Raw genomic sequence first — 72,089 nt, 5'->3', positions numbered from 1 at the left:
TATAAAATGCATGCATTAGAACTACATAAAAGCTGCATAATAAACTATTCAAAAAGATAATCTACTCTATGGTTATATGAAGCCTTCAGTCACTAAACACATTGTCTTGAACATTTATCTTCCCAAAATGTGTGTCAATAAAATCAGGAAATCATGGCACCTTGTTTATTTCTTCATCCATTGATATAAAAAGAAAAACTAGTTGCTACTCATATATGGAAGTAAAACCTCATCTGTGTGTTAATGATTTGACCTTAAAATTTATAATTCCTTCATTGAATTTTTCAAGACAAATACTTTTTTTGTCATTCTCCACAATTTCCTTTTATGTTAGAGGATATAATTTAGATAATTACCTTTGGTTAATTTATATTACTACCATAAAAACCTTCTTTATTTTTTTATCTTTACTTAAGAAATTGATTCATAGGAAGTAGGAATGTTTTGATCAACATAAAGTAGCAAAGATATTCTTAGAAAATGTTGGTTATTTTATGTCATTAAGTATTTAAATTTAGATATTGTACTGAATTTTAAAAGTCACAATTCGTTAAAATTAAGAATCCCAGCAAAATATACATTTTTTCCAAATTTTGTTGTTTAAAATGAACTACTGTAAGAAGCTAGGGAGATGATTATTTCCATTTCCATTACTTAAATGTGGTTAAAATATACTATAATTGCATACTACTTTGGAATGAAAATGCATTTTAAAATATAAAATGTGGTTTGACAGGTGAAGTATAGGCTCTAGAGGCAGAAGGTGTAGATTAGTGATGGGTTGTGAGCCTATTTTGAGAATATTTACCATCCTCCATATGACTTAGGGCATCTGGTCTTAGCATAGTATTATCCTCCATGGAATAACACAGCTGTGGAAAAATAAAATAAAATATAAACAAGGAAAACTGATCAAGTAGCTCTGATTGAGGAAAGAGACTTTAGAATTCAGGCCAGTGAACAAGGCTTAGCAAGAAAATCAATCACCCATGGATTTTCCATCTTGGCCAAGTTTTTGAGCACAGTGAAAAAAGTAAAGAAGGATGTCCTTCAGAAAGACTGGGCAATATCTCAGAAATTCAGGGAAGAAAGAAACTGCACTCTTGGATGTGCAGAAAAGGCTTTAGTTAGGATAATACTCAATTTTTGGCTGTACCCACAGACTACCTATGGATTCTTCAGATTTGGTAGAAAACATAGTCAGTTTGGGAGTTAGGAGCTACAGATCCTATCTTCTGCCCCATTATTTTAGTAACAAAAGCTATACACAATGTTATATAGCAGTGATCACAGGCCATAACTCATTGGATCGATATAAAATAATATGGCTGTAAGGTCCTTTGTTTTTCCTTTGTATGTTTAGTATAACTTTACCAGGAACAGTTAAATACATACATACACACTATCTTACATAATTTCACATTTAAGAGTCAGGGCTTATAATTATAAAGGATGGCCTGGCTAGAGCTATCAAATGTCCTCTTCCCCTTGGAGAAAGGTGAAATGCAACATTATGCAAATTTTTTTCACAGTGGCTTCTTGGTGACATTTTTCTTTTCTTTTCTTTCCTTTTTCTTTTCTTCTTCTTCTTTTTTTTTTTTAATCTTGACCCTTTCTACCACTATCTTCTTTGACATGTGGTTCTTCATGCAGAAATACCCTTCTTTTCTAAATTTTTGGAATATCTTGGACATTGGCATTGTTTTGATTAATGATCTCATTGTTATTCATTCTAGTAAGATCTTGCTGAACAAAAATGTCCTTTACTTAACTTCAGCAATGACTTTTTATTCTTAAGGTTACCACCAAGGCATTCAAACAGTACCCTATGCAAGTTCTCAGACAACTATATAAAGCAGCTTCAGAGCTCTGGTCTTCTAGTCAGCAAATCTTTTTTCTTTTTCTTAAATAAAAACGTTTGCTATTATGTAGCCAACATTTAGAAAGAATTTTACTATTTTTAGTTAATCTACACAAAATTTGGTCTTCTAAATTTAACGTTATGATCATCACACAATGAACACACTATTATTTACAGTATCTCAAATTTATACACAATACATGGGTTTGTTCTGTTCATTGTTTCTCTAATGCCCTTCTATCTTCAATCATTAAACTTAAAAAAAGGAATTTAATTCCATACTGTGTCTCATACTGTTCCGAATGTATTAAGTATTTTATATGAATTACAGTTAGAAATATTTGACATTCTTGTTTGGGTGGAACCAAGGTAAATTGGAAAAAGTTTGTTTAACGTTTCCATTACAAGAATTTACTGAGCTTATTCAGAAAGAAGAGAACTTGAAAATGTGTTTTCATTGAGATGTGCATATATACTTCCCTGTAACCTGATGGGAAACATTCAGAATTGAATTGCATTTTGTATTTGTAGGTCGAACACAAGATGGTTTTTTTATTATTTATTTTCTAGGTCCAGTATGTATTCACATTGTTAATTATTAATTATTCAAAGATGAAATAAAATTTGGTTAGTAATTGTCAGGGCTTTGTTCTGGGGTTGCACTGGACAGGGGCATGTCAATACATTTATTTTGTCTGTCTACATCCTCTGTATATATCGCAGCAGTCAAATTGCTCAAGAAACCGTGGCATCAATTGTTAAGGTGGCCAAATGAACTGCAGTATTTTCTATCCAACGTATTTTTCACAGAACTGTTACAATATAGTGACTCTGATCTAAAGGCAATTTAAATATAAACAAAACTCTTGACATTAATTCAGCCACAATCTGTCAATTAGCTTCAGTTTGCTCATGTGAATATATTTTCTAATATAATACAGCTTCTATGAAACAAACTATGGTATTTATTTTCATACTTAATTTTAAATGTAAAATATTAACTTTCACGTAAGCAATCACTGGTACAGAGAGAACATTGGGAAACATATTGGAAATTAACATAATTATATCAAGAGTTCCCTAGTGGTCAAGAGCATTAGTACTCAAATTACATTATGAATATGCAAATTCAATATTTTTGATGTAGGTCATTTGTCACTGGTATCAGAAATTGCTAGTCACTGCTGGGGCTGTCTAAGCTTTTGAAAGAGCTTCAGATGACTGGTGATTTAATTCAAAAGAACCTTCCGGTTCATCAACAATCTATCTGAACTATGTAAGATCCACTGATAGGCGTATTTCTTCCATGTTCTCATTTTGTTTAGCACTAACACATGTTCCCTTTTTCCATTTGTTTTGTATTTTGGAGTGATGGAAAGGCATTTCTTCTGGAAAAGCAGATGGAAAAGCAGTTCTTCTGAAACTGGTCTGATCGAAAGCAATTATATTTGGGTAAAATATGAATTCAGAATCAAACTTGTTTGCCTACCTAGCTAGTGCTTATTCCTCTATAGTGGAAGGATCATTACTTTTAAACTGTGAGTTCAGATCATTAATTTATTAATTTTTAACTGTGAGTTCGGATATTCCACTTGCAGCTGGATTTATATAGCATGCAAACACTTGTACAGGACATAAAATTTGAACAGGTCATAAGTGCAAAAACGGTGTTGCTAGATACTCATCGCATGCCATGACAAATAGGTGCAGCTCAATGAATCGGTTATTAGAATGTTACTTTGCAGCTTTCTTTAACAGCTTCAGTAGCGACAAGGTCACTGTTACTTGCATACTAAATATTGTTTTTGACTTGGGTCATTCCATCCAAATATAGATAGGTGAGAGGAAGGAATTAAATAAATGATAAATAATTTTCAAAATGAATAAAAAAGAAAAAAAAACCTTGGTGGTAAAAGTAGCCGCAATTCAGAAATTTAACTGTTTCATAACTTTGTCAAATTATATGACTTGTACAAGGCCTATTTACAGAATGATTATGATAACTAAGTGATGTTTATATTAAGCTCTTAGCATCATGCTTGGTAAGTAAAAGATGCCACAAAACACTCAGAAATAAACTTATTATTATAAAGCTGTATATTCTTTGGCATAAGTAGCACCTAGTGTTTTGAAATTATCCCTCCAATCTCATTTTCTCTCAATGTCCAGCTCACTCCCTCCCACTCCAGCCATACTGAATCTCCTTGCTTCTTGGACATTTCAAGCATGTACTTTCCACAGGACATTTCACTTAGTTCTCTATCCCCATGTAGCCTCATAGCTCACTTCCTCTCTTTTCTCAGATTTTTGCTCAAATCACACTAGCAAAAGAGTCTCTTCCTGGCTATCCTTTCTACCCTACTTACAATGTTTATGAACTCTTCATAAAATAGTAGTATGCTCACACCTGGCATTTTACAATCTCCCTTACCTTACTTATTTTTTTCTTTTTAGCAATTTTCACCATTTAGTTTATAATATATTTACTCATTCATTGATTTATTATCCTCTTCTCCCACTCCTCATTCCAAGTAAAATAAAAAGTCCATGAAGCTAGAAAAATTGTCTGTTTCTTTCAGAGCATTTTGTCTGGTATCTCCAACAGTGCTGACCAAAATCTGTATTATTTTTAAGTGAATGAACAAAGAATAAATGCATTTTTAATTTACATGTATTCAACATAGTTTAATACGCTATTTAACATTATCATCTAGTCTATACTCTTAATCCAGAAAATCTCAAATCTAGATTCCTATCTCAAGGGTAGATTTTTTATGTTTCCATCAATTAATTATTTTTGTTAGGGCTTAAATTATAATTTTATTTTTATTTAATGGATACAAAATACGTCTGTGGGCTTTAGCCTGACAATAAACAGCTAATTTTTTGCCCATTTCTAGGTAATAATAGTTATTGATCTATAATCTCCATCTGGAATCAAAAACTAAAGGTAACTTCTCAGGAAAAAAAAAAATAAAGATTGTTAAAGTGTGACGCACTCAATTCACACAGAATTTATCAGGTACCTACTACGTTTGCTATAGTTCTGCTAAGAGCTACAGAGAAAATCAAGATGAAACCAAATACTATTTCCTTGAACATATTTAATATTTTAGGAACTATAAGAGGCACATGATAACCATATAAAAGATCTTATTCACAAGTTAACTATTTGTCCTCTCTTTTCCTGATGTCTTGTTTATTTACTAAATATATTCACAGAGCAAACTCACTGAGGAATCTCAGTAAGTTAAATGTTAACCTCAGCTCCTCAACAGAATCATTTCCCTGGGGTTGTCTGTAGTTTCTTGGGTATAAAAATCAGTACTACATTAAAACTAGATGATCTATGCTGGAACTCTGTAGGAGTGAAAACAAATAGCATTAAAGGAAAATGTTTATCAATCGGGTACTCAATCTTCACATTATGTAAAAGTAAATTTAAGATTGTCAAAAGGTTTTTCAATGATTAAAAAAAATTCAAAATGTTTATTATTTGAATATTTGTAGCCTCAGTATTACTAATATAAGAAAGCCTTTGATTTTTTCAATTAATTAATTCCAATAGGATGTATTCTTTAGCTTGCACAGAAGGCCATTGTGTTAAAAATGTCAGATTATTTCCAAAAATCTTAATGGTCCTAAAAATGATCTCAATTTGTTTATTCTTTTTCATAGAGTGTCATATAAATTAATATTCATAAATCTGTCATAAATGAAAAGACATGGCATAAGTTAAGAAGTTCTGAAAAGGGCATGTGTTAGACCAATCTTAATTATAAAAGACCTTTATAACCACTCTTCAGTTTTTATTCACTTTTTAAATTTTCAACATATAGACTTCTCCTTAAATCTAGTATATCAGCATTAACTAATAATTGCCTTTACTTTATTTTTCTCAATGTAAGGGAAACATACAAGCATACTCAATCTTAATTACCATTAAAAAATGATGCACTTAAAATTTATTAACAAAAGCTCAAACTTGTAGATTCTCATTTAAAATTAAAGATTCAGGGGTGCCTGGATGGCTCAGTGGGTTAAGCCTCTGCCTTCAGCTCAAGTCATGATCTCAGGGTCCTGGGATCGAGCCCCACATTGGGCTTTCTGCTCAGCCGGGAACTTGCTTCCTTCTCTCTTTGCCTGCCTCTCTGCGTAATTATGATCTCTCTCTCTCTGTCAAATAAATAAATAAAATCTTTTAAATGAAAGATTCAGTCATTATGAAAAGCTCAAATCTGTTTCCTTATTGAAAAATGATAAAGTTTCCTTGGACTATTAAAAAATGACATCCATTTCCCTTGTCCATAATTACTTGAATTGCTTCTACCACACACTTTTAGCAAAATTATAATCGTCCTATGTTGTTATTACTTATCATATTATTATGTTAATGTCCTTTCACAAGATGATACTTTTTAAAAAAATTCCTGTTCTTTTTATTTTTTTTAAGATTTTATTTATTTATTTGTTAGAGAGAGAAAGCGAGAGAGTGAGCACAGGCAGACAGAGTCCGCAGGCAGAGGCAGAGGCAGAGGGAGAAGCAGGCTCCCCACAGAGCAAGGAGCCCGTGCGGGACACAATCCCAGGACACCAGGATTATGACCTGAGCGGAAGGCAGCCGCTTATCCAACTGAGCCATCCAGGCGTCCCAAGATAATATTTTTTTAGAAAACCTGTTATAACTTTATAAACTTATGTCTCAATTGCTTATTCTTTACTAACCAAACAATTTTGTAGTATTTCTTTGAAAATGTTTGCTAGAAGTCAGGAATCAGAAGATGTGTAAGATGGACTATCCTCTCTCTCGGAGATGCTCAAGATCATCATACACGTATCTCTGTGTTTCTTGAACCAGTCAAGGTCTTTCCTACCTTAAGATTTTGTACTTGCTGCTCCTATTTCCTGCTCTTTGATTGGATCCCATCAGTTCACTCATATTCCTATCTTTTCATCTTAGAACATATCCTTAGCACGGTCTTTTCTGATCATTTTATGTAAATTAATGCTTTGAATATGTTTCACCCACTTACATATTTCGTCATATACCACCTAGTTTGTTAACTTCATGGCATTTCTCACAATCTGCAACTATCTTGTTAATTCACTTGAAAACTCCTTATCCCGTGCGTGTAAGCCCTATAAAAAAGAGAACATATCTCTTAACTTACTGTATTTTCTCTCTCAAAACCTGTGCTTACATTCAATAAATATATTAAATAAATACATAAATGTTGTTGGATAGCATGAGATATTAAAATAGTTACTCTAAAGGAGAAAACCTGATAAAGCTTTACAGAATTGATGACATTTAAGTTGATTCTTACAGACTATAGGGAACATTTCTGGGTTGAATGAAAATCATTTCTCAGTTCATATAAGTAAAGAAAAACCTATGATTTAGTGGCAGTTTGTTTCTATTATTAATATGTGAGACTTTAAAGGATTTGTGATCTTAAAAAAATACAAATCAGTTGGACTAGAAAGCTTACTTTTTATTACTCTTTAGTGGGGAAAATGTCCACTAATGGCAAGTAAGTTGAAATGTTTGTCATTTGTCACTTAAATTATTCTAAGATTTTTTGGTGTGCTGGACCATTCACTGTCAGTCATGGGATTATTACTATTGTTTGTGTTGTTATTTTTATTTTCAAAGTGACATAGGTCTAGTGTAAACAACTTCCATGCCAGAGATTTCTGCTGTGACATTACTGTACACAGGGAAGGAGAAACTCCTTGCAGAGAAGCATAGTCTTCTACTCTGGGGCTGTCAGATATATTGGGTAGGAAATGTCATTAGGTTTTCTTTCCAAATCTAATTCCCAGCAAGGAGTATATGTCAGGCTGAATAGCAAACATACCAGTGACCCCCACAGGCTGATATCAACCCAAGGTAGAGGCAGGCAGCTTTGGACATCAGTCCTAGGTAACAGATTTTGCCCAGTGAAATCCGATGTCTTATTCTATCCCACTACCATTGATGTTATATATACTGATGGAAACAACAGTAGAATTCTTAACCTGCTGCTTCATTTTGCCAATGATGAAATGGTTATATGACTTTCAGTTTTCTCATTAAGGAAAAGAAAAGCGACGTTATTAAAGAACAAATACTTCCACTTTTAGAGTTCTAACTTAAGAGTGTAATGTATATCTCTATATTAATCTATATTTAGTAAGTCAGGATAACTTAAGAAACAATTTTTATTGCACTTGCAAAAGTAGCATTTATTATAATTAAAATACACTGGTGATAGTGATGCTTTCTGCATCTTACAGAATAATTCCTTTAAAAACATGTTTTCATTCAGAGTTAGTTTAAATTAGAGTAAATTCTAATGTTAGGAAACGTTATTGGAAGTCCAAGTGCCAAAGAGGCACATGAGGTGAAAGCTTTGACGAAAAGAGTGTCATTACTGGAAAGAAAATGATCCCATCTATGTAAAATGCAGGACCAGCCAGTGTTTCTGTGGATAGTGGGATTTCCGTTGAACTGGGGCACTATCTATTGCTGTTGGCTTCTTTCAGAAGCATCTCTCAAGTCAATTCTTTGGTCTACAAATTCATGAGCAACTTCTGACGGTAACAGACTACGTCTGGATACAGTGCTTGCGTTTTGCCTGGCACATATTTCTCTGAGGGCCAGAAGAATCAAAAAACCCATTCAAGCCAACTATATGCTTTAAAGAAAAAGTATTTTGGTAGAGAAGATTTTCACTTGTGTTTGATTATCAGAGATAATCTAATAATACAAATGATTAAAGAGAAATAGATCCAGGTACTTGTTGAAAGCAGTAAAGACAAATTTTATTCAGTACTCTTCCAATAGGGGGAAGAGATTTTAGTGTATAACTGAGCTCAGTTCTAAATTCAGTTAAGAACAACTGGGAATGTATAGCCAAAGATCAGAGTGATGGGGTCAGCAGGTAGAAAATTTCTAAGATGATAGACATCATAAATAAAATTTGATTTAACACGATTCATGCTAAGGAGACTAAGGGAGTCAGATAGCAAGTGTTGGAATGAAGAACTTAACCAGATGTTAGGACATCAGATATCAACAGGGGTTTGGGGGAAATTCTTACTACCTTGCCTTGACAAGATTCTTGCTAAACTGGTTAGGCATACTGAGGACAAAGTCCAAGGATGAACCTCAGTTGAGAAGAGGACTCAGAAAAGCCTGTCTAAAGTTTCGTCAATGAGATAGTCTTTTTCAAAACTCACATCTCCAAGTCAACATATTCAAATCCGAACTCTTTTTTTCCTCTCTCATTCTCTCATCCTACTTAAGGATGCTACCAACCACCTAGCTGCTTGTACAAAAATCTCCAAAGTCTGATCCATCAGGAAACCTGCTAGTTCTACTCAACAAGTGTAGTTCAATGACCTCCAATGACATAACCTTAATTCACACCACTATGACCTCTTACATTGTTTTCTGCAGGTGCCTCCTTCCTGGTCTTTCTTATTCCACTTTTGCCACCCCAACCTCCATGAGGAAGTGTTTTAAGTATAAACCAAACTCTGCTCAAACCCTTTAATGGTGAATGCAAGAATAATATTGAACATATTATTAAGTCTGAAAAGATGCTGCACAATTTGACTCCAACCCACCCTCCAACATCAACTTTTTCTACCAGTCTCTCTCCCACTTTTGATGCTCTGAACATGCAGCCTCCTTAGCATTCTCATTAATATTCAGCAAGCTTTACACTTGTTATTCCTTCCTCTGAAAATCTTACCTTGGCTTTTTGCAAAGCTCTCTGACTTCTTATCATTCATGCCTTAATTTAAGTTAAAATTCCAGGCACACTCTTTGTATCTCCTTTATTCCACAGATTAAGATTTCTAGATTCTTCCTCCTCCTGATACCTATTAGAGTCCCCACAACTGTCTTAGTCAGCTTGGGCTGCAGGGAAAAAAGTACCATAGACTGGTTGGCTTTACAACAGATACATATTATCTCACAGTTTTGAAGGCTAGAAGTCTAAGATCAAGATGCCCATCTTGTTCAGTTCTGATGAGAGCCGTTTTTCCGGCTTGTAGACAGTTGTCTTCTCACTGTATCTTCATATAGGAAAGAGAAAGCAAGCTCTGGTGTCTCTTCCTCTTATGAAGGCATATACCATCAGAGTGTCTCTGCCTTCATGACCTTATGTAAACCTGCTTACATTCCAAAAGCCCCACTTCTAAATACCTTCAAATTGGGTGTTAGAGCTTCAGTGTATGATTTTTGGGGGGACACAAGTATTTGGTCCATAACAGCCACATTAAGATTAAAAGGAGATGAAATCTCATCACATTTAGATCAAACTAAAAATAAATTATTGCATATTGAATGATGATACATACCATCAAATTTTAAAATTACATTCAATCACATCTCAGCAAAAATTCCCTGCTACCCTTAACATCTAGTACACATACACAAACATGTATGGACACCCATCTCCTCTGGTCTTACTCTGTATTTCCTGTAAAATCATTTCAAGTGATTTTCCATATCTTTCCTGCTCCTTCAGGCTTAGTAAATTGTCATTCTATGTGTGTATGTGTGTGAGAGAGAGACAAAGGAAGGGGGAGAGATTTTATCCTCGTTTTCTTCAAGTTTTATTGAGAAATAATTGACATACATTTCTATATAAGTTTATGGCATAAAGCATAATAGCTTAATTTTTATATATTATGAAATGATTACTCCAATAGGTTCAGCTAACATCCATCTTCTCATATAGATACAATAAAAAGAAAAGAAAAAAGAAAGTGGAAAGAGGAAAAATGTTTCTCCTTCTGATAAGGACCCTTAGGATTTACTTTCTTAAGTTGTCTATATATCCTGCAGCAGTGTTAGCCGCAGTCATGATGTACATTACATCCCCAGTATTTATTTATCTTATATTTGAAAGTGTGTGCCTTTGGACCACCAATTCCCCCAATTGGTTGCTTTACTATAACTAATTTAATATAAATTTAACTTAGAATATTTAGGTATTTTTTTAATCAGATACACATGTGAATAATCACCTGACCTAGACAAGAACTATTAGATATATTGATAGAGAGAAGATAAACAATGACTTAGTAATTTTGACCATCATTATAACAATGCCTAACTCTGTTTCCTGTTCTGTAAGCATCATCTTAAACACCTTTACATTGCATTTTTTGTTTCTTTTAAATTGTCCAAAACACAGAGACACACAGGAACGCACAATGAAGCAGGGACTACTAGGAAATACTGCTTTTAATCAATGAATAATTTAGAAGATACAATAGTGTTCGTTGCCTTTCTGTCATTGATTTCTAGTTTTATTCCATTATCATCAAGGAATACACTCTGTGGGATGCCAATTCTTTTAAGTTTATTGAGGTTGGTTTTATGATACAAAATATGACCTACCTTGGTAAATAACCTATCAGTGCTTAAAATAAAATTGTGTATTCTCCTGTTGTTAAGTGGATTGTTATATATATATATATATATATATTAGATACTGTTTATTGATTGTGTTGTTCAGATCCTCTGTGTCCTTTTTAATTTTCTTTCTAGTAGTTTTATCAGTTTCCAAGGGAGGGTTATTGAAGACTAATTGTGGATTTGTTTATTTCTCTTTTCAATTCAGTTGGCTTTCATGTATTTTGAAACTTTATTTTTTAGTGTGTATACTTTTATGTTTCCTGCTGGATTGAACTTTTATCATTATGTAATGTCCTTCTTTGTCTCTAGTAATTTTATTTATTTTAAAGTCCAATTTATCTGATAGTGATATAGTCACTTATGTTTGTTTTAAATTAATGTTACCTAGTATATTTTTTGACCTACTTTGATTTTTCAATCTATCAATATCATTGAATTTGAAGTGAGCTTCTTGTAATTTTAATATACATGGACAATTTTTTAAATCTAGTATCTGTTTTTTGATTTGTGTATTTATACACTATACCTCTAAAGTAATTACTGATATGTTAATGCTTTACTTTGCCATTTTTATTATTGTCTTTATGTTTCCTCTGTTTCTCTATTCCAGCCTTCCCGTAAGTTACTTGAATACTTTCTAAGATTTTATCTTGTTTTACCTGCAGAACTTCCTCAACTTACAATGGGGTTACATACTGATAAACCTACAGTAACTTGAAAATATCATAAATTGAGGGATACCTGGCTGGCTCAGTCAAAAGAGAGAGCAACTCTTGATCTTAGGGTCATGGGATTGAAGCCCACATGTAGTATAAAGATTACTTAAATAAATAAAACTCTAAAAAAAAAGAAAATATCATAAGCTGAAACATCAGACCTACTGAACATAATAGCTTAGCTTAGTCGGTCTTAAATGTACACAGAACACTTGCTTTATTTAGCCTAGAGTTGAACAAAATTAATCCAGCAGAATGCCTGTTATATGAAGTGTGGACTAGCTCATGTAATTTACTAATTATTGTACTGAAAGTGAAACACAGAGTGGTTGCACAGGTACAGAATGTTACCCTCGTGATCGTGTAGCTGATTGGGAGCTATGGCTTGCTGCCACTGCCCAGAATCACAAGAGAGTATCTACCAAATATTTCTAGCCCAGGAAAATATCCACATGCAAAATTCATTGCAGTTTTTACTGAATGCCTACCCATTTTTGTACCATCATAAAGTTGAAATATAGTAAGTCAAATCGTCATAAGTTAAGGACCATCTTTATAATGTGTTTGAGTGTTGTGTTTGCATTGGTTTTGTTGTGCTTGCTGTAGGTATTAAAATATACATACGTGACATTACATTCTACGAGTTCTGTATTTTACTATTTCAGGTGAAGTGTAAAAATCTCATTTCCATGTATATTCATTTACATTCTCCAGTAAAATATTATCTTGATTATCAAATAAATGCTGTAAATTTAGTTTCAACCATCCAAAAAGACACAAAAAATGGTATATACCTATATGGGTGCGCTTGGCACCTTCCTTCCTGAGCCTCCAGGACGCTATTTGGTCATGTCTTTTCTGTTCAAGGAACTGCCTCTAACGAGTCTTTTTTTTTTTTAAAGATTTTATATGTTTAACAGAGAGAGACATGGCAAGAGAGGGAACACAAGCAGGGGGAGTGGGAGAGGGAGATGCAGACTCCCTGCTGAGCAGGGGCCCAATGTGGGGCTCAATCCCAGGAACCTGAGCCAATGTAGGTGCTTAACATCTGAGCCACCCAGGCACCCCCCCCGCTTTAACCAGTCTTAAACATGGGTCTTCTAGCTAACAATTCTTTTGTTTTCTTATATCTGAAAATGTCCTTATGGCCCCATGACTACTGAGGGCATAATTTTCACCAGGTAAAGAATTCCTAATTCCTGGTTGTTTTCTTTCAGCATATGGAAGACTGTGCCACTCTTTTCTGGCCTCTATGGTTTCAAAAGCACGCTCCAGTATTCAGTGCTCGGGCATTCTTTACTTACAGGTAATATATCTGTGGGAGGCCACAATAAGGCTTGAGATGAGGATGAAACCAGGCGCTGACTTGTGCCTCCTTTAAAGTCCAAATAACCTAACAAAAGGTTTAGGACGGGAAAAGCTGAGTAGCACTGAGAAAAGGTCTGTGCTATGTGTTGTGCGCTTGCCTATGTGACTTCCCACACGCTTGCTAAACAAATGAGAACAATTCGGTTGGGGTCATAAGTTCATGGCTGGTCCTTGCTGCCTTAGTACAGTCCATAAATTACTTTCAGGTTTGCTGTATCAATACAGAACAATTGTACTGGCATCAGCCATTTGGCATCACGAGGTCTGCTTATAGTTAAACGTGAAACTTATTATGGGAACTTGTGGTTGTTTAACTAGACACAGATGTATTGCTTCTCCTGTTACCACTATATATATGGCCTTAAGGCTTTGAATAAACTTAGCACTGTTGGACATCCTCCTCAGTGCTCCTCCTGCCCCCATCTCTCTGCTTCTCGAGTTCTTTTCTTCATCCTCTTTCCCTCACGTTCCTGGTCGATTTGTCGCGCCGACCGCGACATACATCATTTCTCTCTGGTTGCTTTCAGGGTTTGTTTTGTTTTGTTTTGTTTTATCCTCTCTTTAGTTTTCAGAGTTATGAGGTGGCTTTGGTATGGATTTCTTTGGGATTATCCTGCTGGAGACTTATGCAACTTCCAGTCTATAAATTTGTGTCTTTTGCCAATATTATTATTTCTTTAAATAGTATTTTAATCTCATGCTTTCTTCTTCTTTTTTTCTTTTCCCTCTGGGATGGTGATGATAGGAATATCAGATATTTTGTTGCTGTCCCACAGATCCTTGACACTCCATTTCCTGTCTATGTATCTTCACTGTTCAGTTTGGATAAATTCTAGGGATCTGTCTTCAAGTTAACTGATTCAGTCAATTCTCATCTCTATCAGTGAGCCCTTACATTTTTTTATTTCTGGTTTTGGATATTTTTTTTTTCATTTCCATAGTCCATTGATTTTTTTTTTATTAATAAACTTTTGTTTGAAGTTTTCAGAAAATTTGAGCAGAAAGCATAGAGTTCCAACATACCACTTCATCTGTCCCCCCAAACATTACAGTTTCCCTCATTATTAACATGATGCATCAGTATGGTACACATAGGTTACAATCAATGAGTCAATATTGACATATTATTATCAACTGAAGTCCATATTTACATTAGGTTTCATTCTTTTTGTTGTATATTCTATGGGTTTTAACAAATGTATAGTGAGACGTATCCACCATAACAATAGCACATGCAAAGTTTTTACTAGTCTAAAAGTTCCCTGTGCTTCATCTGTTCATCCCTCCCTCCCTTCCCTAGAACCCTTGGCAACTGTTGATCTTTTTACTGTATCTTTAATTTTCTAAAGATATGTCATTATATGTCATATAATTGGTATCATACAGTGTATTGTCTTTATAGACAGATTTATTTTCCTAAACTAAAATCCCCACTCTTTTCATGGCTTGTTAGCTCTTTCTTGGGGAGGCACTGAATAATATTTCTTGTATTACTGTGTTACAGTTTGTTCACCTGTTGAAGGGCATCTTTGTGTCTCCTAAGTTTGGGCAATTATGGATTAAACTGCTATAAACATTTATGTGCAGGTTTTATGTAGACATAGTTTTCAACATATTTGAGTAAATACTAAGGATCATATGATAATTATGTTTAATTTTGCAGAAGTCTGCCAAATGTTTTCAATAGCAGCTGTATTGTTTTATATTTCCATCAGCAATGAATAAGAGTTGTTCTCACACATATCCTCTCCAGCATTCGGTGTTAGGAATGTCCTGGATATTGTCCCTTCTAATAAGTGTGTAGCAATACATCATTGCTTTAATTTTCAATTCCCAAATAACAGCTGATGTTGAGTATTTCCCCATATGCTTATTTGCCATTTGTGTATCTTCTTTGATGAAGTGTCTCTTAGATCTTTTGTTCATTTTAAAATTAGATTGCTTGTTTGTTTATTGTTGAGTTTTAAGAGTTCTTTGTGAATTTTAGATAACAATCCTTTACCAGATGTGAGCTTTGCAAAGATTTCTCCAGTGTGTGGTTTCTCTTTTCATTCTCTTAGGGCTCTCAAAACAATAACAATAAATAGCTGTACTGTGATATAATTCACATACCATGCAACTTATACAATTAAAGCACATAGCTCTCTCCATATTTTGGTCATGTTAATATAACATATATCCACACAATTCGAAGTGCATGAAATTTCTCTTGTATTATTTTTATTTTGCTTTAGGATTTATACTCATTTAAAAAATTAAACTGGGAAAAATAATAAATATATTTATATATATAAATTAATAATTTGAAATGTCCTGATACATCTGTGTGTATTTGTGTCAGAGAGAGGGGGATAGAAAAGCTTGTCTATTGCAATATACTTGGACTTATTTTCATATTTTGAAAGCAACATCTATTATAAAACCTCCCGGATGTTTATATGCTAAAGTAGCCAGCTTAATTTCAGCAGGATTACACTGCCAGATTCTGACACTCGAACAAAATGAAACTCTGAGACTGCAGCATAAAAAGTACACAAACTCAACTTTTATTTTGATAGGGAGTTGAGAAGCAAGCACTTCTACCACTAATTCTGTTCCTTTTGTTGCTTTTTGAATGCATGGAATTCTGCTTGGTGGTTTCCATGGAAGTTCCTCAGCACAAGGATTATTATTCTAGAAATATAGGAGGGAACTCATCTTGGTTTGGTCTAAAACTTTAAACTCTAACTCATCCAGAGTCCAGGTAAAACAAGCACATAGGTACCACGTCCCTATTAGCTAATCTGTCTTAAGTATCTGAATTATCCTCAGATACTGAACATGGATTTTAGCTCAGCTCTCTAACTGGGTCCCTGCCTCTGAGAACACAGATATTGATATGTTACTTTTTTCTTTTTAAATAATATTAAAATATCTTTTTATATAACATGGCACTTTATTTAAACAAGTTAGTTAAACAAGTTATGACCACTTTAAAGTGCTTAACCTTTTTCTTTTTTTTTAAATGAAGATACCACTCTAAGTGAAATAATGGGAGTGGGTGTAAGACCTCTTCTTGGATAAGTGCTAAGGTACAAGCATTGACTGAAAGACCATCTTGTCCTTGGAGAGCTCCACATCTCAGCTTTTAGTCCAATGAGGAAAGTCAATGAGGAAACTGATAATTACAGCACAATGTTATAAATATCAGGGTGGAAAAGAAAGAACAGGCACAGTGAAAAGGCATGAAAAAATAAAACACACATATTTACGGGGGCCTCACTGGCTCAGTTGTTTAATCATCTAACTTCAGCTCAGGTCCTGCTGTCAGGGTCCTGAGATCAACCCCCATGTTGGGCTCCTTGCTCAGCAGGGAGTCTGTCTCTCTGCCCCTCCCCTATCCCCCTCACCACCACAACCTCCTTGCTGTCTTGCTTTCTGTCTCTCTCTAAAATCATAAATAAAATATTTTTTTAAAAGCATATTTATTTTTATCCACTACCACTGATAAATATACCTCAGATAACAGTGAGATAAACACAATGAGATAAACTTTTTTTTTTTTAATTCTTTTAAGAGAGATACAGAGACAGAGAAAGAGAGAACGCAGGCAGAGGGAGAGGCAGAAGGAAAAGCAGACTCCTTGTGAGCTGGGAGCTTGTTATGGGGCTCAGTCCCAGGACCTGTAGATCATGACCTGAGCCGAAGGCAGACACTCAACCATTTGAGCCACCCAGGTGCTCCAAGAGATAAACTTCTTAATATTAAATTTAGAAAGATGTCTCTGTACAGAAATTCTTTATTTTATTTTTAAGATTTATTTATTTATTTGAGAGAGAGAGAGCATGTGCACACACTTCTCCTTACCTTACACACACACACACACACACACACACACACACACAGGAACACATGAGTGGGGGAAGGGACAGAGGGAGAGAATCTTCAAGCAGACTCCCCACTGAGCAGGGAGCCACACATACCAGGCTCCAGCTCATAATCCATGAGATCATGACTTGATCCATAACCAAAATTCGGGCACTTAACTGACTGAGCAACCCAGATGCCCCTGTCCAGAAATTTTTCATTGTGAACTTCTATGATGTGTGTTTGTGATTAAAGAAATCTTGAACTATAGGTTTTAAGTTTGGAAACTTTTGAGAAAGAGCAGTTTGTGTTGGGTGAGAGTATTTCTCCTTGAATATGAAATATTTAATTTTTTTTAAACATTTTATTTATTTATTTGACAGAGAGAGATCACAAGTAGGCAGAGAGGCAGGCAGAGAGAGAGAGAGAGAGAGGAGGAAGCAGGCTCCCTGCTGAGCAGAGAGCCCAATGTGGGACTCAATCCCAGGACCCTGAAATCATGAACTGAGCCCAAGGCAGAGGCTTAACCCACTGAGCCACACAGGTGCCCATTGATTATCAAATTTTAGTCCTGGAAAGCTAGAGTTGAACATGGTTTAGACTTGAAGAGGGTAGAGAATATATTTCTTGATGGGCTTATTCTTAGATAAGAACCCTTAGGGTTCTACAAAATGTTAAAAGGAGTTCTTTGACGAGACATGTAGGATATCCTATCTAGTACACCAATGCAGAAAAAGATGTAGAAACTGAAACAGAGTCTCTGCAAAACTATGTTTATTTACTAGGAATGTTGGGCAGAATTCTACTGTCGACCCCATGTTCTCCAGTTGCTGGTGTTACCCCGTATAAATACTCTCCCCTTGAGTGGATGTAAGATGAGACTCACCTCTAATCAGTAGAATATGGCAAAGTTGGTGGGGATGGGATGTCATCCCCATGATTTTGTTATATATGATTGTCTGTCTATATATGCATTAGATAGACTTACTTGTTGGCTTTGAATAACAAGCTGCTATGACTGAACTGCTCAGGAAGAGAGCAACATGGCAAGAAACTGTGCCTAGAATTCTGAGCCTTGTTATTTTCCTCAGTCCTACAAGGGCTGTGAACTGAAATGTGCCAATAACCATGTGAGCTTGAAAGAGGAGTGTTCGTTGAGCTGTGCTGAGACTCCTGACCCACAGAAATTGTGAGAGTTGATAGAGATAATGAGTTAATAGAGTTAGAGAGAGAATAAATGGTGTAGTTTTAAGCCTTTAATTTTGTGATAATTTGTTATATATCATAGAAAACCAACATCCTTGCTAAGATGGTTTCTGAGTACCTCAGTCTCTCACCAAACTAAACTTAGTTAAAGGTGGTATAGAATTCCTTTATATAAGGAATTGATTATAGTAGCATGTTGAAGGAAGCAAAATAAAAACATTCTAAGTGTTATATTTATTTTACTTTCATATAATGGAAAAGTCTCCAGGAAAATGCTGAAAGCTGCTTTTTGATAGCTAGACCGAGTCATCAGGGACCCAGATTTCTTCCAGCTCTTTTTGGCCCTTATCCTATGTTTACAGGATGACTACTGAAGCCTCAGATCTATTCATGGTCCAGGAAGCAAAAAAAGCAATGAAACAAATACAAAAGGATGCATAAGGGGACAGTCCCCTTTTTAAGAAACGTATCTGGAAGCACCACCCATCAACTTCTGCTTATATGTCTTTGACTACAATTTAACCAACTAGCCACCCCTACTTGGAATAAACACTAGAAAAGATAGCTTTTATTCAAGCAAGTTGTCTTCCAACAAAACTGGATTTCCGTGAATAAGAGATGGGAAACACAAGATTCTGGCACATTAGATACATTTTCCTATCAATATGTACTTATTACTGTCTGAAAAACTTTTGAGTAATGAGTATTATTTTATGTAATAGAAATATGAGGACAGTTTTAAATATTTTTCTTGTGTGAAAAATTTAGGTTCTGATTATATGAACAAGTAATTTACTAAATAATCATTTCTGCAAATTAATTGATTTCAATTATGAATAATGACAATAATAATCATTCCTTTTTTGCAAATAGACATGCATTTTTCTTCATTTTTCTTCATACCTATTGAACTCATTTATTTTGACTTATTGGTAAATGTATTTTGGGATAATTACAAATCACTTGTGATGATTCAGTGGGTATCACATTGGTTCTGATAATTTTCTCATTTATCCTTGGTATCTTCTGTTTCATTTTCAATAAGTAGGAATGCTGGAGACTAGAATATATTTTGTACAATGCTCTTCAATAGTAACTATTTCTTAGCATCAGTAAAAATTAAAACATGTATTTTTTAAAATGATAGATTGACTAACATAAAACATTGTCTACCAGACAAAAAAATCTACTTGATATTCATTTTATTTCTACTGTATCCAATGTCACTGTTAAGGTTATTCAAAATTTAAAATTGTGTAGAAATTCTACATTTTTTCAATAGTAATTTGGTGAAAGTAGTGAAAAGTATTTCTTGGAGGATGATATGCTCTATGGTTATAGAAATAGAGAACACAGAGAGTTGAGGGTATGTGTTTCTCCCTAGGGATTTTCTGATATTAACAGTGCTGCTTTTATTTAATTTTAGATTTTATTTATTTATATAAGAGACAACAAGTGGAGGGGAGAGGCCAAGAGAGAGGGAGAAGAAGCAGACTGTCCACTAAGCAGGGAGCCTGACATGGGGCTGTATCCCAGGACTCTGGGATCATGACCTTAGTAGAAGGCAGACACTTAACTGACTGAGCACCTAGGCACCCCATCAGTGCCACTAATAGTAAGTTCTTTAAGTGTTTGAGCACAAAATTCTTTTAATAATGTACTTATTGAACCTTAGTAATAGTAACTTCCTCTGAGCAAAGCTCATTTAATTACACATCTTGTTAAATATTGTACATTTATTAGATCACTCCCTCTCGTCTTCCTATCATCCTAGGACATATCATCATCACTATTTTTTTTCAGTTGATGAAACTGAGGCTCATTCAGATCTGACAAGAAAATTATTCAAGATTTCCTATAACTAAATTGTTAATCCAGACTCCTGTTGTCTAATTCCAAATTCTACTTCCTTAAACACTATAGCATCTACTTAACCCCATAGAGGACTAATGTCACCAATAACATTTTGAAATGCCATAGAAACTGTTTCAAATAAAGAAAGGAACAAAAAGATACATTTGTTAATATTATTCAGTTTTTGATAATTTCAATTTTTTTTTTTAGATTTCATGTTAGCAACTTATTCTTAGAGTGTGATATGGTTAGGCAAAATTTTAAATGGTCTTTAAAGTCCTCTGAATTTATTTTAAAAAGTAACATTAAAAATATAACTGATGGACAAAAAATAAACATATTTATTATATATCTATATCCTTTTCATTTTTCAGATAACTGTAAAATGAATGTAGAGCTTGTATGTTACAGTATAAATTTTACTTAATATAAATTTACTTTACTTAACATCTGACTCTTGGTTTCAGCTGAGGTCATAATCTCAGAGTCCTGGGATTGATGGAGCCCTGCACAGGGCTCCACACTCAGTATGAAGTCTGCTTGAAATTCCCTCTCTCTGCCTCCCCTTGGCTGCTTCCTTGCTTGCACTCACTCTCACTCTCTCTCTCTCTCTCTGAGCTAAATAAATAAATAAAATGTTTTTAAATAAAAGAATGACATTTCATCCTGAGGAGATCATTAAAGTGCCAGGATCATAGCAGGAAAAAGTATAGAGAGGGGAAACTCTGCTAATTAAAATGCAGAGAAGATGTCTAAGTCTTCCTTTCTAACATGATCACTATAATTTTGTTAACAATACAGAGACTACAAAAAAAGTACATTGTATTTCTATTGCCCAAGAAATATATCAGTATCTTGTGGCATGAGCCCTGGAGAGTGGTGCGAGACCCCTTTTACCCTTCCTCATCCCCCTCATTCTCCTCTGTTTAGGGGTTTATCCTTAACTGACATATCTTCTGAATTTAGAAAACACCGCAACCTGTGAGATTAAACGACCAAATAGTTTTCCTAACTGAACCATATACATGCATGGCTGGAGCTCTCCTTAACCCCCGTAACATGTAAATTTAGGTCCCAGGCACAAAAACCATATTCTATCCCTCAGATATGTTACACAATACAGAAGTATCATGGATGCTTAGTTGTAACAGCAAGACAGTATTGCATTAGACAAAATCAGAGTTGAAGTTCATGTTCTTTACTTACTTGTGATCATGCTACTGGTGAAATTTGCAAATGAGATGAGTAAAACTTCGGTAATTCAAAGCACTTGGGTGAAATTTAAAATGTATGATTCAGAAGTGGATGTTTAAACATTACACCTAATTTTCAGGGGAAAAAAATATGAGACTATATAAATATTATTTGGATCAATCTAGAACCACTAGATTCATATATTCTGCACTTACCAATTTTGTTTCTAGTGCCAATAATAAAAACATGATATTTAGAAGACTACAGATTAGGATGCATTTTTAATTATCTAACAGGCCTACTAAAATGTGAACAGATGGTAAACTCAAATCCTATTTAATTGGAAAACTGGCATCACGAGAAATAAATAAGTAGGAAAATATTTGTGTTAAATATACTTAGAAATTGAATCATATCACATTTGTAAATACCAGTTTACAAAGGCATCTTTGACATCTTTAATATTAAACATGCTCTGATTTTACATGAACCTGTTTTAAAGAGTTAATATTTGGGGCGCCTGGGTGGCTCAGTGGGTTAAGCCGCTGCCTTCGTCTCAGGTCATGATCTCAGGGTCCTGGGATCGAGTCCCTCATCGGGCTATCTGCTCAGCAGGGAGCCTGCTTCCCTCTCTCTCTCTCTCTGCCTGCCTCTCTATCTACTTGTGATTTCTCTCTGTCAAATAAATAAATAAAATCTTTAAAAAAAAAAAGAGTTAATATTTATTTACAGAGAGAGTTTGTAACTAACAAATGTAATGGAGACAATGATATTTAAGATGATCATTTAATAACGCCCCACAGACTGGAGCTACTACTCCAATTCTTTTATTTCCTGTTGCCTAAAGGTACTAAACTAGCAAAGCATTTCTTCTCAGTATCATTTGTGGGCCAGAAGATGATCAAGTTTTATGGATACACATTCTATAGTCTCATTTCCATTAGCTCTGGTATTGTTTTACTGATAAGAACTAACAGAAGGGAGATAGAAGTGAAATTTATAACCGTCTCCTAAATCTTCATGATTCCTGTGAGCGGCAGCAGATCACTCTTGCCTTGGTTGACACGTACTACCACCATGATAAAAAGGCTATAATAATGCTGTTTTAATAAGAAATATAGGAGTCAAACAGGTGAGATTCCTAGAGGCAAAGAAATAAATAAAAATAAGGGTAATAGAATGAAAGAAGATCGGATAGAGTATCATTTAGGGCATTAACAGAGAAGGATGATAGATCATACACAAAACTTGTGCTGGGAATCTGAATTGGATTTTTATAAACATCACTTTCTGCTTATAATATCCCAGTGACTAGTAAATGGCAACCTTGGTATTACCTAACTGAGTATTTAGGGAACAAAAGGCTTCCATCACAACTCCACCTTCACAAAGTCATGTCAGATAGGGTAGGGATGTTTTAAGAGTGGTTACATAGAATACTGAGTGACATTGAATATGCCTTCACTGTTGGTGTCCTGAGTGGGTTCAGCTATCATGTGTTAATACTATATTAGTTTCAAACAAAGTATAGATTGTCAAAAGTCTATTGGGAGAGTAACAGTCTGCAGATGCATTTTTGGAGGGGGCACTGAGTAATAGCATCACTAATCATATGGAACAGCCATTAGTTCATTGATCAAAATATGTAATCATGTCAAATCTTAGGTCTCCCAAATTCAACTTAGTTTTTTGAGCTAAAAATGTACAGTATAATGATGTTTCTTTAAAAGGTCATCACTATTATAAGGCAAAAATTAAAACAACCGCATTTGATTGTGATGGGTACTCCTATCATAACTTTATTCACCTATATTACATTCTGAGGTATTTAGCACGAGTAAAAACCATCAGTAAGTACTGTACCCCTCAACTTCAGGCAGAACCCATTTTCATTTCACATTGACTTAGATATTCTCATGAATCTTAGGATCTTTGGAGATTACAGCAGATTTACTTTATAGATAGGAAACTTGGGACCATATAATTTGAATAATTGTTCAGCATCATGTTAGTTGATTATAGGATAAGAACTAGAAAACAGATCACCTTGAAAGCCCACTCATATGTTAATTTTTTATATGATTTAGCATCAAGTCTTGTTAAAATGTAAACTCTATAAGGCAGGGAGAATTATGTGTTTTTGTGCTGAAATATGGATGCTTAATAAATATTGGTTCAAAGATTGCAAGGAGATTGATATTCAAGAGAAGAATTTTTTGTCAAAATTGAGATTTGTTTACTTAAAAAAACCAGTGAGATTAATTGTACTTGTTTTTTATTTTTTTATGTGTGTGTATTTTCATGGTTGGTTGGTTGGTTGGTTTGTTTTTGGTGGCAATTCCTATATACCTGTATTGAAAGAGCTTCAGAGACATAAGTATTACTGAATTAAGTTGTGGTCTTGCAGATATTCTTAAAATTAAATCAGTTGATATGCTTGCTTGTTAAGACATTACTCACTGCTGAAAAGTGAAGATTCTTGTGGAGCAGATGTGAGCAAGCACTAGAAAAGTTCTCAACATGAGCAGGGACATAACTATCTAAGAGAAGCTGAATGTTGCAATTACAGACTTCCACCATGCATTTACCCCCGCTAGAAGAACATTTATCATCAATACATCCTCTGTGTATCTTAAAAAAAAAAAAAAAAAAACAATTTAATTGCTAATACTGTGAGCAAATTCAGTTGTTTTACTTCACAGAATGTGTCAATGAGCAATTATAAGGCAATCTTAGGAATGAAACATTATGTTCCATGAAACCAATTACTTAAGTTCAATCTTGTGCCTTTTTTCCCCATTTACTTAACTGCCTTGCTGTTTATTCTTTCCCTTAAACATAACACCCGATCATTTGTCCCTGTTACATTAAAAAAAAATGAATTACGTGGAAAAAAAAATCAACTAGATGTTTGGCAAGACAGAGACAAAATAAAATCATCAACTAAATAACAAATATGTAACTTTTCTGAACTTGGTAGTGGGATAGATAGGTTATTTTGAGCTAAAGTTTAACATAATTTATTTTATTCTCTAAACAATTAAATGGGTCTTTTTTGTTTTTGCATATGTATTTTTTTCAAGATTTATTTATTTATTTAAGATAGAGTAAGCGGGGAAGCATGAGCAGGGGGCCAGCATGGAGATGCAGAGGGAGAAGCAGACTCCCTGCTGAACAGGGAGCTCCACTAAAGGCTCAGTCCCAGGACCTATGAGATTATGATCTCAACCAAATGTGGTCGCTTAATAAACAAACCACCCAGGCACACCTGCATATGTAATTTTATAACCTCATATAAGAGAAATTTAATGAAATTAAATTTAGAGATTTTCAAATTTCAATTAAGATTTTAACCTCATAGAGGAAATGCAGGTAACATTAAAAATATTCTATTAGATATATAAAAGGAAAATACAATATATGTTATGAAATAAACTCTGATAAATTTAAAATCCTTTGAATTTTTTAAATTGTATAATACATTCCTTATTATTGCAGTGTATATGCAAGTTTTTATATTTTTCTTGGAGGCAAATATTAAGGGATTCAAGTCATCATCCTGTTTTACATGGTTTTCTGTGATGTACCAGGGACGTCAACAACTGCTTCAGTGTTCTTCTGACAAAAAATAAGAAGATGAGTGTCCGGGGAACATAAATCTACTGTGACTTTTCTAAGCAATTTCAGTTGTTCTACTGCTGTTGATTCCAGTGTGTCACACTGTGTAAGAACAATGGAAATTAACAGTGGGTTGGGACTGCCAAATTAATTTCACACAACAGTAATCACTACAATAACCAAAATAATAAATAATACCCATGAGAATAAGCACAATTCCATGAATCAGAGTCCCAAAGAAATCAGTCTCAGTCCAAAGGAAATCAGACAAATGTTTCAAAGATATTAATTATTCCACCACATTCCTCATTTTGCTTGTTTTCATGAGCATCTGTTATGTGGGAATACACTTTGTTTTACTGTTTAATTTTTTTTTAAGCAGGCAGATGTTTGTATTTTTTCCTCCTGGTAATTGGAGGAGCAATTAGAGCCAATGAGAAGGCAACAAAGAGGAATTTTGCCAAAATCTCTCGGTTAAGCTGAATTTCCAACAAACTACCTATGAAATATAATTTACTTTATTAGCTAAGCTGAATATTCAAGAACATGTCATTTTTTACCCTCTGACAGATAACCACTCTGGCTGTGAAATAGGTGAAAGGTATTGTCATTTTTTGAAAAGAAAAAAAAAATTTTAACAGGGGTAAATCCAATTTATGGCGGCATGTGAAATTTATTTTCAGTCTATCCTTCGTTATTTTATTTTCTCTTCCTTCATTTATATCCATCTATAAATCTTTTCTTTTTACTCTGATGCAATGGCTTCATGAGCCTCAGATTCAATGTATATTAAATGCCATGTTGTAGTTCCATACCCAGACCATCTCATGCCCCACAATCTTCTCATTGAGGAGCAATGAGAATGTTCGGCACATGAAAATATACATTCGGAGGACCTTTTCTGAGGATAATGAAACCCTGTGCTAAACCTAAAACAACTCATATTTGTATGTTATATACAAATATGAGGCAAATTTAGAAACAATGTTAAAATAGATTAAATAGATTCTATTATTGACTAGAGGGATCGGTTGAAGAATTTATAAGGCAAGTAAGTATAAAAAGCTTGATATTTGGAAATGTACACATTCAGTCTGAGGAATATTTTCTTGAACAACTAAAAAAACGTTATGCAGAAAATAGATAAATAAGATTAATTATATTAAAATATAACTCTTTTATGATATATAAATTAAGTGGTAGACTGAGAAGAAATTTTCATTATACATGACTTACAATATAGATAACATTTTTATTAATAGACATACAATAAATATATTACTAAGTTAATATCTAGAATATATGTAAGCTCTCAGAAATTTAAAAGTAAAATGTGTATAATCTGGAGAAAAAAAACAGATGAAAAAAGAGGGCATTCACAGAATATGTAAGTGAGTCGTCAATAAATATAAAGAGGTGCTCAATCTCACTATTGATCAGAGGAACTAACAATAAATCACCTGTATTTACGCAAATAAACTCGAAAACAAAAGTTGAATTAGAACCTAGAGACAGTAAGTCTGTGAGGAAAAAACTCAGATACTGCAGGTGTTCATGTAAATAATTCATTCATAATGAAGAGTGATGTGGCAGTTTGAAGGGTAAATGCATCCCCCAACAGTCCACTCATGCTAACTCCAGGATTTTTTAGACTGGTATACAGAAAATATAGAAGAATACACATCATACCACTGGCTATAGACTTAAAATATGGAAATAATGAAAATGTTAGTAGTGGATGGATAAATGTGGTGTAGACCTAAGAATGTGTACCATAAGTGAGTTAAAAAAAAATACTTTTATAACTAACCACATGGATACTATTCAAAATAAAATGTTTTGTAAAAACCAGTTGCATGGTACATTGAAAGGTTGGTAGCTTGCTTAGAATTTTAGAAGAGTACACTTAAAATATCACTGTGTGTGTGTGTGTGTGTGTGTGTAAAGATAAGGAGGAGTATAGCATAAATTTATAATACAGGCCCCCTAGGGGCCAGGGCAATGAGTGAGGTTGAGAATAGGAAGAAAAGATTGGAAAGAACCTAGTTGAAATATGCCACAAAAGGAGGTGTTTCAGTAATCAAATCAGATGGATATTTGTATCCACAGGTTTAATATCAATATTATTTAGGGAAATGCTACTGTTAGATAGAAGGTAGATATGAGCGGTAGAAGGAAGACCCAGAGGCAGAGTCCCAAGCCCTCAAGGGAAGAATGATAAAGACAGGAGCAGGAGGCAAGGGTGGTGATAAATAGGTTATGCATTAGAAGCCCAAGGGCACAACGTCCTGATCTTGTGGCTTCCAAGACATTGGGACTGCCAGATCAAGAGCCACAAGTGCAGAACACACTTTTCTCCTCTTCTACCTCTGCCTCAGGGCAACCCCTAGACTCATTATAATGCTTTTGCATTGTGGTTACCCTTTCCCCCAGCCATAACATTTCCAGTAAAAATCTTGTTAGGGCCAAAGAACTCTCTCTTCCATCCTGCGGAAGGAGTCCCCCAAATGATAGGAAACAGCGTCCATTAGAGACCATCCCAATGTATGTCACAGCTCCTCACAGCCCAGAAGGACTGAACAAATATCCAATCCCCAGACAACCTAGGTGTCAGTTCCATCTTAGGGAACCTGCTGGATCTTCCCCGGAGAGTGTATTGGGGCTTTAATAAACCTGTCTTCTGCTTTCACTTTGGGTGCCAGTCTCCGAATCTTTAATGTGACAGTTCCAAGAGCAGAGACACAATGCCTTCCACACTGGCATTACCTTTATTAAGTGGGCCTTGAGGTTTACACAAATGTACTATGGGGGAAAAAAATAAATCAGAGAAACACTCTTGAATACAAACATGAATTGATAGCTACCCCAAGAAATCTGCTGTCTTTCAGAAGGGTAAGAAAAGTGCATATGGAGAAGTTCATGATACACAGCAAAGGAGAGAAAATGTGCACTTTTGTGGTTCAAATTAGGAAACCATCAGTCACTTGAGAAGGTCTTAGAAGAATTTCATTTATAAATCAGTTACTCATGTGAATATGACAGGCTAGATAAAATTTCAAAAGGAGTTAACATTCTCCATGTTAAGAAAAAATATTTAAAAGGAAGATACAGCATTAAAATACAGGAAGAACATGCTATACATTAAATTAACCAAGTTTTTAGCCAGGCCAGAATAACCTAACAGATTTTTACCATTGTTGCCAGCCTACAGAACACTTCAGTTTTCATCAGCTAATTGATGGTTGCTTTGCTTCAGGCCTGAAAGAGGGGCAGTTTTACAGGGAAGAATTTTATAAAAAATATTTTTCCTTTTTGGAGATTCGCATTTGCTCACTCTAGAAATAAACCGAAAGAGAAGTCCAAATGTAGTCTCTGCTTTAGCTTTTCCAGATCGAAATTTCAATAATGGTTGCAAAAGAACCACATGACAAGTTCAGAGAAGGATGTGAAATGTATCTCTCAAATGCACCCTAAGTTTATGAACCTGTTAAAAAAATCTTAGATTTTTTTTTAAATTTTAGATTTAAAAAAAAATCTTTTTTAGAAGCTTACTAATCCAGTATAATAACTGATTTGCTTACTTTATATAGTAACTGTGAAAATATCATATTCAAGAAACATTAACTGAATAGTTAGGGAATAAAGCCTGGGAATTCTGAGCTCATAAATTTATATCAGGTATGTACACTGGCAGAGAAAATGATACTGAGAAGTGGCAAAAGCATCTTCGATTGCATCAGACACAGTCCTTTCAATCACTGCTCTCTCCCCATGCTTCATTTTCCTTCCCTATTACTCTCTATTCTCCCATCTTGCTTAAATGTTTTTCTGCACTCATCACCATTTGGTTCATGCCTGTCTTTCCAGCTCAACCCCCGGCCCCAACCCTCCCACAGAATATCATCTCCATGAAAGCAGCGACTTCATTTTATTCATTGCCATCTCTCATACCAGAGGCTCAATAAGTAACTGTACTGGACACCTTGAATGTGTTAGGCATTGTCCTCAGCACCACAGATAACGGTGCTGAATAAAAGAGATACGGTCCTTTCACTTATGGAATTTACTCCTATTTTTTAGGGTGGAAGCAAGTTACTAAGCAAAAATGAACATTTCTGAAAGTGATACACACACACACACACACACAGACAATATAAAGCAAGGTGATGTAACAGAGAACAACAATGTATATAAGGAGTGGCATTGTGACATTTGTGAATGATATGTAAAAAAACAACAAATAAATGGAGTCAGAATGGCATTAATAGCTTAGTCGAGGACACATATAGAAATAGTAAAATACTCAGCTTGTTCTGACCCTGAATATTCTTCCCATTGCTTTCTTGTTATGAACACATTAAATAGACTGGTTGGTTGCATCCAGAGGGGAAAAAAATGAGGTAGAACACAGAAAGCCAAGAAGTCTTGAATTTTTTTTTCTAGTGGTATAGTTCTGTAAGTCACTTTTGAGTGACATTTGTTTAATGCTAGAACCATTTTTTTTCCTGGGAGATAATTCTCCCTATGCTCTGTTCCTAAATGGAAAGAGCACCTGATAAAGGGAAGGACATTTTTACTCTATGACTGGGTCATACACATAGGTTGGTTCCCAGTGTCCTAGTGCAGACATTTTGTCATAGTACAAAATAATCCCAAGCTGTCATATCTCTATGCTTTTTTTTTTTTTGAGATTTTATTTATTTATTTGACAGAGAGAGATCACAAGTAGGCAGAGAGGCAGGCAGAGAGAGAGAGAGAGAGAGAGGAGGAAGCAGGCTCCCTGCTGAGCAGAGAGCCCGATGCGGGACTCGATCCCAGGACCCCGAGATCATGACCTGAGCCGAAGGCAGCGGCTTATCCCACTGAGCCACCCAGGCGCCCCTCTATGCTTATTTGAACCACGTTGATAAAATCAAATTTCCCTCTAAATCACTAGCACTAATACAATATATATGTATCTGTATATACACATGTATATACATGGATACATATATACACCTATCCATCAATTTTGTTTAAAATGAATGGCAAATTATGTTCCCTTTTAACTTTCCTGTTTTTGCTTCATATTTACTCTTATAAGTTTCATTAATGCAAATGAGGCATTTCAGTTGACCCCATAGTGCCACCAAACATTTTAAGTAACTGCAACCGGTGGGTAATAAGGTACCCATATTTTTAGCAGCAGGAGGGAGGTAGGTGGAAAGGTCTCTAGATCACTTAATTCCCAGATATTATGTACTATTTTGCGATGACAGAAATCAGAGATATTATAAATTTCATTGGAAGCCCATCTCTGATTCAGAGTGATGTATACATTAAATTATGCTTGTTATTGCCAACGGTGTTGTATCTGAAGTTGAATTTTCCCCATTTCTCAGAAGTGACAGTTAAGTTATAATCTCAGCATGTTCAGCATGCTTAATGAACTCCTTGGGGAGACCAGAATATCTGTAACACAATTAACTTCCCATTCTTATGTAAATGAGGAGTTTCAGAGTCCCTGATGGAAGCCTGCTTTTTGGCTACAGTTAGCAAATGTAGGCTATTAAATGACACATGGAGCCTTAAGCTGAAATTTAGACTTCACTAATTTGTGCTGTGACATGTGCAAAGTGCTTTGGAGGAAATATGAAACCCAGTTGTTTAAATGTAGCTGATGAAATAAGGATTATCACCCTTGGCTAAACTGTCATCAGCAGCCTGACTGCTTTTCCCCGGTTCTGCACTTTCAGAAGGAATATGCGACATGTCTTTCACTGGCAATATTTGCTTTAATATTACCATCCCCTCACCCCATACCTGAAGTTATTTTTCTCAGGTAAAACAAACGCAATAGGAAAAGAAGTGTGTCTTTCCTTTAGTTCTCTTCAAATTGAATATTCACTCAGCCAATATTTACTGAAGGTCTAAAATAAGCCATTTTCTACTAGAGCCTTACAATTATACTTAAAAATTTTAAAGATAAATAATAACTTCATGTATAGAATAGCGATTAGAAAAATGTCATACACAGAATTACATTTATTCTTTTGTGACATTTTTTAACATGAATATTATCTGGACAAGTTTTATGAAATCTGAAGGTTAAAAAAACAAATCCAAGGTTTAAAATGTGTTTCTTTAAAAAATAAAAAAAATGTGTTTCTCTTGCAGGCTGTGCAGGGATAACCTTTTAAATAAAATATTCTAGCTCAGAGAGTATACTTAAAAAATAAACAAATAAACATGCTAAAAAAAAAAAAGTCTCCAAATACCTTTAGATATCAAGAAGGATGACTACTTAATAGATACAGGGGTTTGGGGGAGTTAATGAAAATGTTTTGGAACTAGAGGTAGTGGTTGTAATAATGTGTTTTTGGAGTAGTGCTGTCAGTGGGTCTGGAGCCCGAGGCAAAGGAAAAATTCTTGAGATGTCTTTGGTGTAAAAAGGTGGCTGTATTAAAGCAACAGGACCTGTGCACAGAGCTGCTGCACTAGGGCTGTGAGAAGCAACTGATTATATACTATGGGGTCGAGGGAGATAAAGAGAAGGGAAGTTAGGATTTTCATGTGCTGAAAAAGAATCACAGGATACTCAAGGCCTTGCTACAGTCCAACTAAGGTTGTTGTTCCCTCTAGCAAGGCATTAACATTAAGACAGTTGGGAGCCTCCTGGAGAACCTCTACACTCCACCGGCCTCAAGTATTTGTCCATGGGCTGCAAGTTATAAGGGCATTTAATTTTATCTACGTTTCTTTCTGCCTTTGCTTCCCACATCAGACCGCAGTCAGAATGTACAAAATGCCACAGAATTTTTCACTTTGTAATGGTTAATTATAAGGTATTTCTATAAACTATTTCTATAAAGTATTTTTTCTTGCCCTCTTCAGTAAGAATTTTATGTTATATGTATTGTGCCTCAAAAAAAAGGTAAATTAACCCCAAATATAATCTGAAACATATTATGTTTATCTTAAAATAAATTCAGAGTTTTAAATTAGAGGAAACTGTGATTATTTAATGTTCTTGAAATAAAAATAATTCTTAAAAAAATTAATTCCACAGGGGTGCTCTGGTGGCTCAGTCAGTTAAGAAGCTGCTTTCAGCTCAGGTCATGACTTCAGACTATTGGGATTGAGTCACGTGTTGGGCTCCCTACCTGGCAGGATGTCTGCTTCTCCCTCCTCTTCTGTGCACTCTCTCTCTCTTTAAAATAAATAAATAAAATATTTTTTAAAAATTCCACACAAAAAAAAAAATGCCTTGCTTGAGTTAAATTTGGGGCAGGAGAGGAAGAAGGCGACATCGTCTTTTACTTCTGCCCATCTTTTCCCAGACATTTTGCCAAACGTCTTGAATCAATTTTCTTTTTCAGGCACAAATTCTGGTGTTTAAGAATTCTCAAAGTGGGGCACCTGGGTGGCTCAGTGGGTTAAGCCGCTGCCTTCGGCTCAGGTCATGATCTCGGAGTCCTGGGATCGAGTCCCGCATCGGGCTCTCTGCTCAGCAGAGAGCCTGCTTCCCTCTCTCTCTCTCTGGCTGCCTCTCCGTCTACTTGTGATTTCTCTCTGTCAAATTAATAAAATAAAATCTTTAAAAAAAAAAAAAAGAATTCTCAAAGATTTATAAAATTTGTATTTGTATTTTATCAATGGTGGTAGGGCTAAAAATATTAATTTTATTTCCTAAAAACATGGAAATAACATTGTTTGCCATTGTTAAAATATAATTTTATCTGTAATGGATCAGAACTGAATACATAAAACATTATTTTTAAAAGAAGAATGGTTCCCACTTGTTTCGGGACTTTAGTGCCCTAACGCCTGGGGTTCTTAGTTCCGCTGCTTCAAGGATTGAAGAGGTAGACCAGATGAAGAGTGATGAGCAGCAAAGCAAAGTTTATTGAGCAGGGTATAAAGCTTCCTGGGCAGGCGTGGGGGCCCAGAGGGTTGCCCTTGGAGTTTCTAATTTTAGGGATTCTTGTGCAAAACTTTCTTAAGCAATCAGGGTGTGCTGAGTCATGCCCATCAGGATTTTGGTCACATATCTGTCTACCTACCAGGTTAATGTCCACATACTGATGGTGTTTTTTTTTGCTGACATCTGTAGGCTTATGTCCTAACTGCCTCTTGCCCATAATATTGACAAATGCTTTGTGGTTAATTGTCTTATTTTAGGACCTTTTGCAGAAGTCATTTCTCCAAGAGCTGCAAAGCAGAATGTTAATGGGGTCCCATCTAAGCTGCAAAACAGGATGTCAGAGCTGTTGTATCTTAGCTGTCCTGACTCCATACTTTCCTGTTGGGAACACTGGCTCTGACTACCTAACTGCCCACTCACTCCTAACACAGTGAAATTCTCATTCTGGTCCCACTTTTGATCACTAAGTCTAATCATCAATTCAATTATGTGGGTTCTTTCTCGCACATGTAGGTAATTCTCTGACACTACCTCGCCATCCTACAATTCAGCTCAATTTTTATACCAGGGAATGTACCCAGAGATAGCTTCAGATCCCACAGGTTAAAGACTCCATTCCACAAGACCACCCCCCACTTCAGATGTCAGTAGCAAATCCAAATTTTTACTGTGCTTCTTACCTACTGACTATATAGCAGAGGTTCCCATGTCCTCCTACTTGAGTTTGATTAACTTTCTAGAACTATTCACAGAAATCAGAGAAACATTTTACTTCGCAGATTACTGGTTTATTATAAAAGGATGTAACTCAGGGGCAGCCAGATGACATAGGGCAAGGTGTGGGGAAAGGGCAGAGAGCTCCCATCCCCCCCTCTGAGGACACCACTGTTTCCCGAACTCCCCATGTTTTTTTACTAAGCCAGAAACTCTCCAAACACTATTTTTTTTTGCCTTTTTAGTGAGTCTTTACTACATAGTCATGATTCATTAAAAAATTGGTCATTGACAGTTGACTTCACCTCCAGCCCCACTCTTCTTCCAAAATGTATGGAGGCGACTGAAAGTTTGAATCCTTCAGTCACAGGGTTGGGTCTCCTGGAAACCAGCCCCCATCTATAGATTCCCTAAGTGTTTTCCAAAGTCAGCTATTAACATAACAAAGGCACCTTTCTCACTCTCTTTAGGAAATTCTGATGGTTCTAGAAGCTCTGTGCCAGAAAAGGGGAGGAAGACCAATTATATATATATATATATATATATATATATATATATATATACACACACACACACATATATATATTTATGTATATAAACATGTGCATGTGTGTGTGTGTGTGTGTGTTTTAATCTTGTTAATTTGATTGAGAGAGAGATCACACAAGCAGGCAGAGGGAGAGGAAGAAGCAGGCTCCCTGATTAGCAGGGACTCTGAGATCATGACCTCAGTGGAAGGCAGATGCTTAACCAACTGAGCCACCCAGGTGTCCCTATATTTCTTATTACAAATTGTGTCACACCCAGTTTACTAATAACTTTTGCAACTTGAATAAAATATGTCCTGCATCATCAGAATCAATCAACAATAGAAGTACTTGCACACAAAAAGAGAAGCACTAGAAAAGCAACCAGTGCTATTTATTCTTGCCCCATCCAGGAGAAAGGAATCCTTATCTCCAGAGCTTTAGAGGTCCATACAAAGCAGTTGATAAGTATCAAAGGGGTTAGGAACATCTTCCCTGGATCTGATTTCCATCCTCTCAAGCATGTGTAGTCTTCTGTTTTAATTGGCTTCTCATTCGTGTACTTTGTGATTTTCCCAATTGTGATTCTCTCTAGTACAAGAAATTCATTATTTTTGTCTTGCTAATTAAGTTTTTAGAATGAAAGTCTGAAGGCCTCAACTCTGTGACAGATCATTTGCCAAGATGATGCTGCCCTCTAAGAATCTATTATTGAAGGCAATTGGAATTGGCCAGTCATATCTTTTTTTCTTTTTTTTTTTCTTATAATTTCTATTCAGGATTTATAACCCCTTTAAAGGCACTTTGTATTTTTTAAAATAAGATTAAATGTGGAACATTGAAAAAAACCATATTAATAGAGTTTATGTAGGAAGTAAGAACCTCATAGGCTAGGCTCTAGGTTATTGGAAGAGGGTGAGAGACTATGGACAGAAGTCCAGCCAGACTAACTGACCCCAATCTCAACAAACTTACCTCCATTCAAATTTTAAGATGAGTCCTTAAGATGAGTCCTTGAAGCTAACTGGAATCAGTAAAAAATACATCCACTGAGTTTAGCAATGGATTGTTATGTAACACTAATAACTGATACAGAGAGATACATTAAACAAAAACGAGTCACACTGTTCAGACCTTGAGTTAGAAAGAGATGGAAAGGAGAAGACAATAATTGAAAATCACAAGGTAATTAGGGAAATTTGAACACTAATTGTTTATTTAACAAAATTAATAATTATTATTACTTTCCCAGGTGTGAGAACATGTCTTCAGTTGTGCTTATTAAAGGTTTCTTCTCTTCTACATAAACAGTCTCTAATAATATGGGTAAAATGGTGCGGGAGGGGAGAAACCAGGTGAAGTAAGTACATACACAGGAGTTGATAACTATTGATACAGATGGTAAGTATATGGAGATATGATGTATTTCGAAAATTATCTCCAAGTTATAATAGAGATGGAATAAATAGAACATATGTAAATAGAACCAAGGTATAAACAAAGTAATTAATTAATATTAATTATACATAAGAAAGGATGGCAGTAGCAAATACATATTAAATATTCATAAGCAACATTGTCACTTCCATATTGACAGCTATGACATCCTTAAATTAACCACCCAGTGGTGACATTCATTCTGGCCCATATATCTTCTGCTGTCATCAGCCTATCTGCAAATTATACCTGTAGCCAGATCTGCTTGCAGCTGCATCTTTCCTATTGAACAAGTGGGACGTGGCTTGATATAACTTCCTCCACTAAGGCTTCTCACCTACTGTGAACTTTGATCCTCAAAAATCACAATATTAGTGGAGAAGGCTGATGCAGCAGATAAAGGAATAAGACACGTGGCCACTGTATAATACAAAATTCAGGAAATGTTCTTCCATCCTGCTTTCACCCCATCCTAAGCATGTTAACCTATCCTTCTCTTTCTTCCTCTTTGATTCTTGCTCTGCTTTACATAGATTCAAAATGCCATGTAGTTTAAGTTGAAATTGTTTGTCTATCATTCTTTCTGTTCCATGACCTCTAAACTAGCCTGCTTGGTAATATGCAGATCAGTGTGTCTGTGTTATATTGTGTTATGTGTGTGTATGTGTAACACATGCAGCCATATATGCATTTATACATATATACATGAATATATATACACACTGATTTGCAATATATACTGTATTTTATATGTTTTTATTTTATACACAAAACATTAGTGTATATATAGGTATGTGAAACAATATTAGACATGGTATTTTTAGAAAAACGTGTTTTATGATTAAACCAGGAACATGTGATTTGTATTACCCTGTTTCTGTTGAAAATTAGAGGTGATGTTTTTTCTTTTTCTCCCTTTCATTCTTTTTTTTTTTTTTTTTGAGAGAGAGAGAGAGAGTGTTTGCGAGCAGAGGAAGAGGCAGAGACAGAGAGAGAATTTTAAGCAGTCTCCTCGCCCAGCATGGAGCCTGACCTGGGTCTTGTTCTCATGACCCTGTGATCATGACCTGAGCCAAAATCAAGAGCTGGATGCTTAATTAACTGAGCTACCCAGGTGCCCCTGAAATTATTATTTTCAAGCCAATAAAACTTAAGGACAGATCAATATTGCATTCTTATATATTTTTTCTCCGAATTACTTTTCATAAGTAATACAAGACAGGTCTGTGTTAATTCTACATGTATAAAATTATGGAAAGTGTTATATATATTAAATGTAATACTTCAATGCATTACTTAGGATATTATCGTTAATCCATTCTCTTCACTTTATTTAGAAGTCCTGGGTAAGCAGGGCTACTTAGATGATGATGTCATTGAGAAATGTTGACTTTTGACTCCACCAGTATGCCAGGACATGTTTGAAACAACCATATGATGTGTCACATTGTATCCCTTTCAGACTATCTGGGAGCTTTGTGAACAGCTATGAATACATTTCCATAAACCTGCAGTTGCGGAATAATCAAACTTTATTTTAACAATGAAAATCTTCTCTGACTTGTGAAAAAAAAAAAAGAGGTGAGATGTCAACATTAAAAGATGAGAGTAGCAGAGTACAAACTACACAGGAAGTAATAATTTTGACCAATTACCAAACATAGAACAACCTGTAAAATAAATTATTTTAATCAATATATTTAAAACAATAACAAATATAAACTATTTTTAATACTTAAGAACACAGATTCAAAATGATATGATATTAAAACCACAGTTTAATCATTATGTAATTCATCAAATAATTTGATGCATTCATGTTATAAAATGGTTCATTTTATTTTAAAAGACTTATGAGCTCTTTTGCAAGATATTCTGTTCTTTTCTTACATACTCTGCATTAAGCCCAATAGGTCTATCAAATGTCTTTATCCAGTGGAGATAGAGACCATAAAACAAGCTGAATAACTGAACATTTCATTTCATTTCAGCACTAACTAGTCGTATAAAGATCACTTAGGGAATGCCATTTTTATATTTTTTCCCAATACTAAACTTCTTTTCTGAAATCTTAATGCCTCTTTTGTGAAAGATTACTTTAAATCCCATTTAAAGCTATTAGATTTCTCCGATGAATATTTGAGAGATATATCTCATGGCACTCTTAAAGTTAAAAAAAAATAATAATGGGAAAAAATCTCTTTCATGTCAAGAAACTGAATCAATACTTAATTCATTCAATTCATTTTAATCAAGACATATATTATGTACAATTTGAGATATCAATCCACAAAAATTTATAAAGCATTTTTATATACCAATGACCAATCCATAAAAAGTGGGATAAACATTATAGATAAATTTAAAATAATTTTTATGTAAAACATCAAATCATTATTGCATGTTGTTTACATTTTTTTAATTGAAAATAAATAATTTAGTTAATTTTTTACAAATATAAACATGAAGCTTTATGCCATGAAGGACAGAGTCAAAACCATACGTGATAGCTAAATTTTAGTGTTGATTAACTAAATTACCATATAAGTTTGCTAGGGCTTCCCTAACTAAGGACTACAGACTGGGTGGCTTAAATAACAGAAATTTATTTTGTCACAGTGCTAGAGGCTAGAAATCTTGAGATCAAGGTGCTGGCAAGATTCACTTCCTCTGAGACCTCTCTCCTTAGCTTGTAGATGGCCATCTTCACCCTGAGTCTTCACATGGTCTCCCCTCTGTCACTCTCTGTGTACAAACTCCTTTTCTCAAGGACACCAGGCACACTGGATTAGGGGCCATCCTAAACAACTTCAATTTAATGTAATTACCTTTTAAGAGATCCTACCTTCCAATACAGTTACATTCTGAGGGAATAGGATGTAGGACTTCAGCATACAAATTTTAGGGGGACATGTAGTTGCACATAAAGATGAATTTGCATTAAAAAAAACCCATTACTGTAAATTCAGTCTACTCTTTGAAATGTATGGATCTTTAAGTGTCTGCCTGCTGCACATAACTCTTCATGAACAAAATGACCATGGCAATTTTCTTATTGAAATCACCAAGAAGCATAGATTTATCTTATGTATTAGTCTGAGTTCTCCAAAAAACAAACAAACAAACAAATAAATAAATAAATAGGACACACACACACACACACACATACACACACACACACATATTACAAGGAATTGGCTCACACAGTTACTAAGGATAAGTTATCTCAAGATTGGTAGTCAGTGACATAGGCAAACCGGTGGTGTATTTCCAGTCTAAATCTCAGTCTGAAGACCAGATCAGTGTCCCAGATCAAAGATAGGCAAAAAGAACAAATTTTCTCTTATTCAGCCTTTTGTTCTATCCAGGCCTTGCAGATTGAGTAAGACCCAGTGACATTGGAGAAGGCAAACTGCATTATGCAGTCTACCATTTCCAATGTTCTTCTCATTCAGAAATACCCTCACAATAACATTTAACTAAATATTTGGGCCCGGGGAAACTGACATATAAAATTAACCATCATGCCTTTTAACTCCTACACTCCTATCTCCTAACACAATGGCAGCAAGATTTTGTGAGTTCTGAAAGTTTTACAATTATGAGGACCACCTTGCAGGAAAATAGGATTAAACGTATAAAAGGTACCAAGTGAACAAGAAACCAAATCACATCAAACAGAATCTTTACCAATAGCAAGTGGTAGTGATTACCATAAAGGGACCAATTCTATTGGTCCTTCCTTGCTAGAGCCTTTAGGAAAAATCAAGCAATGTCAATATAAAATAACATATAATATCTCATCCATTGGATATGATATATCTATATCTGTGTCTATCCATCTATCTATCAAAGATACTGTCCTGCCCTCCCAGGGAAGTCCTTTCAGTGTTATCACCAATTTTAACAGTAATCCAAGTGAACACTATGACTTGAGGAGATGTGGTTTAAAAATTGGGCTTTACTAGGTAAATGGAAACCTCACAAGGCAGAATCAAGACAAATTGGCCATGAATATGTGTGGCAGTACCAGATTTTAGCATTCAGCATGAATTTCCTTTCACTGAGAAACCACTTCCCACTGTGGGTCTTCTATAGGAGAGCTGTATTTTGCATTTAGAATTTCAAGGTCTCTTTTGCTTCCATACGATGGATTGGCCAGAGTAGCAATTGCTTTTGTAGTTAGGGAATCTGTGGTCTATTCCCTAGACCCCGGAGCACTTCTACTCCTGGGGGCTTTGTACTCTAGATCCCTGCTAGCCTACCATCACTGGCTCTCTTCATTTGCCCAAATGATTTCCCTTTTTTCTTACCATGACAAACCTTAGATTCCTGAGTAATCCTTCAGTCCTAAAAGGATTCTGGCATCCAAAGCGACAGTGCAGCCACCAGATTCTCTCTCCTCTTTGGGCAGAATAAATGTACCAATGAGGATTATAATGACCCTTGAGTACAATAGCTATTCTGTAATTAGCTTTCCATTGTTTAGTCCTCCCTTCAAATGGATTGACCCCTTAGACCCAGGGATGCCAGGTTGACTCCTGATTGTTAAACTCTTGTTGATTGTCACCTTCCAAAAGGATATTCCAACCATAAAAATAGCTCAGTGTTTCTTTTTTGCTTTTTCCAAAAGGCCTTGGCCTAAAAAATGGAATTCATCCTTTTTTGATCATCACTGGCAGGTCAGTACCATCTTTTAAAGGATACCATCAACAATGCCATAAGTCAGGATAAACTTCTCAATGTATGAGAAGTGAAATAGTTGAAGTGTGAAACAGAATTGGATAAATTGGAATCAATTCACCCAATATAACTAAAACAAAATTGAGAACATTCCTTAATGAGATATTAAGTCAGCAGGTTTATATCATTCCTTTACAGTATGAGTTATATTCCTCATACTATTTCTTATAGCCTGAGTTTAATGTTAATTTCAATAATTTTTCAAGTTTCTGAAGTTGCTATAGCATACCATTAATATGGCACCAATACTCAGGGTATATAGAGCTTCACAAAAGTCCTTAGAAAATTTACTGCTAGGTATAATTTTCCTGACATGGTTTTAAAAAATAATTCTCTTCACTACTGTAGATGACTCATGAATATTTAAAATACTTTCTAGCTAGTATTTAAAATACTGGCACTAACACAAATAATTGAGAAGTATAAACAGTCTTTATTTTACCCAAGAGCTCATACTTATTCTTGCACAGGAATGGTCATGATTTGTTTTGACTGCATTCCATACAGCGGAAAGATTGTTAATGAACATTTCAAAATATCCAATACCAGGAAACTGGATGCAGAAGAAAAAAAGTATGATTAACATACATCTGAAATTGAATAAACAGTTTTTGTAAAAGCAATAGTTAACCATGTTAAACCAACAAAGTAATTTCATAGATGAAATCATAAGTTCATATACAAAATGTTATATCTGTGGTAAAAATAAAGGTTGATATATTATTTTATTATTTATCAGGAATAGTCTAGAAAATAGAACCATTGCATTTTTTTTATCATCTGAAGTATCTGTTAAATGCTTTTTAAATTGCCACAGAATTTTTTTTGGACAAAATTACTACACATACTTTTTGATAATTCTTTTTTTTTTTCTGATAATTCTTAACAGAATGCCTTCTTTTTTGTTTTTAAACAATTGTGCAGAATTATGAAGTTTGTAAAATCAGCTTTCATGATATATATTTGACCCAGTCCATTTCTGACTATCTCATGAAGGAATTCATCTTTGTTAATTAAAACAAGTCTTTCACACATTAATTGGAATGTATTTTTCTATCCTTTTTATGTAAAGATCCCCATGCAACTCTGTATATGACTATAATTTATGACATCAGAAATGATGAAGAAATAACTTTAACTAGGTAAGTTTATGTTACATCAGAGTGATTGATACCTAAAACAGACCAAATACAAGGACTTAGAAATAGCTTCTTGCAGGATCTTCACTAGTGAAGGTGAGACTGAAGGAATTTGTATTATCTTTATATTGAAGGAATCTTGTAGTATTGAAGAAATACTAAAAAACAAATTCAAATTTATGTTTATTGAGGACCAGTGTGTTGAATACATTATATGGAGTGAATCTGCAATTGCTTATCCCATTTAATATTTGCAACCACAATGTGAAATTGTTTTAATTATATTAAGTGAACTAGTAGTGTGGTGTGAATTGGGCTTGGTTTTTGATGGGGATATGGATTCATGGCCTCACTTTATTCATACTTTTGAATCTGTTCCTTTGTCCCTCCTCATATATTCTATAAATTACTAATTTTCACTTCAATAATTCTCTCTGCTTAAATATCAAAATTTGAATTATTTACTTATAAATAAAGTTTTTACTGAAAACTACTCAGTCTACCGAGTAAGGGTGATTTTACTTACATAATCTTTTGTGCATTGTCTCTTCATTATCATGTTAATTATCAACTTTTTTATATATCAGTTGCTGACCATTTGTAAAATGGCCTCCAAACTTGTTTCCGTACTGATCAGTGTTTTTATTTTTATATCTATTAATCACATTCATGACAGAGCAAACTAATGTTGTATCCCTTTTCCCATGCTCAGAAGACTATAATATTTCTTCACTGCTTAACAAAAACAAGGAGAAAATATAAGGCGTGTTTTAACATTTAATACCATCTATTTCTTTGTAGATAATTTTATTCTACACAAAATATATTTCATCACTATCAACTTTGAAACTTTTCTCATGAGATTCATTCTTTAAATGCACTTCATCACAGGATGTAAAAATTCATAACATTTCTCAGTGCCTAGAGTAAGTATAATGTATTCAATGATTCTTTCCTGTCTCATTCATACACACACACAAATTTGAGTTAATTTGTTTTATGTCATTCCTACTCAAACTCCAAGTCATGGACCAGAATCAGTCCTTGTCGGCTCTTCACCAGTCTGTTCTATCAATCAACACAAAGACTGATAAGATCAAAAAGCAGAAATGAAACTTAGACATTGTATCAATCAATATTTAGAAACTTTTATTTAAAAAATTATTTTTTTAAGATTTTGTTTATTTATTTGACAGATAGAGATCACAAGTAGTCAGAGAAGCAGGCAGAGAGAGAGGAGGAAGCAGGCTCCCCACTGAGGAGAGAGCCTGATGGGGGGTTGATCCCAGGTGGGATCATGACCCAAGCCGAAGGCAGAGGCTTTAAACCACTGAGCCACCCAGCCGCCCCTAAAAAATGATGTTTTTACATTCAAGCTTAGAATCAGTGGATTTTCATGTTGACAAGATAATAACACATGAGATATGAGCTAAATTCCAGTGATGCACATAGGACCATCTTACAACGTGATGTTTCAATGTTTGATTGTCTACATTTACTTAAAATTATGACACAAGAGGATGTACATAATTTGTCCTTTTTTTCAGTAATTTCTTATTTTATCTTTAATTTTTCTAATCATTTTATTTTAATCAAGTTATTGTATTTAAATCTGTATTTTAACTTTATTAGCTAAATTAAGGAAGAAAAAAACACAATACCTTATTTACTGATAGTAAAAACGCTTCTCTGAACTTTTTGTCAAGAAAGGACACAGTTTTGGGATGAGAAAGAGGTAAACCAACTAATGACAATGTAAATGATTCTAGGAAGTAAAGACCAAAGTAGTAAAGACCAAAGTAAAGACCAAAGTATTAAAACTAGTTTTAATTGGAAATATTACTCCTTATATACCTAAGTTTTGGTTTTTTAGCCATAACTGACAGTGAAATTTTGAAACTAACTAATGTTTCAAGATGTAGTGGCTAACTGCACAACAGAATTGTAAAAATCTGAAGAGGTATTTATATAGAAAGTATACAAATAGACTTAAAGCCAGAGGAAATATTTGAAAGAATAAGTGCTGGTTTAAAATCTGTCAGAAGCAGATCTTCACTATTTAACATGTAAATAATAATGCTTTGCAATTCTTCTATAAAATAATACTTTTGTTTGCTAAGACTAAATATATATATATATATATATATATGTATGTATATATAATTGCTGAGACATTAGTAAAAAACTATCTCAAGGAAATATTCCTGGAAACATTGGGTTATGACTCAGAGGCAAAGAGAATAATTCAGGTCTTACTTTCCAGTGACACTATAGCCCAATCTATTCAACAGTCTATTCAGGAACTGCCTAATAATATAAAAGACTAACACAGGACAAATGAAATGAACAAATTACTTTTTATTTGTTATTTGATACTGACATAGCTGTTGCTAATTTATTAGTTGTGTAATTTAAGCATGATGCACTTATGAAGAAAGTAGTATTTTCTTCCCCAAATGTAATGATGACAAACAAGACTATCTTTGACCTATTTAATGAAAACTTATATTACCAACAAGTGTTTGAAATGTAAGTTAAAAATAAAAGTGTTTTGATAATGCAGCTGCAATGATAGATACATATTCTAGTATAGTTACCAATTCAAGAAACTTACAGAAAATGCAAATCAATCAATATATGTTGTCCTTCATCAAGAAAGTCATGATAAAATCAACCAAAACAAACAAAACAAAAAAACACAAAAACAAAAAACAACAACAAAAATCCACCAAAACAAAGCATCAACTGAATTTAATAGAATCTTTAGTAAATTGCAAAACAAATACCATATTTAATTTGAAGATATTTTCCTTGTGACCTGATAAACTAGTATCTGATCATTAAAAACTACTTTTACATGCTTAGGTACATTGGTTATCATGGAGAAAAATTCTGAAATAAACTTTACACATAAAAAGAAACCAGTTTGGTCCCAACATTTAGAGATATGAGTTGGACAGCTGGTCTTGCTAATTAGACTGATGTGTTCAATGATTTTAATGAGCTTATAACCACCATTCATGGGAAGAATGTAACTCGATTTTCAAAGACAGATAAGTCCCTCTCCCTCTGCCCCTCCACTGCTTGTTCTCTCTCTCTCTAATTAAAAAAACAAAAAACAAAAAACAAAAAAGATAAAAAAGCAGAAATGAAACTCAAACGTCACTAAGGACAAGGCTTCTTCATGTTTTTAAGACATTATTAAGAAATAGTCTGTGGGGCGCTGTAGTGGCTGTCTGTTGGGCATCTGACTCTTAATTTCAGCTCAGGCCATGATCTTCAGGGCTGTGATGTGTAGCCCCTGCATTGGAATGGACACTGGGCATGGAGCCTACTTAAGATTCTCTCTGTTCCTCCACCATTCCCTTCCTTTCCCTCTTTAAAAAAAAAATCTGTAATTTGACCATAATAATCAGAAATATATGATGATCTCTAAGCACTTTATATTTAATGTAATATTTTGAGTTTATTTTCAAATTCAAATAAGAACATTCACATATTGGAAATTTAGGATCCAAAAACAATTTATTTCATTGAAAGAAGACTTAAATTTAATTCTAATTTTTCTGGACAAATTGTAGAACTAACTACTAATTAGGGGCATCCAGATGGCTCAGTCAGTTAAATGTCCAACTTTTTGGGTTTTTTTAAGATTTTATTTATTTATTTGACAGAGATCACAAGTAGGCAGAGAGGCAGGCAGAGAAAGTGAGAGGGAAGCAGGCTCCCTGCTGAGCAGAGAGCCCGATGCGGGACTCGATCCCAGGACCCTGAGATCATGACCTGAGCCGAAGGCAGCGACTTAATCCACTGAGCCACCCAGGTGCCCCTAAATGTCCAACTCTTGATTTTAGCTCCAGTCATGATCTCACGGTCTGTGAGATCAAGACCCATGTCAGGCTCCATGCCCAGCAGGGAGTCTACTCGAAATTCTCTCTCTCTCTCTGCCATTCCTCTGCTCACACATACACTCTCCCTCTCTCTAAAATAAATAAATAAAATCTTTCTTTTAAAGATTTTATTTATTTATTTGAGATAGAGAATGAGAGTGAGAGCGAAAACATGAGTGGGGAGACAGAGGAAGAGGGAGAAGCAGACTCCCAACTGAGCAGGGAGCCTGATGCAGGGCTCTATCCCAGGACCATGGAATCATGACCTGAGCAGAAGACAGACTCTTAACTGACTGAGCCACTAAGGTGCCCCAATAAGTAAATATATATATTTTTTAAAACCACTAATTAAAGATTGGGGGGTGCTTGGGTGGCTCAGTCGGTTAAGCATCTGCCTTCAGCTCAGGTCAGATCCCAGAATCCTGGGATTGAGCCCCACATCAGTCTCTCTGCTCAGTGGAAAGCCTGCTTTCCCCTCTCCCTCTGTCATTCACCCCACTTGTGCTTTCTGGCTCTATCTCTCTATCAAATAAATAAATAAAAATCGTAAAAACAAAAAAGGTTGAAAATACATCATATATTTCATTTTAGATAAATGTTAAAATAGAGTACACTAAACTTGCTCAAAATGCTTTAAAATCTTATCCTCTATCCCCAATGATATATTATTATGATTAAAACAAGTCTTATTGACTCTTTCCTTTGCTCTGTAGAGCTAAATATCATAACCTGTCAGTTTACCCTAATTTTTACAGTATGAAGTAGTCTCTCCCTACACTTTACTATTTTAACATTCTCTCCTAAGCGTCTTTTGACACTGCTTTGGGACAATTTTACTCCATACTGTCATTTTCTTTGTGGAAGCAGAGGTTGTCATTTATCTTTTCTGTAGATGCAATGCTATCATGAAAAGATCTCTCAGTGGTAAGTGGTAAATCAAAGTTTGTTGAATGAATTTTAGCAAAGATTTCTTAAATTGTATTTCTCCATCATTTTACTCTCATACAGAGGAAGAGAAAGCATACATTTGGACTTTTGGCTTAGACCACTGAAGTAAACAAATACAAAGGATCACATTGACATTGAAAATGTTGGTGGTTACATTGTGAACAATAAATGTTTTTATTTACTACAAAAAATTAGAAAAGTCTTAAATCATGGGGGAGGTGATTCAAGGAGGTGCTGTGATGAAAAAGAAGCAATCATTGCAGAGCAATAAATAAATGCTTGAAACTTATAAACTAATCAACAAAAATGTATGAAGTATCAGAAAGGAGGACTTTCCTATACTGGTTTGAATTGACACAGTCTTGAGGGAAGATTTCTAGCCTATCTCATGTAAAACACTTATGTCAGTAAGGGTTCCAGACACAGAGGGAGAAACAGAAAATGCAAATCCTCATGGAAGCATGTTTTGTTGTTGTTGTTTTTTTTTTTTTAAACAAAACAACTAGATAAAAAGAAAGACAACAATAATGATGTTATCCACTTCACTTTAAGACACATTGTGCCTATTAGGAATGGTTTCAATTCCCCAAAAAAGAGTTATAAAGCTTACTATGAACTATAAGGCATAAATGGTAAATGTACCATGTATTTTTAAAAATTTATAAATTCTTGGTAATGGAAAGATCAAAATCACATTATCATGCTATACATAATGAAATATGAAATATTTCATTTCATAATGAAATAGGAAAGAAATGAAGTTCAAATATCTATATTAATTCTGTTTTAAATATTGATTGATGGGTTGATTGGTTGATTGAGTCAATGGATTTTTTGTGGATAAACTATTTTATATGCTACACTCTTTACAGTATAAAGAAAACTCATATGATATAACCCATTCTTCAAGCATGCAGTATTACAGAAAAGGCTGGTATGTGAACTATAGCTTTAAATCAGGATTACATTTTAAAACTTTAAAATGGTCTAGAGGAATAAAGAAAGGAAAATAACAGAACGAGAGAATAAATATTGAAAAATAACATTTTACAGAAGAGGTGCTATGTGGCCTGACCCTTGAAAAATGTATTAGTATCAATGTGTTCTGGTTATGTATGGCTTGCAAGGAATAATCCAATATTTAGTGAATTAAAATATTAATAGTTACTTTATTACATCTCACTGTTCTGGTGATTGCCAGTTTCAGCCAGGCAATATTCTTTAAGTCTCTCTAATGAGTTCGTACTCAGTTGTTCGCTGGGTCTGGAGGTACACTGACCTGTTTCTTACTCTGTGAGTGTTGGTTGATGCTGCTTATTGACCGAGACCAGAGCTAAGGCTTTCAGTTAAAAAATAAATAAAATAAAAAATAAAAAACAGACAAAATAAAAAGCAAGACAAAACAAAAAAACATCTGAAGTCTTTTCATGCTGTATGGGTTTCTTCATTTTATGAAGTCAGCATCTCCAGAAAACAAGGCAAATATCTATGGCATTTGTGAGAGCTAACCTCACATGTCGCTTAACCTCACTTCCATTATTTTCCATGGGTTAGCTCAATCACAAAGGACTGCTCAGCTTCAGAGGGAAGGCTTTGTTAGAAGAACAGGCAGGATGGAATGTACTGTGTCAAATATGTTTGGGAAAATCTAATTGACCATACCATGTTATATGTTGAATGTATCAATAAACAAAGGGAAGAAAAGGATATTCCTGTCATGTTGGTGCATGTCGAAGACATTGTAGTATTTCTCCACTATTCACTCCACCTTACCTCTATTAGCTGGCTGCTGTTCTGGTTCCAGGGGACAGGTACAGTTTAACTGACCTGTGCCAATCCCCAAAACATATTCTCCTGGCCCAAGTGACTGCTTCAGAGTTAAGTACTTGCCCCAATTTTCCAAATCTGGGGCAAGTTCAGGACATTTTTCATGATTAAAGATCACATTTCCTTTTTCTCAAAAATGGATGAAGATTTATATAATCTAACATCTATCTGAAGCCATCTTAAATCTATAAATAGAACATGCATTAAATAAATTTGAAACTAACACAGGTAGATAGGACAAATGAAAAGAAATGATGGCCTTTCTTCATTATTCACTGGAATGAGCAAATCCTGAAGACCACTCTACCTTCAAAGTATGTGAGTTAATAATTTCCATTTTATTTAAGCCAATGTAAGTGGAGTTTTCTAGAAAGCTAAGAACACCACAGTGATTTAGACTTAGTGCTCTAGGCAAAATGATACAATTAATTAATCTGTAATAGACAGACAAGGATTGTTCTGATATTTGCTTCAGAAAGATCAGTTTAGAAGCAGTGTAGAACATGCATTGAAAAGAGGCAAAACTGCAGGCCAGTTGTCTGCAGTGACTCATTCCCATGAGAATGGAGCAAGTTACATTTTAGGAGGACTGGGATAGAGAAGACATGTCAAGCAGGAGAGACAGTAAGGAGGTGTATTTCTTTCTTAAAAATCCAAAGATTCTGTTGAAAGTGACCAGCCGGCTATGGACTATAGGAAGAAAAGCTGGATTTAGGGGGAAAAAAAATACGTGCGCGTGTGCACACACACACACACACACACACACACACACACACTTCCTGTCAAGTACACTTCCTGTAAGCAAAAAAGAAAAAAAATGTAGTTTTTAACTATTTTAATGTGCATTAAAATTTTCAATAATGTAATTACTATTGAAACAAAGGGATTTTTTTTTTTTTCTTAGTTTGCTAGGGGTTTTAACTCATTAAAAAAAATTGCTTCTGGTATTGAATCTTCAAGACAGTATACCTGAATTACCTTTTGTTTTATAGCTGTTTCTTTGGTGGTCATTCACCAAGAGTGGTGCTCAGCCTTTGTGCAAAGAAGGCATTTTTTCGCTCAATCTCTGATTATATTTTCCTTTGTTTATTTAAGTATTTTCACTTTAATAGCTATCCTGCTGTGGTTTCTATGAGTAGACTGACTTGAGTTCAGGAGAGGACAAAACATAGGGAAGGATATGACACAGACCTTGTCTTTGAAGTGGGTTCAGAAAGTTATTTTCTTTTAACTCAAACAGATGTATTGATTTTACTTTGGGTTTTAACACATTTTATAAAAATATTAGTGGAATTTTGGACAGATTGCTTCTGTTCTTCTGTCTCATAGCTTTTATCTTCACACTTAGCCACGTCATCATTTTTTACGTGTTGCAGGAGAACAAAGGTGGACAACATCATCAACAGAATATCTCCCATGCTCCTTCTCAGACATAGGCATTATTTAGCTAGTGTTCTCTACATAAGAATATTTATAAATATAAATAAATTTTCCAAAGGCTTCCAATTGCTGAGGAGAGGCCAGAGGTCTTAGGCAATTTTTTCCTGGGGCATGCACTGGGGAAGATTATGTTGCCCTCCTAGGCATTTAAACAATTTCCTGACTGGTAAACTGTAATCCTGGATGAAGTGTGCTTAGAGATTAGCAGCATGGGTTTGCTGTTATTGCTGTTGATTTTTCCCTGCTGGGTAGAAACTAAATATTATCTTCCCAGGTGACAAACAGGTCCCAGGCCTGCAATGTGCACTAAGTGTCCTATATGAAGCTTCCAAATTTTATGGAAAAATTTGGCACAAGTTAAAATATTGTGGAAAATTGAATAACCTTATCTACCTGAATAAAATGGATTAAGAGGCTTTGCTGTGATTATACTGTAGTTGTATGCATCTCTTCTTACTCAAGCGGTTTCTAAAACATTTTCCTAAAGTGTCATCTGAGAATTAAACTAGTCCTGGAATACAGACATTGTCATCTTTTTCTCCTAATATGAGGACACCAGAACAACAACAACAAAAACAAAAATAAAAAAAAAGAAAGAAAAAGAAAAAGGAATTTATAACCACCAACAAGGATTAGATATCCTACTTTTGGGATTGATGCGAAACTTACAATATAGTGATATAATAGATCCAAAGTGGTGCGTCTGGAAAGAACAACTTCAACATCACTTCTTTGTCCCCTTGAAACATTAAGAGGTAATAATGACTAAGAAGTAAGAAACTGCAATCTTGTCCGTCAACATTTCTAGATGTTACTGTTTTTTGATTTTTTAAAAATGTTACTGTTTTGATTAAACTTGACGTTAGTTATCTCAAAGAGCAATCATACACTGCTTTGTTTGTTTTCTAGATGTATTTTAAACAAACCACCGTTTTGCAGTCTGTCTTCTCTATTCTCTTCTCCAATCATGGCAAATTTGTAAAACCAGTTATCTTCCTTTTCAATTATTCCCTTAAAGAAGATTTTATTTTCCTGTGGATACTAGCTGGCATTCTACTGAATGGACATGAAGATGATTTGGTCCATCATATGACTTTTTAAGCAAGCCAAGCCTCACTGCTACCATTTGTTATTAAGTCTACTCAGCAGACCAAAGGGTTTGCTTCCCCAGACCCTGTTCTAAGAAAACATAACCCTCAGGTGTCTTTGCACAGCTTTGGAAGAAAACTGCATAGAATTAGATATCCTACAGTTGATCATTGTACATCAGACAATTCCCCCCATGGTTTAAGGAAGCACCTTTGTTAAACTAATTAAGGTGGTACTGGTGGTGGGAGAGGACAAGAAACCAACCAAAAAGAGAACCCTGAAATCTAATCTGGTTCTTTGTCCCCAGAGAGAAATCACATTGAAATTTGGAGGACTGCAGATCAAAGTCCCCATCTTAGTTGAAGCATGTTTTGAAAATGCTTTCTTTAGAACTCTTGTATTTTTTTTTTAAGATTATTTATTTATTTATTTGACAGAGAGAGATCACAAGTAGGCAGAGAGGCAGGCAGAGAGAGGAGAGGAGGAAGCAGGCTCCCTGCTGAGCAGAGAGCCCGATGCGGGACTTGATCCCAGGACCCTGAGATCATGACCTGAGCCGAAGGCAGCGGCTTAACCCACTGAGCCACCCAGGCGCCCCTAGAACTCTTGTATTAAATAAGAGAATTTCTTCACAGTAAGGAATAACTGAAAGTAAAAGTAGTTAAGTAATTTATTGAAGACACTAGAAGGCAGTGTTGTAGGTTTTCTCTGGTGAATCTGTCTGAATTAATGAGTTAATTTGGGATTCCATCAAGGCCTTTGATGGAGAAAGTTTAGTTAACTACATTTTCAGTTCAATCACAATAGGCAATGCTTTTTGTATTTTCTGTATCATTTCTTTACGTCGCATTTCCTACTAACTTTTCACTGCCCTAATAGGCATCCTTCCTTTTGGGTTGTTTTGTTCATATTTATTTCAAATCACAATCAATGATACTGATCTATCTATCTCATTCAGTATATATTTTTTCTTTATCATTCAGCATTGGTTTTGTTTTGTTTTGTTTGTTTATTGAAGAATAATTGGCATACAATACCGCATTAGTTTCAGGTGCACAACATAGTGATTCAACATTATATAAATGACAAAACGGTCACCACAATAAATACGGCTACCATCTGTGTGTTCCTGCTATCTTTTAAATTATAGCCATGGTGTTGACTGTACACTGAGTTTCATGATTCAAACAACTACACAGTACGACTTGATGGAAACCCATGTTACCACCTTTGCTTTACCACCATAAGCAAATGTTACAAATATATTTGTGTATTTATAGTTTATAAATCTATGTATTTCTCCAGAACATTATTCAAACATTCTTTTTTCTTTAAAGATTTTATTTATTTATTTGACAGAGAGATCACAAGTAGGCAGAGAGGCAGGCAGAGAAAGAGAGAGAGAGGAGGAAGCAGGCTCCCCACTGAGCAGAGAGCCCGACATGGGACTTGATCCCAGGACCTTGAGATCATGACCTGAGCCAAAGGCGGCGGCTTAACCCACTGAGCCACCCAGGCGCCCCTCTCCAGAACATTATTCAAAAGTAAGGTTACGATCATATACACACCCACACACACACAAATGTTTCCAATTGCTCTCTTTAGTGACTATACCTGCCTGTATCCTTTCTCTGATAAATATATATGTCAAGTTAAGAATAAAGGTTTTCAGTAATAATGAAATTGATAAGGCTTTAAATAAAATAATAAATTATATATTAGGTTAAATATCTTCATTTATACACTACTTTCTGGCTTAAGGATGTCATCACATGGCAGCATACTAATGTTGAAGTCCAAGTGACACATAATCAATATACATTCAATATATATGTTTGATAGAATACACACACATATTCATATCAAATGCAAGAAAAATATAAATCTATATGAAATTTGATGGAAAGAAACGTAATGTGTTTCCATCAAATTTCAAGTACATGTGTGTCTGTGTGTGTGTGTGTGCATATTTATTTTGTTTTAAATTTATATATGCATATAATTTTTAAGGTGGTTGCTTCCATTAAATTTCATTGATAAAATATGACGTATTTCTTCTGACCTAACAACCATTTGAAATAAGTATTTAACTTTTTTTTTAAGTATTTAGCTTTTATGCTAAAAGTCAAACTAGTATTTCTGTGAATTAATTGGAATATTATTAATAATATTAGCCAGGGTAATAAGATGCCATATGCCACCACCATTTGGATAGAGCTCAATAGAAACACAAGTGGGAAATAATATGGTGTATTATGGTTAGGAATTGCAAGTATGTATTATATTCAGTGAGAAAGTGATAGAAAATTAATAGCACTTTGAAAAATGAGGATATTTGATTAACAAAAATATCTTCTTTCTATCAATCATTCTTTGAATTATTCAGATAAAAGTAAGCAAAATTTATTTCTATGGCAATTCTATTTTAAACTGGCAAGGGTAATATGAAAAACAGAAAATAACTCAACTCCCACATTTATTAATTTTTCTTTGGTAGTTTAACTTGCTGGGTTTGCAAAATGTTGAGGCTGAATGTTATATATCAACTTAAGAATGCTCCCTGGGTTCCTTTCTAGTGCATTTATAGTGCCAAAGATAGACTGATCAAATGCATAAATCAATAAAGTTATTTTAAAATAAAATCATTAATCCAGAGTTGGGATGTGATAAAGTTCCAGACAGAAAGAGGAAGAATTACTCCATTATATGTTTTTAAAAGATGATTTATGGAATAATTCAAATGATAGAGAAGTAGGAATAAATATTTAAATAAAAAAGAAGTACTTCCTAATCTTAATTTTCTAAGGGCTTTTTAAATGTCAAAAAATAATCTTTTTTCAGTATAAAAATATCATATGTTATAAAATATGGAAGAAGCCAAACATACAAACAAAGTCACTCATGAAACCGTTACACTAACAGAATTACTGCATCAAGGTGAATGATTATTCCTCTCAATTTTTCCCTTCTCATAGAGTTGTTATCACAGGATATAGAATTCTGTGTAATTTTTGCTTCATGAGAATTTATATATATTTTTCCCATGTTGCCATGTAGTCTATTACTTTCAGTTTTAATGTATACAATCCCAAGCTAACATAGGTATACTAAAATCCACTGAGTTAGTTCTTTATTGTTGGAAATTTGGATTTTTTCCTACATATGCAATTACAGATAATATAGTTTGAAACATCTTTATTTAAATTGTGTTATTTTCCCTATCACTTAATATAAATTATTATTAAATTTGAATTATTGGACAAAATAGTTCTCTTAGTCCATTTAAGACTGCTCTAGCAACAGAAATTTATTTCTTACCCTTGTGGAGGCTGGGAAGTCCAAGATCAAGGCACTGACAGATTCAAGGTCTGGAGAAGGCTCAATGCCTGGTTTATAGACAGCTGTCTTCTCCTCTTCTAGAGGTAACCTTACATAGCAGAAAAGATAAGGGAACTATCAGCAATCTCTTTTGTAAGGCACTAATCACAATGATGAGGGCTCTATCCTTCACATAATCACCTCCTAATACCATCACTTTGAGAATTAGGTTTTAATACATGAATTTTGAGAAGATACATTTAGTCTAAATAGTACATATGATTTAAGCTTTAAGGCTGTATTACCAATACATTTTCCAAAAACTTATTCATGTTTATAATGTCAATAGAAATATGTAAGTAAGGTATGTTTCATTACTACAAAATTGGATATTTGATTTAAAAGTGACAATAACTTCACTTGAACATTCTTACTTTACAAACTGAATATTTCTTATCAATTATATTAAATTTATTTTATCAGTTGTTTAATAATGTCTTTTATTACTCTGCTCTTGTTTTTTTATTATTTTCTATTTGGAAAGTAAATTACTCTCACATATTTCAATTAATTGCTAATTATTTTAAAATAATTAATATATCAGTTTTTCATATTTCATTGCTCAGCTATGATTTTTTATCCTGAAAACACATTCATGGCAGTGTTTTTAATATTTAAAACATAATTGTGATTTTTCATAAGAAACATTTTTACAGTAATATTCACCCTATGTAAATAGAAAATATATTATTACCTATAACTTTTCACCAATAATGTCTTTGTTACCAATGTGACGTCTAGATCAGGCAAACAGGAGCATATATGATTTGGAGTAAAAACTTTTACATTTTCTTTCAGCTGGAAATAAAGGTTTAAAAATTATGTGGTTTCTGATAATATAAAATTTCATGAATATGATTGAAAAGTCCAGGTGAAAATGCCCTTTTCACCAGTAACTATATATGCAACTATGTCTTATTTTTTCCTCTTGCTCACATCAAATTGTTTTTAAGAGGACCAACCAGCACAATGAAGGGAGAGAGGTGAGTACAGTGAGCTGCAAACAGCTTTGAAGGTGCAGAAAATGCTTGAAAAATCTGATCAAAATTTGTTGATCATGCAGACTCATGAAATATTTTTTCTTCAAAATTTTGGGACTTTTTTGAAGCATAGTTGACATTTGTATAGTTTCAGATGTACAATATGATGTTTCAACAATTCTCTACATTACACTGCTCACCATAATAAATGTGGTTTCTACCTGTTCACCATCCTTGGTATTATAATATTATTGACTATATTCTCTATGTTGAATTTTTTATCCCTGTGACTGTATGTTGGTACTTCTTAATCCCCTTCACTCATTTCATTCATTCTCCCAACTCCTCCCTGCCCCTGTCCTTTTTGGCAACCACCAGTTTTATTTCAACATTTGTGAGTCTATTTCTGTTTTTGTTAATTTCTTTTGCTTTTCAGGTTCCTCATGTAAGTGAGATCATGTGGTAATTGTCTTTCACTGAAAAACGAGAGGTCAATCCAGGCCGTAGCAATGGCAAGATATTCTTCTTCATGGCTGAACAATATTCCACTGCATATACACACCACATCTTCTTTATCCATGCATCTATCCATAAACACTTAGGTTGTTTCCTTATCTTGGCTATTATAAATAGTGCTGCAATAAACATAGGTACATATACCTTTCTGAATGAGTACTTTTGATTCCTTTGTGTAAATATCCAGTAGTGGAATTATATTTTACAGTATTTCTATTTTTAACTTTTTAGGAAACTCCATATGTTTTCCACAGTAGCTGCACCAATTTGCATTCCCACCAACAGTGCATGAGTCTTTCTTTTTCTCTACATCCTCACCAACACTTGTTGTTTCTTGTCTTTTTTGGTTTTAGCCATTCTGACAGATGTAAAGCAATATCTCATGTGGTTTGATTTGCACTTCTCTGATAAATAAGTGAGTTGAGAATCTTTTCATATGTCTGATGGCCATCTGTATGTCTTATTTGAAAAAATATCTATCCAGGTCCTATGCCCATTTTTAAATTGGATTATCTGTGGGAATTTTTGTTAATTCAGTTGTCATCTATCCAACAAGTATGTATTGCATACCTACTACATGTCAGGTACATCAAAGACAAAAACAAATATATAACCATCATGCAGTTTACCTGTTAATACAATAGATATAAAATAAATTAATGATATCAGATAGTAACAGATAGTAGAAAGTGAAGACAGTATGTGTATGGGAAGGAGATTCAGAGAACAATTTTATATAGTATGTTTATTGAAAGCTTATTAAAGAGATGACATTTTAGCTATCTTTTAAAGTTCTATAATTTAAGATATTATGTAAATAATTATGGCTTTTCAAAAAATAACCTAAACTCAAGCACATTCAATGAGGAGAAAGAAAGGACAGGCAAGTATTGCTGAGTACAACACAGGAGGAAATTTAAAATAGAAAACACTAAATGAAAGAGGAGAAGATATGTAATACATGTGTCTAGAAGTTACACTGAGCATTTATTTGACCACTGTCTCATTCAGTTGTGCAGATGATGACATTTCTATCCTGCATGTTGCTAAAAGGTGAGGCATCTGGGTAGCTCAGTGGGTTAAGTGTCTGCCTTCGGCTTGGGTCATGATCCCAGGGTCCTGGCTCTCTGTTCAGCAGAGAGGCTGCTTCTCCTACTACCTCTTCCAGTCGTTCTGCCTGCTTGTTCACTTTCTCTATCTCTGTCAAATAAATAAATAAAATCTTAAAAAAAATAATGCTGGAGGGTACCATCCATAATGCAGGGGCTGGAGTCTTGGCCTTAGATAACTTATGCCAGAGCCTTTTCAGAGTCTATGTGGGAGTGCAAGGTATAGGTAATGAATTTTACTTTGGGTTGTTTCTGAGTAGTAGGAGAAGAGAAAGAAGGCATGCAAATTGTGGTCATTTACTTCCCTTTCATACAGAAGACTATGCTGGAAGGTACGAAGTCCCTCCTCTTACCATTCCAGACTTATAATGATATCTGCATGTATCCATTCTGGTATATTTGAATGTCATTGTTTCAATAGTATGGAAAGAATCATCTCCATGGGGTGTTTCCAAGCACTTATGGCCTGTTTCCTTCCAGATGCTGTTTGACTCCATTATCACTTTCTGTTACATTGTAAGCCACTGCCTTTCACATGTTTGAAACAAATTAAAAAAAAATAAAAACCTATAACTATGTTCTAGTCTTGTTCACTTTATTTTTATTTATTTTTTATTTTAACTTTTTAAAACCTTTTTAAAAAAATTATTTATTTATTTGACACACAGAGAGAGAGAGAGAGCACACAAACAGCAGGAGCAGGCAGAGGGAGAGAGAGAAGAAAACTCCTTGACGAGCAAGGAGCTACATACAGGCTTCATCCCAGAATCCTGGAAACATGACCTGATCCAAAGACAGGTGTTTAACTGATTGAGCCACCCAGGCACCCCAAGTCTTGTTCATTTTATATAACCCCTCAAAATCCTGCCTGAATAATTCGCTTCACTGTGCCTTTTTTTTTTTCCTCTTTAAATATTTTCATGAAAAGAATAGGATAAACTCCCACTGTTGGTTTCCTGGCTGCTAATATTTTTCTAATATTTCTAATGTTTCTATTTTGCTTTCCAGACTGTGCTTCTGCCAGTATTAAATTTCAGTAACACAGTGTTAGGTGCCTGTTTCCTTGACCTTAAGCTACTTGAGGAATAAATCTTACTCAATTTACCAAGCCCATGAGTAAGCCTAGAATAGGCATATAACAGAAGTTCCATAAATATTTGATGAATGATAGATTGTTCGAATGAATGAATGAAAAAATGCTAATTCACTATATGTCAGCTATATAATCCAATCACGATACAATTCAACCCAACAAATGAGAACCTACCATCTGTGGGACACTCCAATACGACTTGGTAGTGCAAAAGCAAATCAAAAGCCTTATAGTGGCTTTTGTCATTAGTTTAGCAGAAGAATTAAAAATGGTGATATAAATCACAAATGCAACATAAGTTGCTATAAAGATGAATACAGAGAATTACTTAACACTGTAACGATTAATATATTTAACAGAAATGGACAAAAAACCATGCAGATTAAGTGATATTTGAAAAAATAGTCTTAGTGATGTAGGTGTTCTCCAGGTTACTAACACAAAAACCATTCAGGTAGAGAAAAGGGCATGTAAAAGGAATGTTGAATAAAACATGTTACATAGTGAGTAGAGGCAAGTGAAGTATGGAGGTGGTGTTACTAAGTAAAGAGGCTTTAGCTTGAGATGATTCTAGAAATAAATTCTTAATATAAATTATTTATTATATAATGGAGTTTTATTAGAAGTGACTTGGTCACACCTATATGTATGTATATATTTATGTGTATATATATTTTAAAGAGATTATTCTGAAAGCAAATGGAGGAAGGATTGGGAATTAGAGAAAGTGAGGAATTATTAAAATTCACCATTTTTCAGGCATTCTGGTAAAATTTTCCAACTTATCTACTTTTCATCACTCTTCCAACTTATTCTTCTATTCTACTTTTCATCGCTATAGCACTTATAATTAACACAGTCTTACAGAATAGTCTGTAATGGAATAATCTAGAGGATAAAGAAAATAATTACCAAATATGCACTGGATCTTGGATTTGAACTCTGTTATTACTTCATCTAAACTATGTGTTTTAAATAATCCACTATATTACCTCTCGCAAGAAAAATCATAGCCATTTAAAGAGTATCTGTCATGAAATTTATTCTATGCTAGATTTCAAAATATATTCTCACATTCAGTCTTCATGAAATTATTAAATTAAAACTTTTTATTCCTGTTTTATGGATGAGCAAACAGATTTGAGGGCTGGCTAACACGTGTAGGTTTCTATAAATGGTCAGTTATAGGAACAAAAGTTATCTGGTTTCTAATTCCAATATTTATTCTACTCTAAGTTATCATATTAAATCACAAGAACTGCCATAACTAAGTTGGAAGTAGAGGTCTAGAAAAAGTAGAGGTCTAGAGTTATAGAACTGTTCATTTATTGTGGCAAAATTAGACTGCTCTTTGAGTGAATATTAGAAAACAGGTGGGAAATAAGAGCAAGAGTGGAGCCAGGGATATGTCAGAGGTGTTTATGAAACATGAATTCAAAGCAAAGTGACTATATATCATCATATTTGATTTGTGTTGTTGAAATTATCGTTTTAAAACATATAAAACATCATACCAATTTGTTACAACTTTTTTCAAAGAGGAAAAAAAAACCCTTCTGGCAGTTGGAGAACATTTCTCATTGAGTTACTGTTTTGCAGCAAGATAGATACAAATGTACACTCATGATCAATCCATTTGACTATTGAAACAGAAATCATTCTGCACAACTGATTACATTTTCTGAAAATAAAAATACATGTAAAATTGATTAAAACTATTTTTAAAACTCATCTGACTTCTGGCTGAGTGGCATTTCTCATAACATAAGTCAAAATTTAGATGTTTATATGCCTGTTTCGCAAGAATAAGGGTTTGGCATATTATGGATATAATTCTTATTTGCACTACTACCTAATTGATAAATAAAATTTTCCTTTATGGATTGTATCAGAGACAACATCATTGTTTAAACTGTTAAATGCATGTAATTTTATATATTTTAAAACCTGATTAAATAAATTTTACTTAATTAAATTAAAATATTATATATTTTAAAACTTGATTAATCACAATTTGTGGAGGTTAACTTAATATTATAGAGTATCATTTGTAAATGTCAAATATGAAATGCAAAAATTATCAAATTTAATGAGTAAAATCAAATTTTCACATGAACAATGCAGTGAAGTTGTAAAATTATTTGGTTGAAACATACATTTACTTACTTACTTATTTATTTATTTATTTGTTAAAGATTTTATTTATTTATTTGACAGAGAGAGAGAGATCACAAGTAGTCAGAGAGGGAGGCAGAGAGAGGGGGGGAAACAGGCTCCCTGGAGCAGAGAGCCTGATGTGGGACTCTATCCCAGGACTTGAAGATCACAACCCCAGCCGAAGGCAGAGGCCCAACTTATTGAACCACCCAGGTACCCCTGATTGAAACATTTATAAAAAATTTATCTATCTATCTGCCATTCTATATAAAATGCCTCAGGGACAAAGTAAATCAGAAGGCAGTAGATGGGAGTGGGGCCACAGAGTGATAACTTTGGATTAAATTGAATGTCAGAGGTTGCTCTACTCTATTGTGTCTTCTTTTACGAATATAGACACCTAATTCCTCACAAAACACTAGCAAACAGAATCCAGAAAAATACAAAAAGATTTATACACCAGGACAGATAGGGATTTATCTTAGGAATGTGAAGTTAGATTAACATCTGAGAATCAATGAATGTAATACAGCATAATAGTAGACATAAAATAAAGGACAAAAACCACATGATTATTTCAATAGACAGAGAATATAATCATTTAACAAAACCCAAACCCTGTGATGATAAAATGACTCAGTGTAACTTGGAAAATGAAAGTTCCTCAATCTGATAAAGAGCTTCTGAAAAATGCACAGGTAACAAAACCCCTTGATGAAAGACTGAATTCTCCCTCACTAAGTTCACAATGAAGACAAGAATGTCCAATACCATAATCTTTTCAAAATTATACTAGGGATAATCTGAAGTTTTCAAAATTGTACATTACTCTACAAGCTAACCATGAATGCTACCACTTTGATACCCTTTCTATTGTCCTGTATCCCTCATCAAGATTATGCAGGTCTATCTTCTGTGATATATTTAGCAGATGTGGTGTTTATTGCATGTGCTTCATTTATATTACAAAATAATGGTATTAAAATTTTGTTGTTTTTCTCCCACATGTCATTGTAAGTTCTTTGACAGAAAAGACTACAGATCAATCACATCTGTTTCTTGGTAACTAGCACAGTGCCTGTTACCAAAAAATAGTAGGAGGAACATAATGGTGAAGTATCCAAACTCAGTTGGAATAAACCCTCAACAGGAATTACAGTAAAAGTACAGCTGAAAATGAATCAGACTGTGGTTAAATACATTCTAAGGCATTTTCTAAATCCAAGAATCAAAGTAATAATTGCAAATTTAGCATACATCATTTTTCAAATAATTATCACATTGTAATTATATTCATATGGATAGTGGAGTGATAATAATTAATACTAAAAATACAAATAGTGCTATGAGCATATGATTCTGTAATAAAATTTATTTTTATATTTATTTATTTTATTTAATTTTTAAAATATTTATTTGACAGACAGAGATCACAAGTGGGCAGGGGGTCAGGCAGAGAGAGAGGAGGGAAGCAGGCTCCCTGCTGAGCAGAGAGCCCGATGTGGGACTCAATTCCAGGACCCTGGGGTCATGACCAGAGCCGAAGGCAGAGACTTTAATCCACTGAGCCACCCAGGCACCCCTGGTATTTAATTTTAATAAAATTGCATATGGAAAAATGACATGTATATAGAAAAAAATGCATGAAATGTGCATCTTGATGAGTACAAATGAGTGAACATTACAAAGTAATCATTACCCAGACCAAGAAAGAGAAAACTGATATAACTACAGTTGTTTTTCTCTGCTTGCTTTCAAGATTTTCTCTTTGCCTTTGGTCTTCTGCAGTTTTAATATAATATGTCTACATATTGATTTGTTTGTATTTATCCTTCTCGGTATTTTATGGTTTGGGGATCTATGGTTTTGTGTTTCTCATTAACTTCAGAAAATTCTCAACCCTTATAACTTCAAATATTTCTTCTTCTGTTATTCTCTCTTCTTCTGGTATTTCCATATGTTACAACTTTTATAGATCTCCAGAGTTCTCATATATTCTGTTTCATATTTTCCCAGGTTTTTTTGTTTTTTGTTTTTTTTTTTTTTGCTTTGCTTTTCAGTTTGGTAAGTTTTTATTGACTTACTTTAACCTCACTGATCTTCCCTTGTGATGGCCAGTCCACTAATTAGTCCAATAAAGGCATTCTTTATTTTCAATACAGTGTTTTCTATTCCTAGGGTTTCTCTTGATTCTTTTTAGAGTTTTATTTCTCTGCTTACAATGCCCATTTATTCTTGCACATGGTCATCTTTGTCTATTACAGCCCTTAGCACATTATTAATCATATTATTTTAAATTCTCTGTCTAATCATTCCAAAGTCTGTGCCATATCTAAATCTGGTTCTGATGTTTGATTTATCCTTTCAGACTGCATTTTATGCCTTTTAGCTTCCTTGCAGTTTTTTGTAGAAAGCCGAACATAACGTACTGGGTAAAAGGAACTAGGCCTATAATGTGAGGTTTTATGTTTATTTGCCAGGAGTTAGACTGTTTACGGTCTGCACCACTATAGGTTGTCAGCAGCGGAAATATCTTCTGTAGTCTTTGTTTTTTGTTTCCCCTGTTGTCTTTGAGTTTCCCTGCAGACTTCTTAAAAAGCATCGGAGCTTTGCAGTTCTTTCAGTGCTCATCTCCTGTTATTTTATAGGAGCCTGATTGATGTAGACATACGGCGTGGGGTTTTTCTGTTGAGGTAGAGGAAAATCATTTGCTAAACTGCTAGCACTAAATGTCAGAAGTTGTCTTGATTTCTCCAGTAAAGAATCTGTAACTGGTGCAGCAGGTGCCCTTGTAGTTTCCTATTAATTAAATTACTGTAAACTGTGGTCATTCTTTAAGAACCATTTCTCTTCTGAAGTGGCAGAATGGTCATGGGTAGAAAGGGCCCTGAGATTAGAAGGAACAGCATAGTTTGATGGTCAGAATATATTGCCCCTTCTGCCACAGCACTTGAGGCAGGATGCTGTGAACAGATACATCTTTCCAAGACAGGGACACTTAATTTTCATTCCATGCTATGCCCAAGATTAGTGTATTTTCCTCAGAATAAACATATTTGAATGTTCAAAACTATTCAGTTTACTTCCTACTGTTTTTCTATTTTTTTTTCTATTCATAAATCTAACTGCTTTATAATATCCTTCTAAAGAATTTTTAAGGTTTTCTTATTTATTCATTTAACAGAAAGGGAGAGTTCAAGCAGGGAGAGCAGCAGGCACAGTGGGAGGGAGAAGCAGGCTCTCTGCTGAGCCAGGAGCCAGATATGGGACTCGATCCCAGGACCCTGGGATCACGACCCGAGCCGAAGGCAGCTGCTTAACGAATTGAGCTACCCAGGTGTCCCACCCATCCTTTTAATAAGACACCAGCTTCCCTTAAAATGTAATTCAAAGTTTGAGATCGTAGGGCATGACATTTGGTGTGACACTTGAATTCAGGAATAGGTTTGGAAGTTATTCTTTATGTGATTAGAAGAGAATTAGTGATTAGAAGTAAATACTTATTGCACTAGGGAGTAAATTTAATTTTAAAAATTGGGTTTTGGGGGTGCCTGGGTGGCCCAGTGGGTTAAGCCGCTGCCTTCGGCTCAGGTCATGATCTCAGGGTCCTGGGATCGGTTCCGCATCTGGCTCTCTGCTCAGCAGGGAGCCTGCTTCCTTCTCTCTCTCTCTCTCTGCCTGCCTCTCTGCCTACTTGTGATCTCTCTCTGTCAAATAAATAAATAAAATCTTTAAAAAAAAATTGGGTTTTGTTACCTCTTACTTGTATTACTTGAACACATATCCTTTCTTCTCTACTTTTCTATTCTTTCTGTAATCAATTACTAGAATTAATTCTATAAAGTTAATTCTATATATAAAATTAATTATATAAAAAACTTCAGAGAACACATTCACATTACTTTCTATCTACCCTTTATCTACCCTTCTACCTACTCTGCTCATGAATTTATTCTTCTCTCGTTTCTCTTCTCCCCTATCTGCTGCCACCAAACTTAGTTTCTTCAGTAGCTTTCTTCTCTTTCACTACTGGTGATAAAAGTGTTCATGTCAGTTCTTCGTGTATTGTCATCTTGTAACTATTTCTTTGCACAATCTGCATTTCTACTCTAACCATTGTTTTCCTTGGAATGAACAAGGTTGTTACCCAGCTTGTATACACCAGGGGACACCAGTTTGCTCCAGTGTGATAAACGTACGTTTTGCTCACTGAAGTCCTTGGTAGACCAGTTCTTAAAGAAATTCAACTTCTCCCTGGATTATGTGCTTAAAAGATAAAATTTATAATGGAGCAATGGTGTTTCCTAGATTATGTTGTTCTGATATTTTTATTTCAGTTTATTCTTTACTGATTTCTTTTTTCTTTTTTAGTTTGGCTATGTGCACAAACAAAATCATCCCCCTCTCTTCATAACTAACTCTTAGTTAAGAGGATTTGAAAACAAATATTTTCCTGGAAACTCTAAAAGACTGTCAACTATAAATATTGTGTCTACTTAATAAAACCTCAAGGCTATTTCTTAACTCAGCACTTTAAACTTCACTTGAGCAATTTCCCTCAGTTCCATAAAATGAAAAACTGAACTATCCACGATTTTGTCCATAGTAGAAAATCCTTGAGTTGTGAGCAGACAATTTCTTTACAGCTCCAGAAATTTAATGACACTTTGAATCAATAAAGATACATGAGAAGGGAAGTTCTAAAAATAGCGAGCCAATAACTCTAAACCAAGATTCTTAAATCACTCCTCAAGGATGGGATTGCTTCAAAACTTGGTACCTTTGTCGAGGGCTTTTTAATAAGAGGGCAAGAGCTTGAATCAACCTCAGAGGTTCATCATTATTTTGAAAAAGAGGGAGATCATCAGTCCTACGGACATAACTTGATCTTGAACTGAAATAATGATTTTTTTTAATTAAAAGATTTGAATTACTATTCATAGAAACAGGCTTCAGCATATATAGGAGCAAAACATGGACGGCAAGTTTCATGTGAACTGGTTACCTTCACTTCCTGCATAATTGCACAGGAAGGAGGTCTAATCCTTCTTGACTATATTTTCACCTAAGGGCTGTGTCTCCTGTTTTTCTACACTAACATTTAAAAGTGTATTATTGTAAACAACAAGACAACAATATTCTATGTGTTTTCTCCTCCTTTGTTTCTATGTTACCCTTTTCACAGAATAAAACTAGCTACAGAAGACCTTTGATTTCAAACCAAAACAAACAAACAAAAAAAGGATTACCTCCTTAAATAAAAAAAAAAAGGCATAGCATTTCTATACTTTAAACACACTGGATGATTTCCAGTGTCTCTTTCATTGCATTTGCCACATTTTGTATACTGGATTGTTTAGTGCTGTAAGAGAGAAACCCATTAATTTCCCCCTGAATAAATTCACTGATTTGAATGACACTCCCATGCCCCAAGCAGTACAGTAAAATAATACAACTTTTGAAATTGGATTCTAGTCATAGCTTCATTACTAACCAGGTGTGGTCTGTGGTGTTCCACTTAAACTCTCTGTGACTTGTTTACTGATCTGTAAAAGAGAGAAAATAATACCAAACTCACCAGGTTACCATGAGGGGATTAAGTAGAGTAACACATGTCAAGTTCTGCTATAGAACATGGTGATCAAAAAGATTAATTCCCATGGAACTCAGTGAGAGACAGAGAAGCCCATGCATGTGCACACACACACACACACACACACACTTTTTCTCTGCTTCTTTCTCGCACACACATAATCATAGAACAAGTAAATTCAGGACCTCACCCTTAAACTTTCTTATTCAGTTTAGTGCAGTATGCTTAAGAAACAGAAGCATACTTTGTCAAAAAGAATAAATGTAACTAGCTTTAGTGCTCAATATCGTTGAGGAGATGTTGGAATACAATGAGTGTCTTACAGGCTACTAACTAACCATTCCCTATGGATACATGATATTGTAACAGAAAATTCTTGGAATAGCTTCTGGGCTCCTAAATTCTTCCTTCTGTGAATACCCAGTGTAGGCTGGGGTGGATTCCCAAAGTCATAACCATAATATCTGACTTCGGGCCAAATATATTATCTTCTATAGAAACTGAAGTATGGAATCAATTTTTTTTTTTAAGTAAGCTCCATGCTAGGTGTGGAGCCCAATGGGGGACTCAGACTCACAACTCTGAGATCAAGGCCTGAGCTGATACCAAGAGTCAGATATTTAACCAACTGAGGCACCCAGGAGCGCGAAATATGGAATTAATTTTAAGATCGTGAGCCCTTGATATGTATACTTATATTTATATTTATATATCAGTATTCTAATGCAGATTTTTTCAAATTGTGATCTCTCTCTGTCAAGACAGAAAGAGAGAGATCACAAGTAGGCAGAGGCAGGCAGAGAGAGAGGGAGAAGCAAGCTCCCTGCTGAGCAGAGAGCCCGATGAGGGACTCAATCCCAGGACGCTGGGATCATGACCTGAGCCGAAGGCAGAGGCTTTTACCCACTGAGCCACTCAGGCGCCCCTGTTATAAATATTTAGATCGCTAAATGATAGATACATAGATATGCACACATATATATATGTTTATGTGTTTGTGTGTGTACTGGGCCACAGTGTAAAATATATTCCTTCTGTGTCTGAGTCAAAAATTTTAAAACTAATTCTCTTGTAAAAGAGAATCTTAAGAAAGGTTTCCTGAGACCTCTGGAAAAGTTCCTCATTGCACCCATTCTAAGGTTTACTTGTTAAACTTCATGGTGAAGTAGAAATTGTAGTTGTCTTCCCTGTACTTTCATTGTTTTCATTTGGTCTATAAATCTCTGCTCATGCATCCCATGTGCTTTGGAAGAAACTAACCCAAATCTGTGCAATCTCATTCTACAGTTACAGTAATTGCTCTAGGGGCTGGGGATCTGACCTAGTTCATAGCCTAGAGGTGTCTGGATGAGATTTTTTTTTTCCTTACTTTTCTTGGAGAGCATCCATGCATGACCTTTTCCTCTCTCTTTTGGAGACAAACAAGGAAATACATAGCCACTGGGTTTTGTCAATCATCTCTTGAGACTATAAAAAGATGCCAGCCTTTAGCTGATGTTAATACAGAAGGACAACAACAGCTTCAATGTCTGGCAAAGGACTGGTTGTTTATCCATAAAATGGTACATGCTTCAAACCTTCTTTTCAAATATATGAAATATATATTTGAAATTCTATTAGAGCTAAATTCTATTAGCTCTAATTTCCAAGAAAAGGCAGTACTTTGTGATTATAGGCATTATAAGATATTTTAGTCCTGAGGCTTTTCAGCTAAAAGGCATCTATTTCCTAGACCCCTTGTCCTCATATAAGAGGCATCCAAATTCCTCATCACAGGCCTTAAAACCGATCACCAGTTCCTAAGATTGATCATGGAGAAATTTAGCTTCCGCGACACTTCTGACTTGGTTTCCATTTTTATTGCTGCCACCTAGGTTTGCCTACCTTGGTTTTTGCCCTAAGTATGTGTTAATTACTTAAAAGTGATGCACTACACTCAAAAATATTCAGAATCCTAGAATAGCTTTTCCATACAAAGGAGCCAGGACACCAGCAATAGGAGAAGGATTGGCACTGGACAAGGTGTCCTGAGACTAAGGCACAGGTTTATTCATCTTTACTGCTGCTGGGTCCACAGCTTGGCAGTCTTGAACCATCGCCCATATGTGTGGGTGTCCTTCAGTATAGGGAAGTCCAAAGGCTGCACATATGGTGGGATCTCTTTTGTAAGCTTATCATATAATCACACTCCAGTTATATGAGCAGCCTAATCTACCAAAAACCCTTGGTCTTCACCAAAACCAGGCTCAAAGAATAAAGTCTAGTAGTCACTGCTATTGATTAATGCTAACTGAGTGGTGTGGGCTGCTCCCAAAACAACTCACCAACCATGGTTATAAACATTATTTATTTTTATTTAATAGATGCCTTAGCTTTTGTCCAAAGGTCTTGTAATGCTCCAAGAACTTTTGGATATGAATGTGTGGTCGGTATGGAGTGGCTAAGTACCTACCTTGTTAGGTAGCCTTGGATATGGACGTATACCTAAAACTTATTTTTAAATTATTTTTTTTTCTAACATTTTCATCTGAAATTAGAAAAATAACTTGGGAAAAACAACCCCTTAATATCATTCACATATCACCAATTCTATTGCCTGGATGTCTTTTAGTTTCTCTTTTATAACTGAAGAAATGAAAGTTGAGAAAAGTTTAGTTATTTGTTCAAGATCTTACTGTGGTAATGAGACCTCATTATTGAATTATTTAACATTGTGATTGAACACTGCTGTGTGAGACAACATGGCTGGATCTGTAGTAACAAGGTGTACTCATTGAGTCTGTGGGTTTGTAATGTGGATAGTTCGAATGAGAAAACTGTGTTTTTTTCTGTACTTCTTGGATTCAAGAGAAATATGGTGTCATAATCACCTAACCTATCCTACTGGTACCATGGAGGTCTTTGATTCAATAGTATCCTTAACAAGAGATTACAAGATACCTAAAATCATGCCTTGTGAATATTAACAACTCAAAAATATGTATTGAACTTAATTTTCATTGGCTAAAACAATAAATGGAAACAGAAGAGTCCATCTCAATCATGTTTCTTTGAAAGAACACTTTAAGAAAAGCTGCAAAAGACAACCTAGAGGATTTATATTTTAATTTTTCCTAGATAGTCACGATTGGGTTTTGTGTTAGAAAAAAATGCATTGTCTTGAGTTGCCACAATGTGGCAGATGTAATGTATGCAAATGCATAAGCAAATGTACAATATTTACTACTAATTGTGAGGCTGCCCCAAATGGCTAATTTCCTCGATGCTAATGGAGATAGTTACATATAGTTAAATCAATGGTAGCTGTAGTAAAATCACAAATACAACAAATAAAATAAAATTTGAAAGTACAGAATCCAATAGTTACTGAAATATTCTTATCAAAGACTATACTCTACAAAAATGTAATACACCTGAAGGGAACCATGATATATACAGTGTACTGAGAATGATGAGAATGTGATGGTCAGTTATATTCAATTCAGAAGAATTCAGGAGATTTTAAAAAGAGGTATAATAAAAAATATGGGCGCCTGGGTGGCTCAGTGGGTTAAAGCCTCTGCCTTCAGCTCAGGTCATGATCCCAGGGTCCTGGGATCAAGACCCGCATAGGGCTCTCTGCTCAGCAGGGAGTCTGCTTCCCCCTCTCTCTCTGCTTGCCTCTCTGCCTACTTGTAATCTCCATCTGTCAAATAAATAAATGAAATCTTTAAAAAAAATATATATATATAGACATTAAGTATTGACTGAATCTACCATTAAATATTGCTAGAGAATACTGTTTTATATTTTCTATTTTCTATGTTCTATATGTTCTATATTTTCTATATTTTTCTATTTTATCACATGGAAATGCTAACTGTATCATCTTTGGTGTTTAAAATTCTTTTTTTTTTTTTAAAGATTTATTTATTTATTTATTTGACAGAGAGAAATCACAAGTAGTCGGAGAGGCAGGCAGAGAGAGAGAGGGAAGCAGGCTCCCTGATGAGCAGAGAGCCCGATGCGGGACTCGATCCCAGGACCCTGAGATCATGACCTGAGCCGAAGGCAGCGGCTTAACCCACTGAGCCACCCAGGCGCCCCTAAAATTCTTATAGTAACAAGATAAGCTTTTAAATCTGATGTGTTCACCCATAAAACCATCTTTCTCACTATTCAGTACTATTTAAATGTTTAACAATGTCCTAGGAAAGAATAACCTGGAATGCAAAGTAGGATATCCACTTTGAGAATGAAGAATAAACTTCTATTTTGTCATTTATTTTACTTTCAGTCTTTAACAAAGATTGAGAGCAAGATAGTTAAAGCAAATGACTGAAGTAGGTAAAATGTATCTTATACAGTTCCTCCACTATTCTAATTACCTTCAACACTTTATTCCACCCTCAGGATTTACTACCTTTTAATACTTCATAAAGCTTTCCTAATATTAATTCCATACCCTCTATTGTATCCTTTGAGCATTTTTTCTACAGTTTAAATCCTCAGAATCTGGATGGGTAAGAGCTCACTAATTTGACAAGTTATTCCTTAGTAAGTTGTTAAATGGGTGCTGGTTTTTTTTCTTATTGCATTATTTAACCTTTACACTAGAAACATATCTATTTAAAGATAAGACTTTTGGAGAAAATGCCTTTCTCTAAAGTGTAGCTAAAGTTTCAGAGACCGGGGTGCCTGGGTGGCTCAGTTGTTTAAGCATTCAACTCAAGGTCATGGGATCAAGCTCCACATTGGGCTCTGTACTCAGCATGGAGTCTGCTTGAGATTCTCTCTTTTTACCCTCTCCCTTTGCCTCTCCCCCTGCTCTTTCTCTCTCTTTGAAAGAAGGAGGAGGAGGAGGAAAGGGAGGTGGAGCAGTAATAGTAGTTTTAGAGACTACTGCAGGCTTGTGAAAGAAAATAATTTTGAGAACCTGTGTTTCTTGGTGTTTTTTCATCATCACAGACAAGGTATTCTAAGAATAACCCAGCATTATCTCCTATGAGAAGAAACCTTATTCTTCTAGTTTTCAGGTCGAAAACCTTTAAATCACCCTTTATAGCTGTTTCTGTTTATTGAATGTGTCCCCACATTCAGCTGGTCACCAAATCCAGTCACAGCTAATGCCAAATTATATCAATCAGCCTACATCAATGCCTCTACTTTGGGCCAAGTCTGCACCATCTTTTGTTTGAGTCACTGTGATTGTGTCCTAAACGATCCTTTGCATCCCTTCAGTCTATTTTTAACATATCAGAGTGATTCCTTCTAGAGTAGGTGAGATCAAGTCCCTCCTCTGCTTCACATCTTCTCACAGGAAAAAGCCAGACTCCTTCCAGGATCCTAGAGCATCAGTGTTGTTGTTTCTCTCCTTCTCTCGACGCCTCCGACTGTCCCTCTTGGTCACTCTGCTCAGTAACAGTAGTCTGTCTCCTTGTTTCTCACACACTTAGGCACACTCCTGCTTTGAGTCCTTTGACTCTGTTCTTCCCTTTGACACAATGGGTTCTTTTCCAGACATGCATGGTTGATGACTCCATCCTCTCCAGGTCTAGTGCATATGCCCCCTTCTCAGTTAAGCCATCCCTGGGGCATACTGTGTGGCTCCCCTTGTCTTTCTCTTTTTTATCTTTGTGTGTAGCCACTTTTCAGTAAAAATATGACAATAATTGACAGAAATTTTTTCTCCAATTGTGAAATGAATGTAGTTAGTAGTGGGATTGAAAGAATGGCCATCTTCCATAGCAGGTAATGCTATGGTATTTTAGTTGCATAGATTAGATAATAGTATGTTTTGCCTTTTGCAAGTGTTCTGAAATTTAAACACATATCAGATAAGGATTATTTGTGAACTTCCTAATAGGAGTCAAGGCACTGTAAATAAGCTGAATAAAACTGTGGAATCCAGGAATAAGGTTTATTTCATTGAAGAAAAATAACAAGGAAAAGCAGTTTCCATTTAGAATTTGTGTATATGCATGTGTGTGTGTGTTTGCCTGTGATTATAGCACTTTGACTGGAACTATTATTCAATAGAAAAGTCCTTCAAATGTAATTGCAAAGTCAGAGACCTTCAGGGAAATGGGGATCAAAAGCTCTCATCACTCCAGATGCTACAAAGCCTTCCCTTCCAGATGCTACCGATTTTACTCCCCAGGTATTTTTAAATTAGGAATCTGTCTTAGCTGGTGCAGGAAGACAAGAGGTCAAGCTAAATCAGATGATTCACCTAAACCTATTGAAAAAGGAAAGTGTCCTAGGAGTCTTGTTGCTATTGTAAAGGATTATTTCGTGAATCCGATTGCTGAGTTTCTAAATATCTCAGCAGTTTGACAAAACTTGGTATCTTGACTGGATCAGGACAGAGTCTGAAAATACTGAAACCTTTATCAGAGAGTCTGAAATCACAGCAGCTGCTCAGAAATACTGATTACTGCTTACTGTGGAAAAAACAGAGGTGTTGCTGCCCTGACTAGAATACCACCATCACATTCTTAGCAGAAATCAAGGCAACACACTTGGTTAGGTTCTCATTCCTAAATT

This window comes from Mustela putorius, unplaced genomic scaffold (genome assembly GCF_011764305.1).
Source record: "Mustela putorius furo isolate JIRA1106 unplaced genomic scaffold, ASM1176430v1.1 tig00000031_pilon_pilon_pilon, whole genome shotgun sequence".
In the NCBI taxonomy this organism is placed as follows: domain Eukaryota; kingdom Metazoa; phylum Chordata; class Mammalia; order Carnivora; family Mustelidae; genus Mustela; species Mustela putorius.
Note: the sequence above shows the minus strand (reverse complement) of the source record.